Raw genomic sequence first — 62,591 nt, 5'->3', positions numbered from 1 at the left:
TTTTCTGTTATGACCTCAACGGTCTTGTGGTATTTTGATGGAGAGTTTCCTCCGCCTCCCATCTCCCCCAATCTCATCCAGGCTTTTCTCTGAGGTGGGAAAAGCAGCTGCTTTAAATGCTTGGAGCCTCGGTGAGAACAGTTCCACAGGATGTCCTGCTCAGACAGATGCAGCTCTGACGTCAAACAGTATACACGCGCACACACACACACACACACACACGAACACGCCCACACACCCACACGCCCACAGACACGCGCACACGCCCACACACACACCCACGCACGCACACCCCCACACACACTTTTTACACTGCACTCACCCTCTCCTTCACATTCCACCTCTTTTTATGGCCTCTGCTGGCATCTTTTCCCAAATATCTCAGTTTTGAGAGATCGCATGCTTTTGATGTCCTGGAAATTTTCAAAGGAAAAAAACCTTGTATGTAAAAAAATACACTTTTAATATCTAATCAAGCACAGTGTGTTGCAAAAAAGCCTTTTCATGCCTTGACGTTTTTCACATTTAATCACCACAGATGCCAAAGCTTTGTTTTTTTTTAGTTTTTTTTTGTGTTTTTAATGTGAAGAAGGGTAGAATAACAAAATTATATCTCAAGATTTGGTATGTCATTTAAAACCTAAAAGAACATGGCATGACTGCAAACATACCAACACAGAACCATTTGCATAAACTCACAGGCAGATATTTAATCTGGGAATGAGGCAAGATGCTCATAGAGAACAGCTGAAATCTATAGTTTATGTGTGAGAATCTACTGAATGGAAAAGAATTAGTTGTGAGACCAGAATTGAACTTCCTGGCCTGTATGTATCTACCAGAAACAATGACACCTCGAATCACTATAAGACACCAGGTCCATGGTAAAACATAGTAGTGGCAGAGTCATGCTGTGGATACCCTTCAGCAATACACATGTAGGAAAATTTGCTCAACATATTTGCTGTCATAATAATTCCTTGGAACTCTTTAAACTTGTAATTTGGTAAATTAAACGCAAAATGACAACTGTCCATTCATGGCTTCAGATATGCAATAAGTTTCTTGGCACAGAGTGTTGTGAAGTATAATTTCATTTCAAAGAGCTGCAAAGGCTGTTTAAAAATGAGCCTCACTATTAAAGTATTTATTGCATATTTGCATCTGGAGGTAAGGATATGATGGACGTCTCTTATCTAAATTTAGAGAAAAGACCTTTCATGCTTTGCATACTTTCTCCACTTTGAGACAAGCCATCATCTATCCATTAGAGAGTGACATGCATAGAGACATAAGGGTAATGTGAAATTTAAACTCAGGCTGCATGCAAGGTTATAAATTAGCTGTTATTTTTCTCACAATTGAATTTTCAATTTTGTTCAATGTCACTTGTCATGCTCAAAGCTTGATTACTAACCAGTCAAGAATTCAATTAAACAGAAACTGCATGTCAACATGAAGCAGGCTAAGCAATCTCAAAAAGTAACACATCTTGCACCATCATTGCATTTTGCAATATTCAAAGCTTTTATGTGCAAGCAGGACACATAGGTATGGAGGCTTGATTTGCGTTTTTGTGAAAATAACATGCACCAACTCAAGCAGCCTCATCATCAACAGAAACAAAGATGTAACTGAGCGTTTTCGAAAGATGTTATATTACAAATTTAACACAAAAGAGGCATTTTGAGCTCAGTTTGAAAGCACTTTATTCGCTTTTGGTTTGTGTAATTTTTTTCAGAGGCAAATTTCTTTTTGTAAGGAGGAATGATTTCCACAGCCTTTTAAGTGAAATTAATCATCTTTTAATTGAAGAGATGAACACTGCTTGCTTTGCTCTCCTGCCACTTCCCCACTCCTGTCTCCAAAGATTGGTCAAAGTCATCATGATCCCACAAAACTCAGATCAGTAAATCAGAAGTTTCTTTCTGAGAGTATCACTCCTTGAAATAGGACAATTTGAAAAAGTCTAACAAATAGAAAATATATATACTGTATATATATATATAAGTCAGAAGTATTTTATTTGCTGTCCTAGTTAGAAAGCTGATCTAGGAGATCACTGATAGCTGTCACAGTGAACCGTAAAGTCAAAGGGAGAGCTACTGTACATATACCATTGTGGCAGAATCTTTCTGAAAGCACCTTGAATCAGATGCTTTGAGAGGTGAGTCGTTTATCAGTTTCTAGCAGGCAAGCAGAAAAATGATTGCCAATAAACAAACCGGACCATGACTATGAAGCAGATTTCCAAAGTTTTGTTTTGTTTACGCTTTTTGTGCCGAAAGAGAAAATGAGTTCTTCAGATGTGGTATCTTTCCTTCTCTTGATATCATGAAGTCTCAAATTAGGCCTCCTGCCATGCCAGCACTGATGCTCTGTCTGTTTTATGTAGCAGACTCAGAGGACGCACACTGCAGATGCTGAAATGGAAACACGTCTTTTTTCTATTAGATACTGTCTGAAAACACAGCTGAGTATTCTACCTTGCAGACGATAAAAGATGTAGCATAAGTAAAAACATTCAGCAAAGCCTTATATTGCAAGCTTTGAACGTCTCACAGAGAGCTATGTTCAACACTGGACTGAATATGTTATGGAAAATGCTACAAATAGAGAAAACCTAGCACTGCACGTCTCTCTGAACACATCATTCCTACGGCAAAAAAAGTGGCAGCGTCATGTTATGGGGATGCTGACTAATGGAGTAAAAATGATTTTGTCCAGCAGGACACCGACACATCGAGATGTTATGCAGGATAGCTTTTTCAGGTGCTAGCATTTCAGTCAAGGAACAGAAGATAGCTTTAGCAAGACCTAGGAACTCATGTTCACATCTGCACTCCAGTGAATGCAGTGCAAAATGTCTCAGTTTTTAAATGTACAGACTTTGAAGAGACTTTTAACTTCAAGAAAATGTGGTGTTACAAAAAATTAACTCAAATAGTTGCTCAGGATTTCGAGTGGATGATTAGTAAAAGCATAAATTATTTATTTTGTTTGGGGTTTTTTTTGTCAAAGATTATTTAAAAACAATAATATTCATTACTTCCACTTCACAACTCTTTGTAATGTGTTGTTGTTCTGTGAAAGGAAATCCTTGTGAAATACACAGACGTTTGTGACTGCTGTGTGACAAAATGTCAAAGATTTTCAATATTTTTCCAAGGCATACATGTGAATGTGAAAGTGAAATCGCAACACAAAGTGTCATTTTGGCCAAATTAGTTTAACACGAACATTGAAGAAAATGTAAATCATCCTACAAACAGACCTTTATTAGAGGGAGCAGCATAAATTAAAACACACTGTGTTGATCTACTATGAGGTGGACTGGATCTAATTCAGAAAACAAACCGAATTTTAGACTCCTTTCCACCGAAGAGGCAAAAGTGCAATGCTGCCACCAAGTGGCCAAGTGTAAAATTACACAAAGCTTTACCGCACCCGTCCGTCTGTCGGAGCATCTTATCTCCCAACGCGGAGGCTGAATGAAGCACAGCAAAGTAAAAAATAAAAATCCTGCAGATTGAATGTGGCAGTCTGAGCTTCATTAATGGTGAAAATGGGATGAGAGACGCCATTCACGAGGCTGCTCAATGAGGACGGCTTTCCTCTGCCATCATGACCGACACCATCACCATCATCATCATCAGTGCTGGTCACGTGGCGCTTCGGGAGCGGGGGGTGGGTGTGTCTAATCGCGTGTGGTTTCATTCATAACTACAGTCGTTATTTGAAGCCCAGAATAAAGTATGCAGACGGGGCAGACTGGCTGTGGACCGCTTCACTCCGAGTCTACAACAAGGTGAGTCCCTGTGTTTGTTTGTTTTTTACCCCTCCCTCTTACTTTACCCGGACCGGCTCTGGCTCTGGCTTTTTTTTTTTCTTTCGCGGTCTCAACGTGGTTCTGTTTCAAATTATGTAAGACTCGGGCGACACAGCTGACCCGTGTTTATGTGAGCGGTGTCAGACGGCGGAATTTCCCTGCATGAGCCCGGGTCCACGTCGTGATGTATCCCACCTCCCACAGGGCTGAGGGCGGGCGGTGCATTGACATGGGACAGCCCTGCTGATCGGGGGGTTTTCGGCGGCGAAGGGAAGATGCTTCTGCTGCTGATGGTGCTGATGCTGACCGCCGGCTGCAGCGCGTCCCTGTAGTCCAGCAGCAGCACGCAGACAGCGGAGGGAAGCTCCTGTGACACCTCCCGTTATAAGACGCAACACATCTGGAGCCCCTCAACACCCACTCTCACCTGAGGGTTTTATGCAGTAAAGTCTTCCCCCCCACGCACACACACACGCACACGCCCACCCCCACACTCCCCCTCCTCCTGCTTTCCTCCCGCTGATGGTATTTATAAAGACACAAACACCATCAGTGTGATTGAAGCGCTGGGAGCTAGAAAGTGTGTGTCTGAGCTCCAAACGCCCATCTGCCTGGATGATAAACCGGAGATGAAGTGACAATCTAACATGTTCTCAAATCCCAGATTATCATTTTTCAAAAACATAGAGTCAGTGCTGATATAGTTTTATTTTAATTTTTTAGCTTACTTCAAAACAAGTGCTGGCAGATAGGATGCGAAACTGTAAAGTCTAGAAATACAAGCATTGTTGTATTTTTGAGAATGTTGCTATAGTAATAATCAATAATTATATATGTTATTTATATGTTGTTAGCCCTAAGAAAGGGCTAACAAGTTAAAGATGAATTTGACTAAATCTTACTAGTGCAAAACACATTTCAGTTGCAACAAAAGTCCGATGATTAACAGTTTGACGTTTTGGGGTCAAATCATTTAAAGCAAATTTTAAGTGAATTTGCTTTAATAAGGTGTGTCCTATGACTCGCCATGTTAGAGGGGGAGTTCATATCCATAGGGAATAAATCTTGTTTTGTTAAATTATCTTGCTATTTGCTGCTTCACCATGTTTGCTTGGAATTTTCTGTGTCAAACCAACCCGAAGTAGTTAAAAACTACAAATTGGAAATTATTTGACAAATAAAAACCTGAAAAGTGCAGCATGGATTTCAAGAACCACCTTTTGCTGCATTGAAAAGCTTTTTAAGGTTGCACACCAAGCAAAATAGCTCAGGCTCGTCCAGCCTGGATGGGGAGCGTCTGTGAATATCATTTTTTCAAGTCTTCTAGATTGGATTTAGGCCTGAACTTTCACTAGGACCTTCACATACTGCAGGGGACTTCAACTCTAGTCCCAGAGGGCTAGAGTTGAACACATCTTAAACACACTTTAAGATGTGTTTTTGCTTCAACACCTGGGTCAAATAGTAAGGTTACCATGGTTCAGTGGGTTTTTTCTTTTAGTTTTATACCTCAGATAAAAAAAAAACTTGGTTTTACTTCAGCAAACCACCTTCTTGCAAATGTCTGCTGTGTCCATAAAGGGTTTTTTTATTGCTTTCTTCATACAGGGGCTTTCTTCTTGCCACATTGCAACTCTGGCCATAACAAAACCCAAAACATATATGTTGTTTTAATACGTATAACCTGTGTGTGAATTGCTAAATTCAGAATTCACTTTTCACATTTTGTCTCAGGACACAAGCCTCAATGTATTTCTTGGAATTATATTTGACACACTGAAACAAAATAATGTATAACTGGTGGTACTTTATTTATAGAATTACTTTTATTCATCCCAGCAGGGAAATTATCTGAGAAGTGCGGCATGCATTTGTATTGTGCTCCCTTTACTGTTACACCCTTAAATCAAATTCATAAAAACATGTAGTTTAATATATACTTTAATATCTCCTAATTTAATTTAACCAATTAAATTATGAGGTCATCACATTTATGTTAAATTCCCTTTACTTCTCCACTCCATCCGACCTTTTAGTGTGATCACAAATTCAATGCAGTTCTTCTGAAAATCCACTTCAGATTTCAACCATTGCATCTGAAAAACATCTGAATATCAGGCGGCTCTATTTCTGTTAGGTGTGAATGAGAGAAAACTCTCAAAAGACACTCACAAATGTCAGGACAAGAATAACAAACGGGCTGTGATTATGAGTAAATCACCGGGGGAGATTATTTATCAGAACAAGGATTCGCGGCCATGTGCAGCGTGTGAAGCGATGGTGTGTTGTTCAGAGCTGCGGCCTCGTCGTAGTTACCTCGAGCTGAGATATTACATAAAATATGAGTCTCCCTCACGACGAGGGAATGTGCAGCCGGGTTATCAGCATGTGTGAGAAATGCAGTCCTGGACTGACGTTACACAAGGTGCATAGACGCCTTACTGCAAAAAAGTCCTTTTAACCTTAGAGATGGAGCCGGATGATCATAAGGCCAATCACACAAAATGGAGACATTACTCTAGTTCAAGATTCCTCTCATTGACTTCACACGCAGCCCGTAATGGATTTTAGAAAGATTTACGTGATTTGAACGGTTAAGAGTGATCCGTTCTGTCTCTGAACATCCTCTGCACTCACCACCAGTCCTCTTAGAAAATAAATGCTCATTTTTCCACCGTTTGGTCCATCTTCTTTGTTTTATAGTAAATTTACAGGACAGACTTCCACAAAGTACATAATTGTGAAATGTTAGGCAAATTAAACATGGTTTAAAAAATATGTCAGAAACAGAAGTTTGAAAATGTGACACCCATATCTTGAGTCAATACTTAGCACCACCATCTTTTGTTGCAATTACACAAAGTCTGTAACATTCTGTACTCAAAGCCTACGGATTTAGGCTTTGTGTATCCAGAAATTTTTTTACCCATGAGTCCTTGCAAAAAGGCTCAAATTGTGGAAGTTTGCATATTGAGAATCACTAAACATCAATTTTCAAGTCTCGCCACAGATTCTCCATTAAATTTTGGTCTGTTTGTTCCACTGTGGCCTTCACAGAACAGCTTCATTTATCCTGAGACTAAATGACAAACCAACAAGCCCTTTCAATTCATTAAGTTATTTCTGGAGGTAGTTTGTTGTAGTGGGTTATACTTAGAGGAGTTACAATAACTAAAAAGTTGAATACACCGGCACATGACAAGTTTTAAACTGTGTCCGTGCAACATTTTGACAAACATTTTCATTCCACTTCACAGAAGTGCAGTACTTTGTGTTGGGTGTTTTCAGAAAGTCCAACATAAACACAGACGTTTGGGACAAAAATGTGAACTGTGTGGAACATTTTAATAAAATTTGAGCTGACATTAAATTCAAAATCTTCAAACAGAGATAAATTGGGCAGCTGATGACTCTGAATGATAAAGTACAGCCTGGGATGGGAACAATTAGAAAATCATTTCTGCAACTTTGGCAAAGAATTCGTTGGAGTCTGAGAAGGCATCGATTTAACACTCAGATCCAATTACAGAAAAACTCAGTCAAAAACTTCACTTCTATGCAGTTTCATTTGTGTATAATTTATCTTTTTACGCTTTTTTGATGTTTTTTTTTAGTCGTTTTCATTTAATCTTCAGCCTTAACACACCTGCCATGCCTGCCCACACCCCCTCCTCACGCACACGCCCACACACACACACACACACACACACACACACACACACACACACACACACACACACACACACACACACACACACACACACACCCCTCCTTGTTAATATCCACACACGCATACATGTCCGCACACACACACACACACACACACACACACACCCCTCCTTGTTAATATCCACACACGCATACATGTCCGCACACACACACACACACACACACACACCCCTCCTTGTTAATATCCACACACGCACACACATATCACTACTTAAAGGATGCAAGACTGAATATCATAGCTGCTGCAGAAAAGATCCTTCAATAGAAACTTCAGCTAAAAAGCGCTAAAAAGGACAGAGTTGATGAGTTTGAATCTTTTAGTTTTTCTTTGATGTGTTATATACACTTTCTTGGTGCAAGTTTGAATCAACACCAAAGGAAGCGATTCTCTCCCTCAGGAGACAACACTTTGCAAAGCCAGCTCCTGCTCTCTGCAATGCTTGTGGGAAGCACAGTACCAAGGTTACCTACACTCATCATGCGCATGACTGTCAGATTAATTTTGGGCTTCAAATGATTCATTGGAGCCATGTTTTTTTTGTGTGTGTTTTGTTTTGCATCATTCAACTGCAGTGAATTTGGGAAAAAGCTAAACAATTTGGCACCAAATTTATAAAAAGATCTCCTCGTTAGTACAGTGGTGAGTGTCCCCGCCTGTCACGTGGGAGTGAAGTTTGTTTTAGGTCCCTCTTGAAAATGAGATCTAGATCTCAACGGGGTTTACCTGATTAAATAAAGAAAAAAAAATTTGTGAATTTTCTCAAATCACCACAAAATCAGAATAATACACATAGGCACTAATATATGCATAAATTCCAACAACTATTTATTTTTTTATGTCTCTTATCAAGTTTCACTATGACCATTCACTACCTGACCTGCTGACATGACCTCTATTCTTGGCTGAATTTGTACAATTATAAATTCAATGGTTTCCTGGTACAAAGCAGACCTCAGATCTGTCATTTTTACAGAGGTTGAGTCATGGGCTTTGGAAAATGCATTCCAGACGCTTAATTTCAGCCTGGTTCATTTCTTCTAGAACCAGTTGTATTTTTGGATAATTGTTCTGTTGGAACTCATGATTGAACCATTAAATTGTTGATTTAATGCATGGGGTGTCAAACTCAGTTTCATTTTGGGCCGTATCAAAAAGCTGAATGTTCTTAAAGGGCCGGTTGAGCAAAGAATGTATCTATAAAACCCATAAAACTGTTAAAATATTAATAAATAGATGTCCCTCCAGAATTTTACGACTGTTTTTGTTGGGGTTTTTTGTAATCAAAATCACAGATTTTGTGATGCTAATTTAGAAATATTTGTAAGGAATTTGTATGATGTTTGTGCTAGTCCATGACTTTACATGTGACTTTTTATTCCTCGCTGTAACTATAACTTGACATCAAGTAAAGCTGAGGCAGCAGTCAATTAAGCCCAATCTGTTTGATTAATTCTGAATGTGATTTACAGTGAAGTGGAAGAAATTGGAAGCAGTTCTAGTGTTATTGTGCAGTTCTCTATGACATCTGGCAGAAAGTAGGCCCAAAGGCTTGAAAGCAGGCAATAAAACATGGATGCATGTTTTAGGAAGAGATCATTGAAAGAGTAAAAGAATGTCTCTGTCATGCTGATGTGTAGTAACCTTCATCGTTCTGTGTGTCAATTTCATGTTAAAAAATCGATTAAACAAACAACCAGCGAGTCCGGCACTCCAAACAAATGTCCAAAGAGGAAGAAGCAGCTGTTTTGTATGCTGTATTTGCATACACAACACAGTGACTTTTTCAGGAGAGGTCGCCTAAAAGTGACAGAAACTACTTCAGGGGTTTCAGATTAAAAAGGACAAGAGATGTCACCATCATCAACACATGTTTTTAACAAATTGAAGCCTGTAAGGGCGTAACAGTTGAGCGCCAAGCTTGAGTTTTGGATCCACATGTCAACATAGTGCCATGTAATAAGCTGGGCAGTGTTAACTTTGCACAGCCCAGTTTTTAGTATGCATATTAGCAAAATTAGGCTGGCCTCTCACCTCTGACCTCTACAATTCCATCCTTGCTGTACACACACAACCTTAGCTGGTTGGTGGTTTGAGGGAATTTTTTATTTTTATTTTTGTACTGCAGCTTTAAAGGCCAAGTTTGACAGGAAGCCAGTTGTTCTAAATTATCAGAAGAATTTCTGCCAATAATGGTCAAAAGTAAATCCTAAATGACTCCACAAACTCCTTGGTAGACACAAAAAGCTTGCGGTATTTGCAGTTTAAATGACATTTATCCAAACTTATGTAAACTTCTGACCAGCTTTGTAGCTCCACGGCTTAATCAAACTTTATCTCAGTGTATTTAGAAGTCCAGTTGCACAGTCTGTATTCTGTAAAGGATGGTATAACATTTATATAATCTGAACTGGATGTTTTAAAGTTGATCTGTGGCTCTGTCTTTCTCCGCTTCCTCCACAGGGCTCACTCACTCTGACCTGGACCATGAGCAATGATCTGCCTGTCCTGACAAGTCTGACAGAGAACTCCACTGTGAGTATGCTGCTCCAGCAACACATGCTGTCCGCACCTTCAGATGGTGCTGGATCTTGATGTTACGCTTGAAGAAACTCTCACGATGTTTTCTGAATCTCTGCTGGGTTTCAATCAGGGTGGGAACCACGGAGAAAGGCATGTTGGGGAAACAGTGTTCCAGGTGTCGGCTTCAATCTGCGGGTGCTGCGGGGGTGACGGGCAGATGGGGAGCTGATGGAGAACCAGAACTGAATATGGGTCTGGGTGGATGAGAGAGAGAGAGGAGGAGTCTGAGCTGGTTGCTCTGATTGCTGGTCAGTTTGAGTTCTCAGTGGAGACGGAGAATCGACTTCCATGTTGCTCTGCACAGTGAGTCAGAAAGATGGCTTCGCTGCTCCGCCTGATTGATGGAGCTTTGCTTCCCGTTTGGCTGAGTTTGTAGAAACAGCAGGTTTCATTAAGTCACGGCTGCTCCGATACATGCACACACACACACACACACACACACACACACACACACACACACACACACACACACACACACACACACACACACACACACACACACACGCACGCACACCCGCACACACACAAATGTAATCATGGTTGTTTCAAACTCAAATATGCCTCATTCCTAGTTTCTTTACATTTTCCTTGAGCTTCTGCCAGAGACTACTGAGCCCCAAACCCATCATGAATCCAGTACATTCAATGTTTTGTGTTTTTTCAATTTGTTAAACCATCTAACAAAAGTCAGTTAAACATTTAAATAAAAGTATGAGAAAGATTTCTTTTATGACATAGCTATTCTCATCATTTAACACAAATAATCTAAATTAACCATTTCTTTAATGAATACTTTGCATTTTTCTTAAATAAATCCAAGTGTTCACCTTTTCCTGTTTTTCTTGTGAACTAATGTGCGATAATCTTCAAAACTCCCACTTGCCCATAGAGTCACAGCAATGATAAAAAAGTTAAAACAATATAAAGTGTGATAAACTAGGATTATAAAAGAGGTAAAAAAAAAAAGTCCAATGCTCACTGTTTGAGAGCTTCAGTAAAAATGACTAATTGGGGTTTAAGTTAGACCAAGTCTCCATAACAATCATTTGATGCGTTCCACATTGTTATGTCGGAGTGAATGTCCTACTGTCACTAACATAAACATACTGGGATTGCTAAACTCTACTCTGGATTTTAATGGAGTGGTTTGGTCAGATTAGAGTAAGTTTCAGCAAACAGTCCAGGTTGGATTGGATTAAGGATAAATGATAAAGCAAAATTAATGCTCACTGTGAGGCATAGTGGAAGATCTGTGATACTGTGGGCTTGTGTTTTCTTTCAAATGCCCTGAGAATCTTATTAAAGAGCATGACATCAGGGACTCTTTCCTATAACAAGACATTAAAACAAGATGAACTTACCAATTAACTAGAAATCAGTCATCGTTAGATCTATCCAGTTTATCCTTATATCAGTTAAGGAACAACTGATATATATAAACTGAAACCAAAGTTTCACTTTGGTTTTTTTGTGTAAAGAAGTGAAATTGGTTCAAATCTTTAAGCCACTTATCAAACCATTTCCAGCTTCCAGCTTCTTCTCTTGCCTCATGGATGAGGGCTGCTGAATGTAAAACACTTTGTTTCATCTTTGACTTGGTTTAAGTTAACATGTTCTCTCACCTGAGGCTACTTGTTTAGGGGCATATTGAACAAAAAAAATTATGTTTATGTGTGTCCACACTTACTGCCAGCCAGGTCTGCTTTCTGAAGGATAAAAAGGAAAGTGTTTTTTTTTCACCCTGTCTTATATCCAGTGACTTGATGCTGTTAGACGGATCTTCTGGGTGTCTGATTGGTGGTTCTACCAGAAGAACCACAACGCTCAGGACTGAAGGCAGACTTTCTCTTTCCCACCCATATTTTATTGTCTGAAATTACCCTTGGCTGAATTCAGATGGATCTATCGCCAGTCCTGCTTTATGTTGGAGTCATGATGATATGCACCAGAAACAAGATGTATACACTGTATCAGAAGACACATTATTTCGAACTGTCTGAATTAAATCAAACTAAACTTGAACTGTCGTCGTTCAAGTTTTTTATGTGTTGAGCCAGAATAATGAACAGTCATGGCCTGCAGAGCCACGCAGTGAGGAAGAGGCCATTTCAAATGAAGCATAAAAGCTAAAGTGCAATTTATGGATGAACGCCGTAAACAAGAAGCTTAATTTTTGGAGACTTGTCCTCTGGTTTGATGAAAGTCCAACTGAAGTGTTTGGCCGTAATTGTTTCTGTTGGAGGGGAAAGAGAGACACCTGCAAGCATGAAAACGTTCACAAATTACTGACTGGTACATTTCACAAAATAGATGGCATCATGTGTCTTTTCACCAATAGTTTGTACATTTTTGGTTTCAACTGTCTGTGGAGACACAGACATTTTCTCTCTTTGAAAGATGTTTGAAATGCAGCTGCGGTTAACACTATTATTATCCTGAAGTCGTTTTGCACTCCATGAGGAACTCCTGGGCTCTTCTCTCCCCTCTTGAGCCTCTCTGGATAATTCTCTTTATACATCTTCATCCATTAGCCAAGATCAAACATTTCAATTGATTAATATTCCTTTCGTGCGGGCAGAAAGAGTCCAATTATTCTCCTCTTTCCATTGAAACTGACATTCGGAGAAGAGCCAGGAAAGTCTTCAGTGGGGATTGCTCATGTGCGTCGGCATCCTCCTCCTCCTCCTCCTCTTCTTCCTCCTCCGATTTCCATTTTTAGCCTGCAAAGGCCTCATTTCCCTCTCATTGAGAAGAGTTGGGAAATTGAATTAAGGGTCTTGCTGACGTTTCGATTAGCATCCCCAGCCCTGCTCAGCCGAGACTGAGTGTATTAATCAAAACAGAGCAGTTGGTTGTCGGCATGAGTGCGTGCGTGTGGGGGTGAGCGAACAGGCGGTGTGTATCTGGGTGTGTGTTTGCAGCGAGGAGGCAAGGACTTAAGAGTCTTCCAGTGCTGATTCCACTCATTAAATATTATGGTGCTTACAGCTGACAGCGTAACACCACAAAGAGAGTCCTCACTTGCTCTTTAGAAAAAAAAAAGAAAGACAATCAATTACAGTCCAGGCAGAGTGAATTCTGTCACCATGTTCCCTTAACAAAACTCAGCAGTGGAAATTACCCACTCTGCCAGGCCTCTGCCTGGCTTTGCTGGTCAATGAATGAGTCTGAGCCTTTGGAGATGACGGGCAAATGCAAGGAGAGGAAATTAAATTCATGCGCCGCAACTCAAGCAATACCGCCACAGAGAAGATCAAAGTTTAAGTGATTACAATGATGTTTAGAGGGATATTTATAGATAAAAGATCAGATATTCAAATGAGAGTCATGAGCTTCAATGTGTTGTACTGTCTCTGGGTATTTTATCTTCATCCTTCAGCCTGGATGTTGTTGGTTAGGAGTCCTTTGCATTTCATTTGAATGCACAGAAAAAGGAAAGTGTCCAGAAAAGGGAAAAAAGGAAAACCAGGGATCTGCCCCAACCCACGCACAGCTGGTAACAGGATTACACTGTGTAATTTGGTAAAATTTCTGCCCCGATGGAAACAAATGTATCTCACTCACCCTCTCGTGGGAGGCCAGCGACTCCAGGGTTCTGTGCAGCTCACATTTAAACAGGATTTAATTATGTCCTTTTGACTTTATAGCACTGATTCGCCGATAATGTTTTCTTCTTTTTTTTCAGAATATGAAGTACGCTTGTGAGTGAATTCAAAAAGAATATCCACAACCATTTTGGAATTTTGTCACGTTAAAAGGACAAACTTCTACGTATTTTATTGCTTTAGACCTACACAATGTTCTGCATACTGTACTTGCAAAGTTTCAAATTTCAAAAAGGGTGGTATGCATTTTAATTTTAAGGTATTCAACCTTTTTTACTGTGATGCCCCAAATAGAATCCCCAGCAACCAGAAGTCGCCTGATTTTTCTATGAAGAGGATTTGTTAGAGAGCATTAGGGAAGCAGCAACATCATGAAGAACAAGGAAGAACAGCAGCAAGTTCAGGGAGAAAGTTGAGGAGAAGTTTAAAGCACCTTGCGGTTAGAAAATAATATCCACAACAGCAAACGTACCAAGACATGTACGTCCATCCAGACTGACTGGTGGACTGGAAGTTGCTTCCCAATCCAATTCCCACTGCGATACATGGTGGTGGTACCATCATGCTTTGGGATGATTTTCTTCAGCATGGGCATGGAAGCTGGTCAGAGTAGAAGAGAAGATAAATACAGGACAATCTTGAAAAAACAAAAATAATAGGGCAGCAACCCTAAACATAAAGTGAGAGGTACCGGAGTAGATTAAATGTAACGTCCTAGTCAAAGTCCAGTCCAATGTTCAAAGCTCTCTACTGGAGAATCCTCACCAAAATGTCCTCTATGTTTTGTTCTTCAGACTGGAACAGGAAACCACGATGCATATCAATACGCATTGTGTCATTTGCTGTAGCAGCCAATGTTTCTGAAATGAAATGTAAAACAGCCGAAAGCAACTGAGTCTGCAATTGTAACGTATTTTCTCCCCCCTTTCTTCAATAATTGCTCAGCAACAGGATGTGCCCGTGTCGACCGGCCAGGCGGAGAACTACGTGCTGCTGCTGGTGCTGCTGAGCGTCTTCGCCGGCGGGACGCTGGTCCTGCTGTCCCTGCTGCTGCTCTTCTGTCACCGCTGCTGCTTGGGTGGACGACGCTACTCCAGGTGGGTCCTGCCAGAACCAGGTCGGTGTGGACTGCAACTTTAGACATCCATAACGTGACAGAGCACTAGTCCTTCTGTGTTTAAAAACACGGAGAGTAAAAAGTAATTTCCTCCCCGCAGAGCGAGCGATGACCCTGAGAAGACAAACACGACTTATGCTGAGGATTCTCAGCCCACGCAAGGTCAGAGCTGCGCTGTTTTTGTTTTCCAGTTTCACGCATACTTTCTGGTTCGGTGTCGTCACAGACCTCTTTTGTTCCTCTTCATCGGCGCGTCCTTGTTGCTCAGAGATCACAATTCGTCTGGATGAATCAGATGCTCTCTCAGCGTCGAGTTGTCACAATGGAGAGTCGGACCGATTTGTTTCCACCGCCTCCACTGGCCGCAGAGTGTCCTTCAACGAATCTGCGCTGTATGAGCAGGAAAAAAACACTCAGGAAAAAGGACGCAGGTAAGGTCCACTTGAGCAAACTTGGTTATTCTTCCCTCTTTGGTGGACAGAGATCAGATGCTTATGCTTTCACCTCAGGTACACTCTCACCGAAGGAGACTTCCATCACCTGAAAAAGGCCCGGCTGACCCACCTGCACCTGCCTCCCGCTCCGTGTGACCTGAAGATACTCACCATCATGGAGTGTGACTCCACGGAGAGCAGCACCATCAACATCAGTGAGACTTCAGCTCCCAAGATGCTCCTCAGCATCTACCAGGTAGCGGAACAACATCAGATCGGTAAGCTGCCACATTTCAGCCTCTGATGCAGTTTTCTGTCTCCTTTTTCCAGCCTGCTGAGAGAAGAGTCCCTGACTGGCTGGGACAGAGCCTGAGTGGGGGGCTGCCTGGAGATCCACACCACTCCACCGTCCTGGACCACAGAGACAGGCAGTCCTCCTCTGTCCTCAAGTCCCAGCGCTCTCAGACAGTGAGTCTTTAACTTTAATTAACCTTGTTTCCTTTGAACGTGTAAGCATACTTTGCTACTGTTCATCTTTTGTTTGCTTTTGTTGTTTGTATGTAGCTTTGTTTACACCCGAGTGAAGTTGCCCCCCCCACACACACACACCTTCCTCAAATCAGGCAACATTTCTGTGGAACGTTTGTGCAGCAAATTTTTTTTGTTTGTGCCGCTATCATTTTAAAGATATTAGCAAATGTTTCTAGAGGTCATGAAAGGTCAACCAGCCCCTCCCCCCCACCTTCTTCAAATCAGACAAAATTGGTGCAAATCCACTCGACCACATTTGTGCTGGTTTGTGCAGCAAATGTTTTTGTTTGTGCTGCTTTGACTTTAAAAGTTCAATGATCAAACGGTTAACCAGCCTCCCACTTTTACTAAATCAAAATTACCTTTAAACTTTCATTAATAACTTTAATGCCAAATTTGATTGACACCAATTTTGTCTGATTTGGAGAAGGTGGGGCGACCAACTTCACTCAGGTTTTGTTGACACATTTCAGCCTCTGATGCAGTTTTCCATCAGAGGAATACTCTTTATTACACTACATTCAATAAAGTCAAAGTCTAAGCTAACCTTTCTGTTGTATATCAATATTTATAATGCAAGACAGAAAAGAAAAAGTGAACAGCAGAACTCCGAAAGCACACAGAGAACCCTTTCATTCTTAATCTCAAAACAGCTAAAGATTGTTTTAAGATTTTCTCCATCAAAATTTTTATTATAAGATTTTAGATGCTGTGATGTGACTTAATATTGGGTAAACTTGTATGAAACCCCCCAAATATCTATCAGCTAAAAGTGAAAAATGGGCCTTTTGTCATACCTCTGTCGTACGGCTGATGAAGGTCAAAATCAACATCACGTTTACTGTGAAATTTACAAAGAGAGACTGTGAAGCCATCACTCATCACTAAAGCATGCAAGGGAAACGTTCTTTATGATTTGTGGAGATTATAAACAAAAATATTAACAATTCTCACGCCTTATTTGCCACAGTTGACAGGTTCACAAACCTTCTTGTGATTTTATCCCCTGAACTCCAAAAGTAAAAAAATAAAATTAGAGGGTTAATCTGCACATCATATCATATCTCTTTGAAGATGTTGCATTACATCCAATTTCTATCAATTGTGGTTCCAATTCTCATTTGGATCATTTTTCTCTTATGAAATATGATCTAATTAAGCTGCGAGAACACAGGGAACATTCTTTGTTACATAATGAGACATAAACCACAGCTGTACTTTACCAAACTTGATCTTGCTTCATTTATTTTATTTGTACCAGGTCATTAGCTGCTATTTATCTGCTAATGTGTAACTTTTGTTTTCAAACTCAAAGCCAAGCTGGTCTGTACTGAACTTGGTTTATTTCTACAGTGCAAACAAACCCACTGATTTCCAACACAAAGTGAAACTCAGTCGCCTGCTAGAGGCTCAGAGCTGCTGCTGCATCAGTCACCGCTGCAGCTGAGTGACAACATGACAAATGCCGTCTCCTGAGGACTCTGGCTCTCATCGTCACCATCCATCTCAGCCGCATGTCCTTCCTTAATGCGTCTCCACCTCCCCTCCATCCTCCTCTGCCTTCATCTCTTCTGTCAGATGGAGGCCATTGGAGACAGGGGCGAGGCCGAGAGCGAGTGGGGGCCGAGGGGAGAGTCGGCTCAGGCCCCGGGTCCGGCGTCTGTTCTGCACTTCCTCTCCAAACTGCGGCGACATGCCAGCCTGGAGGGGGCCGGGCCGTACTTCAGGAGGTGGAAGTTCGACACCAGCCATCGGGCCGCCAGTCTGGACGCCAAAGGTTCGTGCAGATTCATGGAAAAGCTACAAGTTTTCAGGAAATAAATATGTATTTTGTTTTTAAAAACTACACTTTAAATTGGTTTCAACTGGTTTGAAAGGAAAGATGAAACATATTCAGAACTATAGTACCACAAAATATTGTTTATGCTGGTCTCAATGAAAATAAATACAAATACAAATAGTTAAATTAATAAATAAATGCATTTATTATCATTATGTTAATAATCAAATATATGAGCCGATAAATATGTGAAATTCATTCATTAAAAATGCATTAAATATCATGAGCATATGTAATTATAACAGCATTAAATGATTTCATGGTTCCTGTGTAACACTGAACCATAAAATGATTTATTTGCCGCTGCGGCTCATCAGATCTGTCTGACCTCTGATTGGTTAATCTGCACAGGAAATTACAGCATCATCCAGCTCCACTATGTAATATATCACACACAGATTTCTATTTCTACCCATATTAGGACTTTGCATTGACTTTCGTTCATTGTAGTGAGTGAATTTATGCCTAATAAAAACACTTTACCTCTAAACCTGACCTCTAACCCTAAACAACAGAGTCCACCGTATTAGAACTGCGTTTTGGTCCCTATAAAGCCCATTGGTCTTCAGAAAGTGAGTAAATATGCCAGAAATGGCTCTAAGAAGAATAGATAAACAAATACATACGCACATTAAATCTATAAATTGTGAAACAGCTGCCTTTTGTTAAAAAAAGAATCACATTTATTTGATATGTAGACATTTAAGGTTCAATTTCTTATTTAACTGTGCTACTTTAGAACCTCGTACTTCATTTCTTTACATATTTACCTTGATACCTACAATTGATTTGTTTACTTAACTAATTTATGTATGTCATAATTTTTTATGTATTAATACATTTATTTTTTAATGTTCCTACTCCATTTCCAATTTCATTTCGGTTATGACAAGTGTAAGTAATAACTTTATCGTAAGGTAAGGCAGAGATGGAAATTTTATTTATATGGCACATTTTCAGCAACAAGGCAATTCAAAGCTTTACATGAGTGGAAATATAATCAAAACAACAAAAGAAAAGCAAGAGAAAGTATAAAAAGTTTATAGAAAGGTAAAAGTACAGAGCTGCATATTGGTTCCCCATATTTCGTAAGAATAAGAATTGATTGACTATTAAGGGTTTCTCTGGATTGTGACACATTTGGCACTAGATAGAAATGTGAAGATGTGTCTGATTTGCTTCCAGGCTCCCCAAAGAGAAAGCCTTTTCAGAGACAGAGAGCAGCAAGTGAAACCACTGACCACACCGATGAAGACTCCTCTCCGCTCCGAGATGACGCCTTTGAGTCTTTCCCACATATTCCCATCCAGACCAGCGGCCTCCAGTCCCTCTCCGCTGAGACTCTGCCTCATCCTGAGACAGCTCCTACATCCTCTGTCTTCCTCAGGAGGTAATTCTCTCCTTACATAACAATGATTTCAACAAAATCAGGTTCTGACTACATGTTCCTCTCCTGTGCAGGCTAAAGCTGGAGGCCATGGTGGAGGTAGCCGGCAGCACCAGCAGCAGCAGGAGAGCCGAACTTTGTCTCCCATCTGATCCCACTCTGGGTCAGGTTGAGCCTGCCGTCAACGGAACCCGAGCGGAACAAGAAACGGTGTTTGGAGCAGCGATAAGAACCAAAGTAACAAGAAATGAGTTGGAGTCTGCGGAAGATGACGACCTGTTTGGTGCAGAGCAAGGACCGACCAGGCGGGACCGGTTTGAAGAGCTGTTGAGACAAACCGAGGATGCAAAAACAGATGTTGGCACGGCTGGTGTGAGAAAAAAGAACGATGCAGGGACAGATGAGGGAGACGATGCGCCGTTGGGAGCCGTGGCCAGAAGGACAGACTCAGGCTCGTCTCTGTCTTTCATGATCCGCCAAGAGAGCTCAGACGCACCCCCGTCCCTCTACAGAGACATCTGGAGCCTGAGAGCCTCTCTGGAGCAATATGCCTCTTCAGATCAGAGCAGCACCGATCGTGAGTCGGTCCGCAGTGACGCAGACAGCGTCTCGTCCTTTGGTGGCGCAGGAGCTCGATCGGGCCTGGACACCTGCCTGTCACAAGACCTGGACGATGAGCCTGAAGGAGATGGTGAGGCAGAGGGTGGAACCAGAGGGGTGTCAGGGGGAGACGGGGAGATGGGGAATGGAGCTGGAGGAGAGGTGGAGGGAGGAAACAGGAAGTTGCTTCAAATGGACAGTGGTTATGCCTCCATTGAAGCGCCATCCAGAGCCCCTGAAGATATGAGGCTGTTTGGGACTCCTGGGGCCCCTCGGGGGAAGACTGCTTCTGAGAGGAGACTGTTTTTTACCAGCTCTGGGAGGAAAGGCTCAGTGTGTGAGAGCGTGGAGACCAAGTTGTTTCAGGAGGAGCTGGAGGACCAGATGACCCTCAGCGCAGACACAGAGGATAGACTAAAGCAGAAATCTCAGGGTGACAGTCTTTCTCACACCCTTCAAGAGCCATATCAGCTGCTGAAGTCCCTCCATCCTCAGAAGCCTCCAGAAACACAAACTCAGCTTATTTCTCCGCTGGTGAGCCCGACCCCACAGCCCCCGAGTCCTCATCGATCCCGTCTCCGTCGCCGTGACTACAGCATAGACGAGAAGACAGACGCACTCTTCAACGAGTTCCTTCGTCATGATCCGCGCTTCGACCAGCAGGACTCCCCGCTGCGCTCCAGGCACAGGTCCAGGGTTCACCTCCGGAAGCAGTGGCAGAGACACAAGCAATACAGCGACCCGGGTTCGGCCTCAGGGGGAAGGTACTCGCCGTCTCTAGAGAGACAAAGGTTCATCCCGCTCAGGAGGGGGGACAGCGCAGGGTACCCGCTGGACACCAGGTACCACAGCACCCTGTCGAGAATAGCGAGCGCTGCCGATGAAGAAGCCAGCGAGGTCGCGGCTTCTGAGGAGGCGGTAACGGAGAGCGCAGAAGATTCGGTAGGAGAAGGAGCTGCAGGGAGCACGACCGACAGAACGTCCGTCGGAACAGACCCAACAAGAAGCGTCTCCCCAGAGTTGGCTGGTGAGACTGATGGCTGCCAAGTGTCCACAAGCAAGGAGGCGGGAAGCGCGAGCAGCTCTCTGTCAGCGCAAATGAGCCACATGGACCCCAGAGTGGACAACAGGAACAACAACAGCAGCCAGGCTATCCTGTCAGAGGTTTCTCTGCAGGCCCAGAGCAGCCTAGCAGACAAGCTGGTGGCGTCGGTGGACGAGAGACTCTACAGCGGGCTGCGCCGTGCAGAGAAGGCCCGACAAGCAGGGTCAGAGGTCATCGTGACGCAAACTGCCTCACCGGGGTCCAATCCCACATAATTCCCTGCCATTGTATTTATTATAAAACCACAATAAGTCAAACATCATGTGTCAGGCATCTCTAGCAGCATTAGCTTCCAACTCGTCCAGCCACATCCGAACTGCCACTGTGACGTCCCTCCGTCAGTAACCAGAGAACTCATCCCCGACCTTCAAAGATGTAGATGCATCTTTAGAAAACATTATTTTCTGACCTACCTGTGACTTTTCAGCATGCTACTACAAGTCCAAGCTATGTGTCTGTGAATAATGTACAGTTTCAACCTCTATGAGCACTTTGATGGGATGAAAGCTACCGCTGGTGTTTGTCAGCCATTTCTCTCATGTCCCTTTCCTCCTCAAGGAGGACAACCTCATGTTTGTCTCCGCCGTCATCAGGTTTAATGGTCGTGTGAGAGCGGTCGATTCCATGAATAATGATACGGTGAACCGCAAATGTCCTCACAGCCCCTTGGCTTTTACACTCACAACCACAAAAAATGTGTTTAGGTGGAATTTTACGACAGACACACATGCAGTAGTGCGAAATTGGATTTTCTCTTTTTTTGAAATGAATGAAAACGCTGTAGAACCAGAGAGAACAAATGAGAATAGACATTTTCAAGTCCTGCCACGGAATCTCAATTGGATTTAGGTATGGACTTTGACTGGGCCATGAAGTTCTTGCTCTATGATTAGGGTCCTCTGACAGCTAAGGTGAGTGGTGTGCAACATTTTACATGTAGGCCAAATGGTTCAGTTTTAGATCATTCATTCATTTAATTTAACAATTAGGCAGTATTTTGTGTCCGTCTATTGCATAAAATTTCAATAAAATATAATTTTGTGGTTGTAAAGTTAAAAAAAAAAAGCGGTGTGAATAGATTTGCAAGGTACTGTATAAAGAACGATACCAAACATGTTTACAGCTACCCTCTCTTTCACTTAATCAGCCGGCCTCAAGATATCACTATAAAACCAGATGGAAAGCAGAAGATGCACTTCAATAAACTTAAAAAAAACATGTGAGCGGTTTTGTATTTGCTCCTTATATTTAAGTTGTGTTTATATGTGTTAGTCATCAGTTCTTGTTATGTAGCACGGCTGAGGAGACGGCATTCAGGCGTGGGCTTTAGTGTATCTGGGACTCTTCAGAGGGAAGACTGACGGATGATGCTTGAAGTGAGTGACACAGAAGCCTCCGAGGCTTTTAAACAGATTGCTCACGGAGGATTTCAGGCTGTCATGCTGAATAATCAGAGGTGGCCTTGCCCTGTGCCCAGGAGAAAACGAAACGATTAACACACTGTGTACGTCCAAATAAAAACGTGGGAATAATCCTTTTTATCCTCCCGAAAACAAATCTGCAGAGTCTGATGGTTTGTTTCTTTTGAGTACGATGGTACATAACCCTGCAAAATCTCCCAAGAAATGCCAAAAAAAAAAAAAAAAAAAAACATAATCAGAAATGTTTTGCTGAAAAAATGTGGAACATAAGATGTGTGTCTATGGCGCGAAAGCGACTAGAAGTTAATATTATTGGAAGGTTCGCAGTGATATTTATTAAGTAATAGTGCAAACCAAATGTCATTATTACTCAAGATGGAAAAAAGGCGAGAATTAATCATTAATTCTCTCAATTCACTCTGGCAGATGAGCAAATGTATTTTTTCCATCTCAAAAATAAATTTAAGATGAAAGAATTATTTTATGGCCACTTTTATAGCTATTTTATGGCTTAAATTTGTTTCATTCTTTAAAACTGAATCAGTAAAAAAGGGGAAAAAAAGAACTAAATCCTCAACATACATGACAGAATTGTCTTTTTTTACGAAACATTTGAAGGAACGAATACATCCAGCTAAATGTTACCCGATTTAGCTTTAGCTACAATCAGTGAGTGGATGCAGTTGGTGGGGGGCATAAACATTTATATGCATTAACATATCCACATATTTTCACCTTCTTGTTCTCATCTTTGGTATATTAGGGCACAGGTGGCAGCACTGAAGGTGAAAGGTTCTCCTAGTTACATTTGAGTTTCTCACTAAGATGAAGAAGAAAATGGATTTCAAAGCTGTGGTTTGGGTTAGTGTGACAGACTGGCGACCTGTCCAGGGTGACCCCACCTCTTGCCCGAAACGTTTGCTGGAGGTAGACACCAGCACCCCGCCCGACCCCTCTAATGGACAAGTGTGTACAGAAAATGGATGGATAAAAGGATGGTTTAGGTTCGGGTTTATACAGGTGAGAGAACGATGCTGCGTCCTCCATGTCTGCATTAACGAGTAGCAATGAAATGGAGAAGGCTGGTTAGTTGACTTAAAAAATACTTTCTTCTAAAACATTTTGTTTTGATGGGGTTTTTTTCCCGTTACAAATATCGGACAAGTTTAAACCTTTATGTTTCTGCTTGAAAAGTGAAGTTTCTAAAGGGTTTCTTTTTTTTTTTTTTTTTTTAAATCCTTATTAATTCCCAAACCTACTAAAAGTGGCATCACTTTGTGATCTTTAAATCTTACAAGGTGCTACGTTGATAAAGTTTTACTTACTTCACCAGGAGAATATTACAAATTTTAGAAGACCAGAATAAAATCTGACAGGAAACATTAGCGGGTAATTAGAAATGGCTGCCTACGAGGGATGCCTTCACACTTACAGTCTGACTGCTTCTTTATCTTTTGCATTATTCCTGGATTTCACACCTTAGAGACGGACTTCTTAAATGACTTTGAACATCACAGAAGCATGGCAGATTAAACCGGGGTGAGTAAAATGTTTACATTCAGGTAAGGCTTTACAGTTATAAAACATCTTCTATCAGCTGAACTCAAGCAGGTCCACTAATTGTCCCTTTAGTTTCCAACATTAAGAAAATATTTTGAAACTATTAAACAGTGCAACCTCGACTGAAAGTGTGATTTTAATGATTAGCTGCTGCTTTTATCTGCATCATTACCAAACATAATGCACAGCAACCCCAGCATGTTCCTCCAAAACTAAAAAAAAATAAAACTCACTGATTGAGTTCCTGTGTAACTTCCAGATAGAAACAGTGGCTTTTTCCATCCACACTGCTTCATGTGTTATTATAAACATAAGTCAGTTTCTGCAGCATCGACAAAAATGAAGCCTTTGTGGCACAAACTAAAGCAAAATATACATTTTAGCCCCCCCCCATGATGACTCATTCAAGCTTGTGTGTGTGTGTGTGTGTGTGAGAGAGCTGGGTGTCGAAGCTTCACAATTAAACCAAACACATGAAGTGTGTCCCGTCGTACCAACCACTGGACTGAAGCGTTCACAGTGCCTCTCCATCCTCGCTGCACCCTTCCTGTCTCTGGCTGGAGGCTCAGGGCTGACCTTGCTGACGTGAAAGCGCTGCTCTCCCTCCTCCCCTCACAGTCGTGACTCACCTGCTGATCTGTTCCCAGTCAGGAGCTCATGATGCACAAGAGAGGGGCAGAGCTCCCACAGATGTGACTGGTGCAAAACCTCCTCCCAAAAAACAAACAAAAAAAAGTTTACTGGGCAGTTTTCGCCACCGACTGCCTTCAACTGAGCAGCATCTGCAAAGACTATCAATTGAAACAACTACAGATTTGATTCAGAGCAAAAAAAAAAAAAAAGGCTTGATTTACAAAACTAAAATTGATCATTTAAGACCAATTTGCTTTTAATTAAAACCTGGAGAGCTGATGTTTTCCTTGCCATTGCAAGATTAACGTGTTTTACTAGTTATTGCATCTCTAATATTTGCAGTTATTTGATTGATACGACTTCAGCCAAGATATGCAATAAACCTCAACTAAATGTTTTTAGTTTGCAGTCTAAGCTGTTAGCAGGTGGTTTGATAGAGACGCACTAACCAGAGATTTTCTCTTGATCAGTTTTCTTACAAAAAAGAAATATCCTTAACTGTCTGTAGAAACTTCAAATGTTGTGCTTTTGATGCTTTGCCAGTTTTCCAATAAGTTTAGAGCAGGAGTCAGCAACCTTTTCAGTCCATAAAGCCAAGAAGATATCCTTCAATTGTAAAAGTAAAATATTTGTCTATTAGAATACAAAACAGCATAAAACCTTTATAATAAAGTGTTTAAGAGTCACTTGTGCAACCAGGCTACTTTAGCGCAAACTATATAAACAGAAACTAATGAGGGAAAATGTGCAGCTCACCTAAAAAAACAGCATTTAAAAGTTTGAAAAAAAGCATTAGTAGTTCTGTCAGAGAAATTCATTGACAACTTTGCAGAGCTGCTAAAGCCAACCTCTCTTTGAGCCATTATGATGAAATCATTGTTTGATTAAAGCCAGAGAGCCTCTGTAGAGGAGCTAAAAATGAAAATGTGGCTCCAGAGTCACAGGTTGCAGACCGCTGCTCGAAAAATAGACCCTTTACAAAGCAGTGATAATATAATAATTCCTCCATTTGTGTTGGACTCTAAATGAATACCTGCTGCAGCAAACGCTACTCCTGTTATATTCTTTTCCAAAAAACCTTAAAATCAGCAGGACAGACATGAATGACTAAAAATGTATTGCCTGATTGGTGCATCGCTATTAATGAACCTATTTGCTTGAGTAATCTGCGCCTGATTTCCTAACAGACATGCCTCTCGCAGGTTACCTACTGTAGTTTTAGTTAGTGTAATAGTCAATTGTTTGGTTTTGAAACCATATGTATTTTAAATCTGGGTATTCCTCTGCATCAGTACGTTTCTCTAAGCCTATTTGTATTAGAATGTAACAAATAAATACAATAATAAAAGTTATTGATTGGCATTAAGTGAGGTGCAATGTGCAAAATATATTCCCAGCTAGCAAAAAAAAAAACTTGAGCAAAACAGACTGTTTGGGACACATTCTTTATAAATAATAATAATTAAAAAAAAATAAAATCACTGGAAAAATAAAATTTAAACCTAAATTAAGATTTAAGTCGGGGCTTCGCGAACCAATCGCCTTCCCTTTTCATTCAGCTCTGTACTGCATGCAGTTTATGTTGGTGGTTTTGCTATAATGATTACTCACAAAGTAGATTTAAATACAGAATTATCCATAGCTTTGCTTTTTTTTTTTCTCCCCACTTTAATATTTTACACATCACAATGTGTATTAAAAACGGCCATCAGGGTTCAGTAAAAACAAAGGTAGTTGAAGAAACAGAAGTCGGGGCAGGAAGGGACGGGGATCGGAGCTAGAGGGGCGTCTGAATCGTCCGGTGCAATACTTGGCCATCCGATGAGGATGACAGAACTGGGGGCAGGAGAGAGGGGGCTGAATAACCAGAACCGGATGACACAAGTTAAAAGGAGGCAAAATATTGGGAGAAAATAAACATCTTCACAGCAAGTGCCTCAGTCTCAGAGCAAACAGAACTTTTCATGCCATCCTTCTCCTCCCGGTCAAGCCTCCCTCCCCTCCTCTAGAGAGGCGATGCAGGCTGGCGGTCCGAGGAGGCGCGGGGACGTTAATGTCAGCAGGCTTCACTCCCAGCCATCGGGACTCCAGACAATAAGGGACGAAGACAGAATGACCTGAAAGAGAGAGAAAGAGGGGCTCGGATGAGAACGCGACAGACGTTCTCAGACGACTGGATTTTTACAAGGCGAAAACTAATTTGTAGCGTTAAAACGGAAAGAGTCAACCCACAGGGTGAGAAAGACACAAACATCCCACAACCCACTTTATCTCATTCGGGATGAGTCATTGCCTGAACAAATTAATACACAGCATCTCTTCTGCACTGCGCCCGTGACAAACGGCCTCGCTCTGCGAGAGCTTCGGATGTGTGCAAGACGGAGAGAGCAGCTGTGGGTGGTAGCTGGAAAAAGAAGACAACCTGTTCGAAATTTGGCAAAATGCTTGAAGCGAAAACATGTCCTAGTTGATTTGAACAAGGAGCCCTGACAAGCAGTTGAAAAGATATTTGACAGCCTAGTCCAGAGGTGTTTTTGTGGCATAGAAAAAGGAAAAGAGCGAGAGAGATCGCTCTTGTATTAGTCAGGGAAGTGGTGATGAGTCAGAGAGCTGTAAGCTGAATACCAACTCTGTCTCTCAGTCCGTTTCCCTTCTACACTCCACTCTGAAACACGTTCCTCACTACAGTTTACTGGATCTGTAGCATATTGGAATATTGGAGGTTAGTTTTTTTCTTTTCTACAAACTCAGCGGTGATCACTTACCAGATGGGCTGCTGTCGTGGGAGAGGAACGGAGGGCTGTCATTGCTGTTTGCAGGTGGAGAGCTTGCGGATTTTGCTGGCTGTGGAAACTCCTTTACGTGAGGGGTTGGACGAGGAGGAGGACCTGCGCTCGGCTTTGGTCTTGCTGTTTAGAGACCCGGCGTCTGTCCCGTTCACACAAACTGGCTTGGCGACAGCTGGGCTGTGGTCTGCGTTCCCCTGATCCTGGTGTTCCTCAGCCACTTGCCCTGCAGGCAACGTAAAACCTTAAAACAATGGCAACCAAAATCCTAACAGCTGACGTCCTTTGAAAAATAAAAAGCACCATTGCACGGATAATTTTGTTTCCCCAGATCGGGTGCTGCTAAGAGCACCCGATCGGAAACACAGCTTTAGAACAGTCTAAAGCTGTGTTTCCTTTACAAATGTGTGCAAAACATTGTCAATATTCCCCTAATGTTGCAAAAACTTCACAAATTCGCCATTGTGGTGTTTCCATTAAATACGAAATGCAATTAAAATCACGTATGAATCAGTTTGTTGATGCCATAAGTCATTAAAAAACATGCCACACTGTCATCCTTCTACCACTTCCTGTTGTCTTCTTTCTCTTCCCCCTAGTAGTAACATCCAGTAGTTAAGCACATGATTAGTGTAATATGAAAAAAGTTTCCACTGGAGTTTTGCAAAATACACTAATTTCAACAAAGCTGGGAAAACAACCTCATCCTAGTGCAAAAACCTTTTTTCCCCCCTGAAATTGGTGAGGTTCTGTTCAGCAAATTTATTTTCATAATTCGAATTTGCTAAATTTTAAGGCCAATTGGAAACACAGTTAATGTCTTCACAACCAGTGAATTTCCATCGGTTGTGCAGCTTAGCCTCCATGACCAACTAATCTGGATTTACACTAAAAGAAGATGTCAAGAGAGTTTTCTATTGACAGTAAGAGTCAATTTATTATAATCTCTAACGATTACGTCAACAGGAATCTCAAAGTCCAGTCTTCGAGGGTAGATGTGTTGCATCTTTTAGACACATTCCTAATCCTACACACCTGACTCAGACGGCTGAATTACCTCATCACCAAGCATTCAACCTATACAGAGTGAAGCTGTTGACCTTAATGCTTGATAATCGCATGTGTTGAAGCAGAAACACATAAAAAGCATCTGAACATCGGAATTTATTATCTTTCTACAAAAGAACTAGAAAATCTGAATCCCACAGACTTACAGTGAAACAAGGTCAAATACCCACACGATTAAAAAAAAACACTAACAGGAAATCCATCAAGTGAAAAACCGGTTCCAACCTTAATGTCACCTTTTGTTTTTTCATGCAGATGCATCAGCCAGCATGTGTGGCTGCTGGGCCTCTGAGAAAACCCCCACACACAAAAACTGCAACACTCAGGTAAAAATCACAGCAAAATACGGGTCGGAAATCCCCTATAAAATCTTTTTAAAAATTTTTTTCCCCCCCTCCCTGGTCCCTGGAGGTGTTTTAGTTTCTGCTACAGCAAAAACACAAAGTCCTTCGTTTTATTATTCAAGCTCCAGTTTCATTCAAATACAGCTTCCTATGAGGGACAATGCCCAGCATGTGTGGGAGTAAACCTTGGGAAACCATTCATAGTCCCAAACCGAAACCCTTTCAACTGGGCTATTTATAGCTGGCTTCATTCACATTCTGCAGCTCTGTTGGGTTTTTATGTGGGGCACCACTTCTAGATACCCAACACTGACTGCTGCATTTATATTACAGGCTGTTACCTAGCAACAGATGGAGGATCTCAAGTCTAGAGGGGAGGTATGATGAAAACAGAGTTAGGAAACGAGTTAAAGCATTCTGTTAATGTCTCTTCTCCCAAACATCTGTCAACTGTGGCTACAGTTTGTAAACACGGCTAATTAATAGAAACCTTTCCTGCATGTTAAGGAAATTAAAAAGAGATTACACAAATGCAGCTTGGATATTGCCCACACACTCGCTTGATTTGGTGATGGACCTTATTCACAGCAGGTTGTTTCAATTCATTTTCAGTAACACTTAGTGGCTACATGCGTCCAACATTTTACAACGGATGTAATAAAATATCCAGTCAGGCGATGTTAGAGATCTTTAAAAATAAAGACATATCCTACCCAAATCGCCACCTATGTAAATAAAAACATTGACCTTTAAAATAAAAATCACCAAATCTGCAAAGAAACTCAAAAGATTTCAAAGAATCATTCAAGTTGCTCAATTTGATAACCGAGTATCTGTCCTGTAAAGTGGAAATGATGATGTGAGATGGACTTATCACTCACAGCACTGAATCCTCAGACCAAAACCAGACAGAGAATGAATTTTAAAAAGTAGGAAACATTTAAGTTTCAAGATTAAAGCCAGAGCAACACTTAACTGCTGGATTTGTAAACCAAAATGTTTCAGCTGGAACCCAAGAGAGTATAAAGCCTCAAAGACAAAACTGATTCATAAAAAGGGAAATGAGAGAGATTTGTTATAAGTTTCCTTAACAAAAATGTCAATTAGTTTGGTTCTGGTTGAAAGAGAAATCAAAATATGAGTGTTTTGAAGGAGAAATAAATAATAAGAAAAAACCACTGAATCGTCACTTTATTGCACTCTTATAGGACGAGTTGAAGGAATCTACAGGAATCTTAATTTAGATTTACAAATCTAGTCTGGTGAAATCCCACTTAGGTTTATGTCTCAGAAATCCAACTTTACACACTGTGGGTTTAAATCTAAACTCTGCAACATGCTACTAGATGATGAACTTATTAACTCGCTGCTAAAAACAACTAGAAACCATCCGACATTAATTATGCTGAAGCCTCAACTAAGGTAATCTAAACAGCAAAATTAAGATTAGAGAGCTTGGATTTTATCTGTTTTCGAGGAGACAACTAGAATTCATCAACCCAGTGCCATTAACTGTATTAAAACCTTTCGTTTTGTTTTGCTAGTTTGTCTAATTTAGACTTTCTCCGACAGCTCAGAGGTGCCGATAGCAGAGACTCTGACTCACCTGGCACTGTGAAGTCCTGAGTGTAGATGATCTCATCCTCTCCATCATAGAGCTCGTCGTCATCATCCTCCGTGTAGCCGTGCAGATCCTCTAGGTAGGGAACCACCGTCATACTGCGCCACTGGTCCCTGCTCTCTGCACTGGCAGGGATGGGCACCGGGCGCTCCGACGGAGGATGTTTCTTTCGCACCCAGCTGACAAGAGATTGCCAGGGATGAAGGTGTGATCAAGAACACAGGAACCGCTGGTTTACAGCATTTTATACCTTTGGGTTTGGTTTAATGTGCATCGAAATTTGGAGCCAGAAACTACACCCTCTTAAGCTCGGACGAACAACAACGTGAAAAACCTAGAAAGTCATTATTAAAAACTATCGGAGAAAATGGGCTGGCTCTCAGACTACAAGGTCCCTGGTTTCAATATATAGTGCTAAAGTTAAAAACGAAACAATTACAAAAACGTTAAAAGCATGGTTCACATTTTGGTTTTCAATACATCTAAAACCAAAATATTAACAGCTCTTATGTTAGGCAATTGGTGCAACAGCTACAACTAAGCAAGACATGGCAACAAATCCAGAAGTGTGTTAAGGATAAAAATAAAGCATTTAAAAAGTTCAATAAGGTTCCAGATCTAAAACAAAGTAATATGTTTGCAAATATAAAGAATGGGATTAATTTTTTGCCACACTGCTCTAATGTATGCTTCCTATGTTTTAGTTCTTTTGTTATTAATCTAATGTCTTCACTTTAAAATATTTTTTCAATATGTTGTGACACATAAAGTCTTTCTCTGGGTGTACTTTTTACTGCAGCTGATACTTTTATGCCAACCGTATTCTCTGTTCAAAAGGAAGAAAAACAAAAACACACTTACTTGTGTTGCCTTATATTCTGTATGGAAAACCTCTTTGCAGGATCATACTCAAGCATTCCTGGAAAACACATTAAACGGTGGATTAAATCACTTTACCAAACAATTCTTCACTTCTCTCTTCTCACCGAATTTTGATAAGCTGGTTGGAAACCAGAGATGTGGGGGGAAAGATACTGAAATACTCAGAAGCTCTTTAATTTTTGGTGCATTAATTAACATTCTTTGAAACGACAAATATTTTAATGCACTCTGTTTAATTTTAGTCATAGTAAGGAAACATGAACACAAGTAGCCCTTCAAGTGCGTTTTTGTGCCTTAATTGTTGTAAAGCTGAGTTTCAGGGTGATAATGCAGAAGTGATGCGGCGCCTTTTTTACTAATAATGCAGCCGTCAGCCGCTAAGCAGAAAAGGGCAGAATGCGAAGAGCTGATAGTAGTGCTGAAGGACACCTTTTGTGGCGCTGGGCTTATTTTAGACCATGCAATTATGGACTGACTATCTCTCAGGTGCTGCGTCATCAAAGACAGACGTCACACTCACAAAATGGGGGCCAAGTCTGTTTTCAAACAGCACAGATTGCCTTTTTTTTTTTTCCTTCCTCCATTGTTATGAATCCAACGCTCGATGCGAACGAGGTCGTTCAAATGGAGCGCAGGTGGATTTCAGTTTGAAGAATCTGCACATGAGGCTGGATTTCCTCTTAAAGCATTTAGCTTCTACTAACGGGTTTTACCTTAGCTGCTGCAAACATAATCTTCCCAACATTCTTCTTGACTTATAAGCATGCACGACAAAGAATTTCTTCTGGAGAAAATAAAAACCAGAGACTCCCGAGTTGTTTCTAGTTTTAAGGAGGGCAAAAAAATAATGCAGTGTTCATCTGGGTAAAAGCAAAGCCCGACTATAGAGTGTTTATTATTCTGCTTCAGATCAATGGAAACCACGTCAGCAGCTGAAGGGATTTCTACTGTTAGGAGGAAGCCAAGCATGTACAGCAGACACTCTTACTGTCAAGGTCACAGCGCCACCTACTGGGTGTATACTGGAAAGACCAGTATCGAACATTTTATTCACAAAAGAGGAGAACTTGGATTTTTTTTTTAATCCAAAAACAACAAAATGATGAAAAATCTTTTTCATACAATTGCTTAATTTTGCACAACCAACCCTCCTTATAAGACCGCTCTGAAATTACATGCAGAGGAATGATCTGTAAAAGTATTCACACCCCTTGAACTTTTTAGATTTTTGTCACAAACTGTGACTAGGAGCCTTCAGAAGTTACTTGCTTAGTGAAACAGACAAACTGCAGGTTTTTCTCTGTAAAAAAGTGAAAATTAACCATCATTTTCTATCTACTTCACAATAGCATGGTACTTTGTGTTAGTCCATTACAGGGATGTATCACTTTCAAAAATCAAAAAGCTATTTTTGTCCCTGGTTCAGTAAAATAAAACTCATTTAGAGCTGCTAATGTCACATCATCTTTAGGGAAAAGACGACTTGTAATTTTTCATCTAGAGTAGGAAATTTGTTATTTGTTCAGAACCGGCATTTTATTTCTATTTTTAGGTTTAGAAAGAGGAAAAAACATGGATATATCACAAAATAACTTATTAGTTGCATTCTGTTATGGAAATGCAATAAAAAAGAAAATCTGCTTCTGTCTGCCCTTGCTTATTATACTTTTATTTCTAAAGTTTTGGTCATAGTTATTATTTTTAGCCAAAGATTATGAAGCCGCACTGTGGACGGTCCAGAGAGCCACAGATTGAAACTCCTGATATATAGCATAAAAAGCTACACTGACGTTTGAAAGAAAGTGAAACATGGAAAAATTCAAGGGGTATGAATTTAAATTAGGTATTAATAATATCTAATAATTTTTTTATTAAGGTTACAGAGTAAAAAAAGAAAAAATTAAAAAGGTTCAGAAACCCCTATGAGATGTTGCTGCCTCATCATATATATGACTGTTGCCTGAATTGTGTTTTTTTGATAATCCTGTTTGTTCTGGCTCGGTTCAGAGCCGTGCTCACCTCGCAGCAGGTCAGTCAGGAGAGGCCCACACTCCTCAGGAATAGTGTAGTCTCCTTTACCGATGTTTTCAAATAGCTTATAGATGTTGTCTCCCTCAAACGGATAAAGACCTGTTGTAATGTTATATCTGAGCACAAAGAAGCACAAGTCAGGAGTCAGAGTTTAGTGACTGAGAGTGATGTAAGCATCTTGGTAAGAGTGACTCACAGTGTTACTCCCGCAGACCAAATGTCCACTTTAAACCCTGAAAAGGTGTCCAGTCCGTTGGCGATCTCTGGGGGCTGGAAGGCCGGCGAGCCCTGACTCGTACGACACGTGTCATCTTCTGCAAATGGGTGAAGGGCCTGAAAACGATGGGAGAGGAGATGCAATTGTGCTGAATTTTTGCTTGAGTATTTCTTCATCTGAAAGAGTAATTAAGTCATATTGTAGTTTATTGTGACTGTATTCATAAAGGCAAATTATACAGGTGAGAAATTACAGCTGGAATTTTATCAACAAGAGAAATCTTCAAGCTTTTGTGTATAGTTTCTATTTTTTATAAAGCATTTTTCTAATGTATAAAAACACATGCAAACTTCAGTGTATCCACTTGGGATTTTAAATGACAGAACAACAAAGCAGAGCACAATCATGACAGGAAGAACAATTTTACTCTTAACACCTGCAACTAAAATCCAGGGCAACATATTATTTATAGAGATCACTATGCAAGCCTACGAAGTCTGAAATGTGACCTAAGGATAAATGAAGCCGTTCTGTGATTTGGTTCTAAAACAATATGCAAACATTTCAGTGTTTTACAGAGCACTGATCATAGTTGACGAGAAAAATGCAGCTAAATAAATCCTGGGAGGAAACCTGCAAGAGGCTGCAGGGAAAAGTTTCATCTTCCAACAGGATGACACCAATCCATCAGCCAGAGCCAAAACTAAATGGCTTGAATCAACGCATATTAATGAACACTTAAAGTCTAGACAAATGGGAATCTGTGGAAATGATAGTAGATGCTCTCATCTTGAACTTGACAAAAGGTGATAAAGTTAAAACTATATTAATATACTGTTAATATAAAGCATTAATGCTTTTGCAGGGAACTGTAAACAAAAGAAAAGAACTGACCATATAACTCATAGTAATTCAATAATCTGTGCTTTTACAGAGATGATTAAAACCTCCAGCTAACTGCGAATGACAGATGGTTGAAGTGATGAAAACTAATCGTGATGGACTTCAGCTTACCTCTGCTACTCCAAGGTCGGAGATTTTAAGAGACCCATCTGTGGTCAGCAGCAGATTTCCTGGTTTAATGTCTTTATGAACTATTCCCTGGCTGTGCAAATATTCAAGGCCATTTATGAGTTGGCAAAAGTACCTGCAGAGAAGCAGCAATAAAGAAAATCACAGGGATTTATGCATGTGCTTCAAAGAGAAGCAGAAATACAGCAGCTGTTCAGAGAAAATCCACATTTTATTATTGCTGAAACAATCAGATTCATAATGATGAATTAAATGATGTAATCGTTTACTAATTCAGTAATTGATTAAACGCTAACTGGAGTACAAAGACTCAAAAAAAACTTGCTGAAAGAACACAGAGCAGTAATTAAGTCAAAACATAATCATTATTTCTTTTTAAAAAAATGTAATTAATTATTTATTTGCACCTTTTAATGCATTTCTAATATTCTGTGAAAAGTGGTTTAATTAACAATCTTCCAAAATGCCAAATTTTTTACCAATTAATTGTGAAAATAAGAGATAGATAAATCGATACTAAAATAATCAGTTGCAGCCCTCCAATTTATAGAGAGCATTGTCAAAATATGAAACCAACATAGTAGTTTTATTTTTTTTTTTAATGGCAAAGCGCATAAACAATTACCAATTTCAACAAACAGCGGTGTGATTAGAAAGATCTTCATCAATCATTAGAAGCATTCTGGCGGTGATGAGGCGTCGAGTCTCTGGTTGGTTATTTTAACATTATTGACCCTGCAGACGCCGATCTGAACTTAGGCCTGGAGAAGCAGCAGCAGCAGCAGGGCTCAGACTAAATATAGCCGAGAAGCTCAGAGAAAGAGCGACTTGAGGAGGAAGAAGAAGAGGAAAGGGCAGAGGGGAGGAAAAAATGAGAGGCTTACCCGTGAGCTTGAAATACTGGAAACCTTTTCTCTGGGACGCTGTCCAGCATTTCTTGCATTCCACAAACACAATACTCCATCACCATATACGTGAGGTAGGAGTTGAGGAGAATTTGCCACACAAACTGATAATTTGATTAAAAAAAGAGCCAATAATTAGGGTTTAAAACAAGCAAAAAAAAAAAAAAAAATAGGGATAAGAAAATGAGCCTAAATTCATAACAATAAATGTTAATAAAATCTCATTGAATTCGAGGCGAGAGGATATATTTTCTGCTTCTCTTCATTGTAGAGTACGTCGACTAACTGGATCACATTCTTATGTTGAAGTCTTCTTAGCAGCTGAATTTCCCTATAAATGAAAACAAGAAAAAAAAAGACATTGAAAAAAAAAAACGAACTACAACATTACAGCTTTGCTGTACGATTTAATGGTGGCACATTTCTGCTTGAATGCAGGCGAAATGGCAGATATACATCAGGACTCCAGTTGAAAAGTGCCGCTATAAAGAACATGATCACAGCCTATTTTAATAACTGCTGCCAGGAGATGTGAGAATATTTTCCACTGCGATCCAAACATGGATCTTTCTTGTATTTGAAGCTTGCTATGCCATTAGCTCACACGTTCATATATTGCAGTGATTTCTATCAGTATAGCCTGTCTAATATGGGTACAAATCAATATTTGAGGAGATGCAGCAATGAAAATCTCCTGGGATTTAACACTTAAAACAGGGGTGTCAAACTCCAGTCCTCAAGGGCCGCTGTCCTGCAGTTTTTAGATGTGCCACAGGTACAAAACAGTGGAATGAAATGACTTAATTACCTCCTCCTTGTTTAGATCAGTTCTCCAGAGCCTTGCTAATGACCTAATTATTCTATTCAGGTGTGGTGCAGCAGAGGCACATCTAAAGGTTGCAGGGCAGTGGCCCTCCAGACCTGGAGTTTGACACCTGTGACTTAAAATACTAGATCTTAATGGAAACGGCACAAAATAAAAACTATAGACTCAAAAAGACAAAGGCCCCCCACATCCAAATGTGTTAGATACACGTTTTGTACCAAACAGTAAAGAGACGGGATTCTTCTGACTTGATTATACATCAAAATTTTATTCATAACTAGTGGTATTTATAATATATTAAGAAATATTAATATTTTCCTTATTCCACCATTAGCAGTGACACAAGCAAAGTTTTAAGTGACATTTCAGGTTTGTTGAAAGCTGAGAAGCTGCTAGCTTCATTCTTGCGTATCGATGCAAAATATACCACAAAAATCTAAACCCCAGGTGTTTTGTTAATTAACCCATTTTACCAACCCTTATTTTGAGCTGCTGATGGTTCTAAAGTCCAATTAAAAGCCAATACAACCACGTGAAACAACTCAAATCTAAAGTGGTTTAACAATCACCAAAAAGCCAAACAGATTTTTATTGGCATACTTTTGTATGGTAGGTTAATGATAAAGAGTGCGACATCATCGGTACCGACGCACGTCTGATGAACACTAGTTTGAGAATACCAACTCTGCGGTGAAATAAGTTTTTCTCTAAGCTGAAAATGATGTTAAAGAAGTTAAGATCCTGGCCATGCTCACACTGGTGTTTAGTGAAATGGAGATTTTCAGCTGCCGTCCATTTTTTTGACTCGTCTTTTCTACCATTAAATAAGTCAGATTTGTAAATGTTGGCAGGCAGCTGGAGAGTTTCACAAGGAGAATCTTCTTTTTCCAGGAAAACATGTAACAACATAATGGCTGAAATTGTGATTAATGACTAACCCGTATTCTTTTAACTCCCTCTCCTTTCTTTTCATTCATTACGGTGTCTCTCCTCAAACTGACACACACCCAGTGTGTAAACTTTAGTATCTCTGCCACTAAAAATAAACGCCAAGTGTGAGCATAAAGGGCAGTGACAATCTACCCAACAGGCCAAAAATACATTAGGATGCAGAATTTGCAAGCAAGGCACTTCAGACCTTATATAGTAGAAAGTACTGCATCTTAGCAGACAAGAAATTTAACAGCCCTAATATTTACTACGTAGAAAAACACATGAAATACACCTACTAAAGTGGTTCCATTTCTGAGTAGAAGTTGTTCTTATTTTATAATCTGGTACTTTACTGATCTGTGTGACACAACTTCTCTTTGTTTCATACGTAAACATGTGATATAATTACGAGCAGAGAAAACTATAAGTGTTTCACAGCAGAAAGGGTTGTTGAATTAAAATCACTGCAGGCTGCAGCTTTTACACTATAGAAAAGCCCAGAGTTGACAGCAGCAGCAGCAGCAGCTTTTAAGTCCTGAAGTCAGTAGTGCTTTCGACCTCTCTGGTTTCTGTAGCTTCATAAGCTGTGGCTTTGATTCAATTCAATCTTCATCTTTGACAATGGATATTATGAGTCGTTGTTTCACACAAACACACCAGCAGTTGTTGCTGCATCACTGCACCAGCTGAAATAGTTTCTCCGTTCACAGTCAAAAGAAAAACATGATGACGGTAACTAACCAGTAATTATCTACCCCGATTCAAAGACGTAAAGTGTCTTTCCTCTCCAGCTGAACAAGCTCAGACGACATCCCACATGCGCCGCTTGTGTGTTTGGCACCGCATCCCCACAGATACTCATTTCCATCAGAGTAACATAACAGAATCTGTGCTGACACCGGAGGATCAGTCACTGCTGCAGTCCATCTGCAGCTCAAATTTGTACCGAAAGACCTTGTGCACTACTGGCCCGCAGGCTGAAACGCTGACAGGATTGCAACACTCAGCGATACTGAGGTGGCTGCAGCGCAGCGGCGGCACAAACAGATTATCCGAACCTCAATCTATGCTGCGCTGGGCTCCAGAGGTGTGTTTGTGTTCATTCTGCGTTCCTGTCATTCCAGACAGGCATTCACAGACTGTTGCCATAGAAACAGAAGTGGCATTGCTCAATCAGTAGCAGCGTGAGCACGCCCATCCCAACAGCAACACGCTAGAAAAAGAAACCATTTCATTAACAAGGACACAGTGAAGCTGCTGAATGCAGAGGTCATTTCTATGCTATCCGCAAATCTAAAGGCAAACGCAAAAGTTGTCACCTAAAGCCAATCATAAGTAATAATTAAAATACATGAACCACTTGAAAAGTTCATACTTCATTTGACATGTCTGCCTACAATACATATTTTACATAAATAAAGTTATAAAAGAGGAGATAATAAGTTATGTGACTAATTTTCAAAGAAAGCAGCAGTATGCATTCGTGGAAAAGATGATAAATGAGAAACTGTTACTGTTGCTATAATTAGGGAAAGTGAGGGGTGCTGCAAAAAACCAATTTTTTTCTGCAAGTCATGTTAGTGGCCTACTATTTAGGTTGCTAAGTAAACCTAACTTTTAAATATTTAGGTCAATATTTACTGTATCATGTAAAAGCATGAGCCAAATACCGGCATCAAGGTACAAAAAGTTATTCTTTCCGCAGCACTGCATTTTCAATGACACTGTTCAGATGAAACGCCAAAGAAAGTGTCAGAGAGCCAAGAGTTTTCTATCCAACACATTTCTGTAGCCTGAGAGCTAGATGACTGGTGACTGTTTGGGATATGTAGGAAAAGCTTTGCTCAACAAACAAACTCTGAAATCAATCTCCAAAACTTTTTAGTTAGTGTTACCGTGGTGATGTAGCAAAACTATATATTGGAAAAAAAGACGCCTTCAAAATAACGAAACTCTTCCAATTAAGCCGTTAGTCTCAGTTTATAGAACAGCTCTCCAACCAGCAGGAACGCGACGATCAACCCAGTCTGCATACCGATCAATAACTGCTGTAGCTTTCTTCTCCTTGCTCTCCTGCATGTTTCTTTCCATCCAGTATTTTATGTTTACGGTACATTATAACAACATGAAGTTGACACAAACATCAACAGAAAACATCACCAAGTATGAAGATGCCTCATCCACTATGGGTAGGCGACAAAGCACTGCAATTTGTCAACCCTTTTGCCTCATGTCACGCCTCGAGTGCGTTCTGCCCAGAAGCAACCAGAGAGAATTTTCTGCCTTGAAGCCACATTCTGACAGCAATGCTTGAAGTATGAACTGAAGTGTGCGGCAAGGCGACAGCTGACGTGTTTGAATGATTCTTTGTTTTCATTCCGTGAAAACGTGAGCAATCCATCTCAAATAAAACACCACTAATTAATGCAGATAAAACTAAATATACAGCATGGCACAGTTTGGTGGGATATGCTGCACTGTATTCTAATCCCAGTAGTTTTAGAAAGACAAAGTAGCACTGAAAAAGCAGTGGTAGTGATGGAGAACTACAGCTGCAGCCTGGACAGATCGGTCATTAACCAACAGCAAATTGTAGTTTGACTACAAGTTGTCAGTATAAAAATGGTAAACTTCAACCAAAGTCAAGGGAATCGGATAAAACCAGAAACCGCATCATCCACAAAAACTGTCATTCACAGTGAATACAGCCTGATCTCTGTTTTAAATGTGGCCTAAAAACATTCAGCGCTTCCTAGGCTCAGAGTGAACTCATTCTGACAGTTTTCTAAGAGTAAGTCTAATATTAGTACAGCCCCACAGTGAAAGACTGAAGTAATATTTAATAAGACTGATGTGATTAAAACCCCGGCTGCTCGTTAGAAAATGGGTGAAGCAGAAAGCATTTGGGTAGATATGCAGGATGACCACACATGAGCGACAGTACGACTGGTAAAGAGACTAAATAAACAAAAACTAATATCAGACAGTTGCTACGAAGATCATGGTTAAGATTTTATACAAAACATTTTCTGTCATCTTCTCTTAACCCTTGTTCACACCATTTAAAGAGACGATACAAATAATACAAAACAAGAACTCAGTGTTAAAAAAATATTTGGCATTAACTTCAGTTTCCTTTAACCAACCCATTAGGACTGCATCCAATAGATTAGAGTCTGAAACTACATTAAGTGAATGCTCAAATAAATAAGAAAAACAAACTTTGTGTTTGTAATCTATAATCCTACGCATTCACTTCACAGATATAGTAAAAAGCGATGAATTTCAGTGATTCTTTTATGAGGTGAGATACCAAACCTTCCGTCAGAAAATGTTCAGGCATAAAAAAAGAATCAATAAACGGTGTGCTAATTGGATTCTTAATTGTTGTTTAAAACATGGTGAATAAATGATGAGACAAGCACGACAAGACAATGTGAGAAACATGAGCGCGCCTTAACAGGTCATAAGAAACCTATGAAGCACAGTGCCTTGCGAAAGTAGCATATCCCCTTAGACATTTTGTTACGACTAAAAACATTGCATTTTGTTAGGTTTTTACATAAGCCAATAGAGCTGCAGAGAACCACAGCTCAAGGATAAGAATGTGCTGCGATGACGACTACAAGTTGCACACTTCGTAAAGTTATGAAAGAGTGACAACAGGAAAGTCAATGTTAAAAGTAAGCTTAAAAACTCCAGCTTGTATTTTGATAATTTGGAAATCTAAGATCCTCTCACTCCAAGCTAACAGAGTTTGAGCTACTTTCAATAATGGCAACAAATTCAGTACAAAGCTGGAAGAGCCATATACCAAGACTCCCAGCTGAAAATGTCACCAAAACGTAATAAAAGATATTGACTTGGAGGGGTTTAATATAAATTCATACCCAAATGTTTAAATGTTCATATAAAAAATGTTTTAAAACAATTTTTTCCTAAAAAAAAAATACATGTTAATTTGCATCTTTCACAGACAAGTCCACCCCTTCGAAAGACTGAAATGTGAAAATCTTTAATAGCGATGAAAACTTTTGCAAGACACAGCATAAACTAATATCACTAAATCATCGGTGAGAAATCTTTAAAGCTTCCAGAGAAAAAGCAAAAATGAAAACAAGAGAAGCAGAACTTACTTTTTAACATTGGCTTCTCCATTGGGAATCCGTCTAAGCTTCTTCTTCTTCAGTATCTTGACAGCCCTGCGACAAAGTGTCTCTGAGTCCAGCATTTCTTTTACTTTGCCATAAGAGCCTTCCCCCAGCAGGTCCCCCATCAGGTACTTCCCTATCAGCTTGGCCCTCTTCCTCCGCGGCTGATAGATCACCTCGGTAGAGTCAATGCGGTGAATGAACGTATCCATCTCCATGAGTTCATTTTCATTGAGATACTCGAGACGAGGCAGGTCGCCGTCACTCATGATGACGAGATTTACAACAGCTTAATCCTTGGGTGCACGGCAAAAGGTTTGCAAACGGACTGCTGCTGAAGCGTAATCTGCTGTTAACCCTTTAAAACTAGACTAAGTAGATCCATGAGTGGAGATAAACGAACGAAAACCAGATAAAAAAAAAACAGTGAAAACAGGTGAAAGTGAAATGGAGCCTGAGGGCTGAGGAAACAGCTGGGTGAACAACCTGAAACTTGTAAACATTAGGATCTTTTTTTTTTACTCAATAGGGTTTAAAAAAAAAAGGTGCAGAACAAACTGGCTCCAGTGCTGAGTTAGTGTTTAATACTATTCATTGTGAGCTAGGTCTGTTATGATTAATGCTGAACGGAAATCATGGAAAAGGCTATGATTTCACAATTTAATTCTGATCAGTCAGTCTCAATAATCTGTTTAGGATTCTAATACCCCACGACTTTAGGTAAAGGCCACCAGTCTTTCTTTAAGGCTTTACAGCAACGCATTTCTATCAGAGGTCCATACTAAAGGACTTAAAGTGTGCATATGGCTGGACTGGATTCAGTGTAGATCAGCAACCGAAGCTGTAGTCGACTCCAGAAGGTTGACTGGACCATCCAATATGCTGAACCGTTCTTAGGTGTCCTCCATGTCACCACAGTTTCCCCAGCAGGGCATCTGAAGAATGGCCACAATAAGAGATTCAGTTTAATTCAGTTATAAGTTGCTTTAAAATAAAAACATAAGCAATTTTAGTTAAGCATGTCAATCTTACTCACTTCACTTCAACTGTTCAATGTGATGCCACCATTTGAGCTTTTTACTGAAACATTTGGGTCTAAAACGTGCATTAATTTTTACCTTTTCTTTCAATAGTCTGCCACAACATATTCAACCAAAGCATGTGCTTAAAGCTTAAATTCAGTTGTATTTACATCCTAACTTGAGGAAGAGTTTATAAATTACAGTCCCTAACATGCAGAATCCCTCTAATGTGGATAATACACTCAGTCTCTTTGTTTTTGCAAGTTATTCATACAATAAACCCACAACAAAACCATAACACATTTTCACGTTGAAAGATAACTTGCTTTGGTCTAAAACATTTTCATTGCATCGCCGCTCTGAGATGTCCAAAGCTAGAGATTTGTTTCCGTTTTTAACTTCTCCAACACTTGATTCTTGCTCTTGATGATGCTGGTTGTTCTCACACTACTGAGGCCTTCACAGAACAACTGGATTCGTATCGACATCAAATTACACACAAGTAAATACCAATAAGACAATTAGGCACCAGAGCAAAAGGGACTTTATGCAAATGCACTAAACTTTTTCTACTTAAATTTGGATACATTGTGAAAAAGATGTATTATTTTCTCAGTTATACAATTATTAAGTATTTGTGTTGGTTAACTGTATAAAATTAAGTTTGAAGTTACAATGTACAAAATACAAATGGGATCAAGGGGAATGAGTACTTTTGCAAAGTATGTACACAAAAGCCTCAACAACAATTAAGCTACATTTATTCCACTTCTGTGGCTACATTTAAAAATAACAATGGCAGAAACGCACATGTAAAAAATTTTTAAATTCAAATATAATTTTATGTTTCACAAGGCACGGTGTTGTCCTGATGCCAACGTTTGTAACAACTGTATTACTAAACAGCTGAACTAGCAGAAATGTAAACATCTGAAGGCTGTAGGCTAAGTTTGTGTAGCAACTCTGGTTGAATTAAAAAAAAAAAAATTCTAATAGAAATGTTCGCTTCGTGGGTTCATAAAGCGCCAAAAAAACTCAACAACCTCAGCTTGTTTTGTACCAAAACCAACAGAAACGCGTTTGTGTTCACCGAGGGCTGACAGTAGAAAATCAAGAGGGGGACGAGCGAAACGTCGTCACACAAGTGCAGCTAAGGGCTGCATGTACAGCTGCGGCGGCTGCTATCCAACTTCATTTGCCGGGTGAATCGGCGGCATACTGGGTTATGAAAACAATGTTATTTGACTTTGCTGCATTATGTTCATCCCACAGCTGAACGGACACTGGCTTTAACCACCTGCACACTCCTAGAAATGCATATACACAAAATACTGCAGGTGAAGCAAGCTAATGCAAGCTAACCGACAGCTAGCAAGACGCTCAGATTCCAATGTAAACTGCTAACTAGCCATTTAACAAGCTAACTAGCTGCTGCTGCAGAATTTCGCCTAAATCTACAAGCATGTCTTAGCTATGAGCTTTACTCACCCACTGCGTGGCCGTCCTCGACAAAACTCTTGCTCCTCTCGTCTGACACAATACTAATAAAATTTTCTGACTATTCGTGCTACTCTTGCCTCTCAGGTTGTCGCCATCTTGTTTACCTCCCCCCTGAACTCGCCCCACACGTTACTGCGTCAAATCAAAGTTTTCAGTGAGGAAACGACCTCTGCTACCTTTTGTTCACTTAGTCATTCACTTCAATTATTTATTTACATAAACATTAATGATTACTGCGGAGAGGTTTTATGGAATTGTTGTGTATATTTAAATGACCACATTTTATATTTTTTTTCAAAATTTTCTTTTTTTTTTTTTTTACTTGTTTTCGGTATGAACATCCTGAATTTAGTAGATGGAGCCCAGTGCAGTTTAGTAGACTCCCAAAAACCTATTAGTTCAATTATTTTAAATTGTGTAAGTTTCGATGTTTTCATGCAATTAGTTTTGCTTAGAGGAAAAAAATACATAAAAAATTAAGTTATTTAAAGAAACATATTAAGCAATAAAAACTTTTCTCAATTATGAGTCTTGACATAAACTATAAAAACTATCTCCAGTGTGATTACTAATAATTACTATTAATATTTCAAAATGTTATTTGGGTCACGCTTTGGGCCAGACATCTGTTGGAAATTTTAATACAAGTGGCTGGGTTTGTAATTTTAGTACTATACATATTAGTAAGGAACAAAAGCTACAGTTTATTGGGAATATAGCTGTACTCACATTCAACATTTATGCCCATAAGGTCAATTGCTGTCTTAATAGTTTGAGCCAGCATCTTAAAAAAATAAAAATCAGGTAAGCCTAAATTATTTACACCCCTAGCAGTTTTAGATTTAATGCAATCTTGACTTTACCAGGATGTTACCTCTGGTTGGAAGTTGTACTAATATTTGGGAGCTGAGAACCTTTCAACCTTAAAAACTTGGAACTCATGGCAAAAGATAAATGATCAAAAATACCAGTGAAAACATGCACAAAGCTGATTAGAAACCACAAGGGTTGTAATGACAAATGTTTCACACATTCTTTTAAATGGGTATAAATAATGTTCAACGTGACATTTTTTCTTTTGCTAAATCAAGAATGAAACCAGAATTTTATTGTTTTAGGGAACACCCCTTGAACGCTGTCCTATCATTTATGAGATGTTTCGTATCTAATCAGAGACAAACCTGCTGATTAAATGAAAATAACCATTTTAAAATTTATTCAGCCATTTTGATTTATGAGCGACAAATTAAAATACTAGCTGCATGCCATCAGTTTGAGCAATTTTATGATCTCTCCTGTATCTGATTGATGATGTGGCCAAAAAGTAGCTCTTGCTTAGCTGGGACCTCTTGAGTTATATTTATCCCATGTAAACCTCTCTAGGGAATGGCAAACTGAAGGTCTGATTTCACTGATCTGTCACTCTCCCTACCGCTGGTTTCTCCAGTCAACACCGCTTACTGACGCAGTCATCCAGAACCAGAAATAAAAAGTTACAAAGGCACTTGAACACCAGTGCACAGAACAAATTGTTTTCCCCCAAACATAAAAAATGAGTACGTCAAATTTGTTTCTAGACAAACACGTACAGCAATTGGAAATCAAAAAGTATTTTCCAGAGCTTTATATTTCAGGTAAGGTTTTTTTTTATTTTTATTATTGTTAACAATGGAAGTTATGATACATTGTAATGATTGCGGCACAGTGACAACCTCACTCAATGTGAGAACTTATACAGAAGACCGTGAACTTATACACAATTTTTATTTAGCTGAGGGCGCACAGATCCAGAAGAAAGCCAGAAAATACAGGAGTGAAATACTGATGAAAACCAGATGGACTTCCTCATATATTTTATCATGTTACACAAATTCATCGCGAAGTAACAGACAAATTAGCAAATGTTTATAGAAACCTGATAGTTTAGTGTAATACACAACATTTCCTAACAATCTTTTTCAACATTTGAGATGTTCTCTTTCTTTTTCTTTGACAGACAAGTACGCAAACATTTCTACTGTCAAACACTTTTCATTTCGCAACCAACCATATGAGCAGCGGATGCACAAACTATCCTTTTGTTACAATAAAATGACTCGCATAAACAGAAACAGTCCTCTATATCAGTAATATGGCCTCCGTGGATTATTCTGCAAATAAAAGACAGTAGATCACATTAAGATATCACAGTAGAAATACAATGTACAAACTATAACTACAAAAGTGACTATATACACACAGAACCTTGTAAAAGTACTGCACTTTTTCACATTTTCTAACATTAAACCAGAAACTTCAGTATAGTTTTTAGGATTTTAATGACAGAATGAAATAAACTACTGCATTAGGTATAAAGTAGAAGCTAAAGCACACATGGTATTCTATTTATTTTAAAAAAAAGTGTTTTGTAAATTTATATTTAGTAGAAAGCTCCAGTAGAGTTTTTTACTATTCTGCTGTTGTAGTATGAAATGTTTTATACAAATAATTTTGAAAAAATATGTCATGCATTCTGTATTCAGCCTCTCTGACTCATTACTTCATAGAACCAGTGTTTTGGGATTTGCTTCCACCATCTTTACACAACTATATTAGTTCACAGTCACACATAGCATTTAGATGTCAGAAAGTTAACTACTTATGATCTTAACTGACCAGAAGCATCTTCTTATGTGCTACTTTTTGTCACGCCATTGCATGAAATCTAATCAAATGCGTTAAAAGTTTGTGTTTGTAACATGACAAAATGTGGAGAAGTTCAAAGTGTATCAATAGTAGCACAAAGAAATTAGTAGAATTAAACAAACACTCTTTGCACAATTCAACTTCGTTAAAATGTGAAAAACGTATTACCAGGGGATTGGGCCTGAAGCGGTAGGCAAGCATCATCCTCTTTCTGAAAGCGTCATACTCATCATCGCCTTTCGATAGCTCAGCTGGACGATCGACTCCTAACCCTGCACCGTTCATGGCGGTAGTTCCTCTGGAGCGGGACGGAGAGAAAAACACAAAATCACTTTGTGGTTCATGACTGAGCAAAACACTGGTGTTTTATCTAGAAAGCGAATGTAAAAATGTATGTAAATAATAATAATAACTGAATTAATAATATCTAGTTTAACCTGTGCCTAAACTGATGAGAATTGCTGCATTGCAGTTTTAAAACTGTGAAATAAATATTTTTAAATACAAGTTTGATTTGTGTTGTGTGTTGTCTTTCAAGTTCTGAAACCCAGATAAAAATTATTTTTATATTCATATTCCACTCCTGCAATATAAACACTACATTAAATGAATGTATGGACATAATGTACATAGAAGGAAATTTTCTTCTTTTTTGTTACTATAAGAGCAAAACTTAAAGAGTGAGAACGACTCACTTGTTAACAGGAGCTTTGATTCCTTGCCCTTCACTGCCAAGGCCTTCTCCCTCCTTCCAGCCCATTTTCATGAGCATTCGGAAACCAAGATTCTCCACCGTCAACTTAAACTCTTTATATTCTGAGTAGTCGGGGTCCCGGCCTTCCTGCAAGTCAATAGTACAAAGTTGTTTAAGTATCCGAGACATATATCTGACACAGTTAAAATTTGATCCTGATGTTTTTATTGTCTGCCCAGGAGATTATGCATGTCCACCTTGTCTCACGCATCTTGATTTTTTTAATTGATAACTAGATTTACTTCCACAGCCGCAGGCGTTTAAATCTCACATGGATGCAGACATTACACCGAACCCAAACCCAATCCAAATGAGGAGAAGCAGCTTTCAGCATCTATGCACCACAAATTTGGAACAAACTTCCAGAAAACTGTAAAACAGCTGAAACACTGACTTCCTTTAAATCTCGACTAAAAACCCACCTGTTTAGGATTGTATTTGAAACGCAATCAATTACAAATTTAATGATGGAACTTTACTTAATGTCATATTTTGATTGTTGATTCTATGTTGCATTGTGTTTCTGTTTGATATGATGTAAAGCACTTTGAAATGCCTTGCTGCTGAAATGTGCTATACAAATAAAATTTGATTGATTGATAGAAAACAAAAAACATCAGTTGCTAGGGTTACCAAAAACCTTAAGATACAGCCATTTCAAACGGAGACATTGACTGGTTTTCAATAATCTTTCTAATTGGATTTATTTATTGTTACTAGAAAGTCCCAAAAATGCCCCTTTAGACCTGCATTAGGGCCAAATGTTTTTATATACCGGTAATTAATATTAGCTAATTTTGTTCATATCTATATTTATGCTGTTGACAGAAATGTAGAATGACAAAGATGTGCTGAAGGTTGGTCTTATTCAGGTTCCATTTCATACATATAGTCATATTCTTCCCACTTCAAATTTTTACCAAATGTATAAAAAAAACCAAGTATATGTTTTCAAATAATATAAAATAATATATACTCCTTGCAGTTTCAAACCCAGGAAACAATTGTTCTTTGTTAGAAATTAATTAAGTTAATTCTGCTTTCAAAGAAATGTACTTGTTGCAACATCCTTCCTACCGCTCTTTCAAGCCGATATTATTTGTACAAATGTTCCTGTTGGTCCTGTAGTAGTTGTAGTACATTATGGCGCACTAAAGTTTATTACAGGACAAGCCTCTTGCCCAGTGCTGTACTCTGTACTCTTTGGATAACTGGCCTTCATTGTTCACACAAACTGTTTCTCCAATACAGACAAAAGAAAAAAACATTTTTCTTTCCATTTCCACTTGAAAAAATCTACTATTAAGCCAGAAGGTGGAAGATTTCAAACATATTTTAAGGCCCTGGAGCAAAAATAACTGGATATTGAAATTTTTATTTGTAGGGTTTCTTCTCTTTACTTGATACTTTTAGATATCATTTTTTATCCATTGTGTTGACTATTCTATTTCAAAATATAATTTTGCAGGTTAGTTGAAAATGATGCAAGCTTAAACCTGTGAGACTTCCTCAAAAAGAGCAAGATGATAATGATTGATTATGAACTGATATCACTGTGACCAGACACTTAACATGAAATAATTTCAAAGAGTCATCACTGTCATCTGGTAAATCCCAACAAATGACATACTAAGGTTTATGAATTTGATTACTCTTTATAGATCTTTCTCATAATACTAAAAACAAATGAAAAGAAAGTAGAACAAACCTTGAGAGCCTTGAAGGTCTCCATGAATTTTTCCAGCTCCTCAGGGGGAAGGAAGTCTCCAATGAAATGTTTCCCTTTCCCCATTTCTGTCAGAGACTCCGCCCACTCTGGAATTGAAGAAAAAAAAAGAAATTAGTCATATAAAAATGGTAATGAAATCTTCATAAGTGATCGCCGAGATTACAATGCACAGCAACGTTTTATTGGATTTCTCTGGCTTACCACGCGTCTTCTCCATCTCCATCTTTCTCAGCTGATGCTCCCAGGTGCCGTCATCCTGGTCCAGTTCTTCATCACTGTCATACTCATGTTGGTGATCTCTAATGGCTTTCTCCCACAACTTCTGCATGTCTGCCATTGCACGTTTGTGCTTCATGATCATTTCATACATCTCTTGCATCTGTGTTGTAAAGAGGGGGATGAGGGTTTAGTAAAAACTAAAATGATGAGCTCTAAATGGTTATGGCTGCTAAATGCTTGTCTATTAGTAAAAAATAAAACAATAACATAGGGTAAGATTTATGTAGCGCTGTTTGAACAGACACACCAAGACTTTCAGCTCAATCTTTTCCAATAAGAGAATACAAAGACATTTAGTCAAAGTTAGCAATATTCAGTGTCAGAAGGTTTTAAAATTAAGGAGACATAAAGTCATGAGTATTTAATTTCCACAATATGTCTGCTGCCCTCAAGAAACCAATAGAGTCTTTATTCAACTATTGTCTATAATGCAACATGCTGGCTTTTGAAATGATGGCAGCATTTTGGGAATCTCAGCATTAAAATCAATATTCTATAGAGAAAATAGATAAATACTGTTGTTTTAGTAATCCTAGCTGTAATAATCAATAATGTAAGACGCTACAGTACAATAGAGCAATACGGCCATACTAAAAAACAATAAAAAATGAAATTACAAGAGTAAACTCTTAGGAAAATTAAGTCATAATATTACCAGAATAAAATTGTAACATTGTGACTTAATTCTGGTAATAGTAGAACTTTTTTCTTGTTTTATTTTCATATGATTTTATTTTCATAATTTAATTGTTTTTATTTTCTGAAGTCAGTTTAAACTCCACTATAATTTTACCCTTGTTTCACAATTCATTTTTTTTTATTATACAAAATTATAAATATAAAAAAACATGCTAAAAAATATCACAATGACATATGCAACCGTCTACCTCTTGTTGTTCCTTGATTTGTCTCTTCTGGTCCTCAGACAGCTCAGTCACTCCAACCAAACCAAGAGGTTTTCCCTTCTTATAACCAAGTCCACTCAGCTCTTGAGCTGAAAGATTCCATACAGCAAATATTCACAAAATATAATGTACATATACAGCATTAAAAACAATGCAACTGAATTAAGCAAACAGTTTACCAGATAAGGAGGGTGTGTTGGGATCTGGGACATTAATATCTTGGGGAATAACAATTGGTGGAACTGGCAACTGCACTTTGTCTTCTTCAGACCCCCATCTGCTCTTCCTCTTTCGTTTGACAGGAGGCATTTCTGACTCCTCATGTTGAGCCACTGATGTGCTGGTCAGCTGTGGAGAGCGTACAGGTAATGAAGACACAACTGGACGCTGGACTTCTGTCCTGGAGTCTGCTGTTGACGGTGAAGAGCGCTGAGATGCAGAATGGTACTCTTGTAGTTTCTTTCTGTAGAGAAAGTAGGCTGGACTTTGCTGGTTGAATAAAAAGCTGGAGAATGGAGATGAGAAAAACATTCTTGTTAGATCTGAAAGAAAGAAATAGTACAAAAAAAAGACAAGAAAATGAATTTGAAAACAAGTAATAGAAACACAAACGAACCTGAATGCGGGATTTTCTCTGTTGCGTTCAATGGCGATGGCTTCAACCTCGGGGCCACCCTCTGCCACAAACCGGGCCAGATTTTCAATGATTTCCTGGGTTTCCACGTCCACTGGGGGGGAGACTTTAAGCAGCCTATTAGTACTGGGACTCAATTCACACTCTACTACTGTACCGTACTCAACTGGCCCTCACTCAGCACCAGTCTAGAGCTAATAGGGAATAAGAAGAGGAAAAGGGAGGAGGAGCAAGGACGGACAGGGCTGGTGAATGGGGAAATCTTTGGATGTGAGGCTTTTAGCACAATAAATAAACAAATTAACCCAAATGAGACTACTCTAATATTCTATTTATATGTATAATGTTTTGCAAAGTTAGCTATAGAAGACAAACGTTTTGTACAAATACCGTACAAACGGTATTTGTACTGACAAGAGATTATGTATTTCTAGATTCAAGTACAATTAGAAAATATATTTAATTTCAAATAACTGAGACCACCGTAAGTGACATTTTAACAAGAAAACATTAATTTATTTCAAGATTTTTCAAGCATCTTTACTAAGTGTACCAGTGAATGTGGCTAGCACAGTAAAGGTTCAATTAAATGATTTGAATCTGCTGCAAGACTGTTGATAACTGCTAACAATGGAGAACAGACTTTGACATTTTACAGCCGACTCAGCTTTTAAGAAATGGCATCTCTTCTAAAGCTGCTTGAGAATTATTTAATGTTCTATCTAATAATCTAATAATAGCACAGTCTGTGTGCCCTAAATGTCTGTTTGAAAAAATTTATATAAAACAGATAAAAGTAAATAGAAGGTGAAAAATAAATTGAACTTTTACCATTTTCTGATTTATTCTCAAGTTTCTGCAAATTGTTCTTCAAAACTGCAACTTTGTGTTTGAAGTAGAGATACTCCAAGCTGCTTTTATCAAATAAGAACCTGGAAGGCAAGAAGAATAATGAATTCTTATGAGTATAAAAAAACAAATGGAAATGCAATCTGTGTTAAATGAATCTGACCGAGATATTAAAACCTACGAGAACATAGGATCATCTTTGTAGTCCTCCATTGCCTTCTTCTCCAGCTCAGGTCCTCCTTCTGCCACGAAAGAGGCCATCTTGTTGATAATGAGTCTGGTGTCTGAATCCACTGGGGGAGAAACTTTAAGCAGGCTATGAGTATATTTACTCAAAAGGCACATATGACAATATGCCAGACACAAGGCAACTGTTCCACTGGAGTACGCAAAGCAACCATTGAACTGTCCAAGGCACGGAGTGGTCCACAGTCAGATTTATAAGATACAGGCCTTGAATTACCTTTCATCTCTAAGAACCTGGAGTAATCAGTCTCCTCTTCCTCATCGTCATCATCAGGAGAGGAAAACACGCTAGGCCTTTGGCTGAGAACTGGGTTCTTCTTGGGCTGGGCGTAGCTCTTGAACTGACTGAGCATTTTGCTAACTTTAACCCCGGGCCGCTGGCCGACCAAAGCGCTTTTTTTCTGCAAAGTGTTTCCCGATGGAGATGGACCTGAACTTAAAGGAGCCTTGGAGTCGCTGGTGGAATCTAGAAAGTGTAAAATGAAAATTTAATTTATTCTGGCATCTATCACATATCCAATAATTGTTATTTTTAATGACTCTCGTAAATAAGTTAAAACAACCATGTAAAGCATTTCTCATACTTGGCTACTATCTAATGTAACAACATTAGACCACCAAACAGAAGTGAAAGAATGTGTAATTTCAATAAGGAAACAATGCAAATAAAGAAACTTACCTGAAGTATTGTTTGTTTTTTCTTTTTGCATCTTCATGAACTGCTGTAAGAAGCTTCCATCATTTGCAAATTTATTTGAAGAAGGTCCTTGAGGGATGGGTAAACTACAGGAATAAGAAAACAAATCTCTTAATTTACTCAAAGATCACGAGAATAAAACAATTTCCCCAGAAAACACACTAATATATTTTAAAATATTTAATGTCAATCCCAGCTTTGCAGATGTTTGACTACCTTGGTGGCAGGGACTTGCTTGCTGTCTGAGCATTCAGTTTTGCTTGCTCTGCCATTCTTTCTTCAATCTCCTTTTTCTTCTGAGCGATCAGTTTCTCTTGGCGAAGAATATTCATGTTCATTTTGTTTTTTTGCTGCTGACCTGGTTTGGACATCCACCCTCCTCGTCCTAAGACACATTTGAAAGCACAACATCCTACCATAAAAAGTTGATCAGTTGATTTTCTGATCAGGACTAATTACTACGAAGTTTACAAATGACCTAATCCATTTATTGGTCATTGATAATACAATTCGGGTAACTCAAAGGAACCCGAAAAATTGCTACATAGGGATATTTCAACAAGATAAAAATGTTTGTTTCCCTTTATTACTCATTAATTCAGAGCACAAACTCCTCATCGCACATCACATTGAACACACCATCTCCCTGCTGAAACCACAGAAAGTTATCTTAAAAAGTCTGTGACAAGATTAGAAAATTGCTATTCGCATACGCTATTATTTGGGCTACTTTGCAATGACGAATGTACAAAAATGTCAGTCTCTACATGTGCTAAGTTGGAAGACTTGCAGCCATTACTGGAGCGAAATGCCGCTATTTAAAGCATTGGCATGGTGGCCGGGATGTCAAAAATAAAATGCACACTGCACTTTTCATACATTTATGGATAAAAATGTGAAAATTATCAAAATGTTTTCTGCTTCTTAACAAGTACACACTACTTTGTGTCGATCTGGCACTCAAAATCCCCACATGTAAAAAAGGGGTTAAAAATGGCTAAGTGCTACTGTGAATAAGAACATTAAAGGAAGTCTAATATTTAGCCTTTTTAAGGACTCAAAACCCAGTCATATCCATATTTTGAAAAATATCAGATTGTAAAGCATTCTGTTTACTTAGTTATATTAGTATCTCTTGGGGAACATGAGGTTAAGAGTATTTAATGTTAATATATTCTCTATTAATACGTATCTAGAGTTGTTAAATGCGGAAGCCAATATATACGTTTACATAATTGTGAATATGGTATACAGTAGCTTTGTATACTCTGAAGTGACACGGTGCATACAAATAGACGAGGGTGCTGAAACCAAGGATCTTAAGATAATTATTTGCCGATAGAAATAGCAACTGATATGCATTTCATTTATAAAGAAATCTTCATTGACTTAATTGGTGTAATGTAATAGCTAGTTAGTTCACCTGTCAGCTAGTTAACACTGGCTGACCACTGTCTCAAATACGACATAAGCTAGGTAATTGCAAAACTAGCCGACCAATTTGTTTCGTCGGGCAGCGCAACTAGCATATTTATTTTTATATTGCAGATACACTGAATAATTACCTCCATCGCCAGACTCCATGGTCGTAGCTAGAGGATAAATATACAAAGAAAACGGGGAAAAAAATGCAGAGAACGAGGCCTCCAGCTCTCCACAGTAGCAGCTAACGGACTGACGCTAACGTCAATTAAAACGCCACTTCCGGTCTGTGTTTTTCAAATTAAAAGCACAGCCGAGTCTGCTCAAGCGCTGTTCAACACAAAACTTTATGACAAAATAGTATTTGTTCATACACTTTATTATTATTGTTAATAATAATAATAATATTAATAATAATAATAATAATAATAATAATAATAATAATAATAATAATAATAATAATATGAGATTGAGATTGGTAGGAAAACCCCACAAACTGTGAGAAAGCACACTACAGATCTTAATATGTCATTGTGTATGATGCACAATGAGGGGAAAACCTATTAGCTAAGAGTCATGAGGAAAATGTTCTTCTTGTCAAATTGAAAAGCAATTGTATAGTTGGAAAATTTGAAAGGAATATTTGTATGGAGCGTTTTTTCTTTCTTTGGTCAACACGAAACCGGAAGTTTTTTGGTAATATTTACACACTTTACATTACATTCTCTAGTGCTGCTGTTTCCTTTTCCTGTCGCTAAAGCAAACGCCAGGCTCTAGTGTCCCTTGCTGCTATCCGTCCGTACAGTAGCACTCACCCAGTACTAGAAATGGCCGAAGCCCCTCCACGGCCCAGCCGGTTTTTTTGTCACCGGTGTTCAGCAGAGATCTCGCCCCGTCTACCGGTAAGAATCACTGACACATATTTAGCCTTTGAGAAGGGTGGGCAATCATGTTTGAACTGGTGTGGATACAGGTGTAGCTCTCACAGAGCCTCGTTGAGTATCTGCTGCGGTTAAAGCCCCGTCGGTTCAGCTAACCCTTCAGGGCAGCAGTGGAGTGTCAGTGTCAGTAACAAACTTCAAGGATAAACTCCGGCTACAACCGAGCGTTTTGGAGGTGTATTTTCAGCGGTAGTGTCAAATGAAGATTCAGCTAGAAAGAAGAAACCGTTACTGCCCGACGGATTTAATAATGGTGGAACACCATCAGGCTAACTGAGGTCAACTTGTTTGGATAAAATAAGTTATCCCATATATATATATATATATATATATATAGTATTATTATTCAGTCATTATTGCTGTTGTTCCAGCAGCTTGCCCCAGCTGTTTGTTGTCAGGCTATTCATTGGAAGCTTCTTGAATGTTACAGTAACATTTACTTTCTAATCAGTCTGCCGTTCGGCTCTTTGTTAGGAAATCAAACCGTTTAGATTTGTCTTACAAAAGTATTCACATCCTTAAAAATGTCCCTTGTTTTCATGGTTTTTTAAAAAATTATAATTTTTTTCCACATCACAACTAAATATTTAAGTGTATTTTATTGGAATTTTAAGTGATGGGCCAACACAAAGTAATGGACAATTGTCAAGTGGAAAGAAATGGATTTTCTTTCTTTCCTTCTTTTTTCTCTTTCTTTATTTTACAAATCAAAATATGAATAGTTTATTGTCATATGTGTGCAGCTTCAATTACAGTGGAGGGAATTGGTTTCATAAGTAATTTAATTGCTGACTAGAGCTCACCTTTGTGCAATCTAAGCTCAGTTTAAATGTAACTGTTCAGGAAAGGCCTCAAAGATTGGTTAGAGAATATTATTGACTTTAAACAGTGTAATGACGACATCAGATCGGTCAGTAATAAAGTTATTATGATGTTTAAATTAGGATTAAGTTGTAAAATAATATTACTAGCTTTAGGCATCTTGTGGAGCACTTGTTAAAATAATAACAAAAAAGAGCATGGCTTATCACCCTGAGCACAACATGTTTATAGTGAAACAGTGTTGGCAGCATCATGTTGTGGGAATTCTTGTATTCAGTAGAGTTGGAGGAGCTCGAATGAGCTAAATCCAGATGGCTCAGATCCAGGCATATTTAGGTGTTCGAATGGTCTAGTCAAATCCAGGTCAAAATCTAATTGAGCATCTCTGCAAGACCAGAAAATGATGTACATTGATGCTCTCCATCCAGGCTCTCCATGCTTTATTTTATTTTGCACAGAACATGTGCAAGGCAGGTAGAAACGTACCACAAAAGATATTTAGATTTTTATTTGTAGGTGTTTATTAACAGGCAAAAATCACCATCATGTCAGCTTTTCAATATGATCTTGACGGTTTTATTATGTTGTCCTTTCCTGTCTAGAAACGTTACTAGCTTGTGGAAGAATGCTTGGCAATAAATTCAGTTTTTCTGATTCTTATTCGTAGGACTACACATGCCCACGCTGTGAGTCTGGTTTCATTGAGGAACTACCTGAAGAACCAAGGCAAGGATTTGTATTTATCTTACGAACTGTATCAGTTTGATCTCTAAATGTCTGAGTCTTATTTTCTGTGTTTTCTAGCAGTTCTGAAAATGGGTGTGCGTCCACGTCCTCTGCCAGTGATCAGAATCGCTCCAGCTTTGAGGTCAGTACGACAGTCAACCGAGTACAAGGAGAACATGTTGTTGCACACTGACTTTACTCTTTTAATTGTGTGATAATAGAACATGGATCAACATCATTTATTCACATTTCCATCGGGGTACGGCCCATTCGCCCTTGGGATTTTCGACGAAAACTTTGACCTTCGATCGAGATTATCCACAGAGGACAACCGGGAGGCAGAGAACAGGCGAGAGAGGGAAATGGCTTCACGGCAGCGATACAGTGCGAGGCAGCCGCGGGGTCGACACGTGCCACGCCGGCAGGGTTCGCGGCACGAAGGAGTGCCCACATTGGAGGGGTGAGACATCTTAAATTGAAATTTTTCTTAAAATTTTCAACACAAGTATTCATCTTTGATATTAATTTTTTTTTGCTTTCATTCTAGTAGTAAACCAGATCACAATTCCCAAGCGACTTTTATTCAGAAGCAGACCTGGGTGCACCCAAAATCTGCTTTTAATCAGTTTAGTAAATTTAACATAATGTAGCAAACATTTCTACATTGTAAGTAATGCACTCTTGTTCTTGTTTCTGAGAGCAGACTCTTTATATGTCTTGGATCTACAGCATTTTGCAGATCCCTTTCCCCCTAGAAATTACAGCGTAACTTGTTTCACTAAAATATTGCATCTGTAGTTTATTGTTGAGCTGACAAAGCAAATTACAAAATTTGGGGATTGGAGTGTGGGTTTAGCTTAGAATAACAACATTCTTTTGACTTGATAATTTTGGTTCATTTGGCTCCTGTGGTTATTTCAAAAATTACCCTTTTAGAAAATAAAACAGTCCCATTTGTGTTTGAAAACAGCAGTCTAGATTAAAACTTGGAAAGAAAACTGTATATTCTTGTACGAAACATTTTTTTATTGTACACAGTACCTTGTAGTAACATTTTTTCTTGTCACTACTACAAACGTCAGTATATGTAATAAGGAGTATATATGATAGACCCACACAATAAGAAATAAGAAATTGTTTTAAACAACTAAAGGCAGTGAGTTGCATAAATTTTTAAGTAGGGATATTGTGTAAAAGGGGTTGAGTATAGATGTTTGCCACACTTTCCAGATTTTGATTTGTGAAATATTTTGAATAGCCTTCCTCTTCACAATTTTGCATTACTTTCTGTTGGTCTATCACTTAAAGTACATTGAAATTTATGGTCTTAATGTAACAGTCTCTGCAGAACTTCAGGGATATGAATATTTAGCAAAACGCTGCATAGAATAAGATGACATTTTCTGCTGGCTTTAAGATCGACCATAGCTTTAAGGAACACACAGACTGGTGTACATTTTTCATTCTTCGTATGTTGTGAATTGCCAGTAAATGGTTCAAAATGAAGTAACTCTGGACACTCACTCTGCCATTACATGTTATCAAGAGTGTGATGATAAATAAATTAATGCTTTTTGTCTTTTTTTGATTAGAATCATCCAGCAGCTCGTTAATGGAATCATAGCACCTGCAGCCATGCCAAATACCGGGATGGGACCATGGTAGGGTTCAAGAAGTCACTTGTGAGATTGTTAATAAAAATGTGTTATTGTACAGTGTGAGTGATTGAACAATTTTACAGGACTGTATTGTTGTTTTGCAGGGGTATGCTACATTCCAATCCAATGGACTATGCCTGGGGGGCTAATGGACTGGATGCTATCATTACACAGGTTTAATATTATCTACTCATTCTTCTGACTGCAGATAAAAATATTTTAGATTTCAAATATTCAGTGAACAATTTCACAGTGCAGATTAACCCTAACTACTAAAAGCACCCACAAAAGAAGCAGTTTATTTATTTATAGCATTTGTTAAAAATTTCATCCATGCATTTGTCACGTGTGAAAGCAAAACACGTTTTTATGCAAATTTCTCCCTCGGTCTGTAACTATGAAAATGTTTCTGTTTTTTGCTTTGCAGTTATTAAACCAGTTTGAAAACACCGGTCCTCCACCAGCTGACAAAGAAAGAATAAAGAGTTTACCGACCATTTCCATTACACAAGAACACGTTGGTAAGTTCCTTTTACACCATGGTGTTGTTGTTTGAACTCAAGAGAAGCTTTAGTTTAGTGATGTGTAGCAAAGCTCAATACACTGTTAGCCTGAATGCACAGAATCGGTCTGACAGCTTTTTCTCTTTGCAGCTTTTTTCTGTGACTCTGCATTGCAAATATACACAGACAGATGGTATGTGGCTTTGTGTTTGTCCAGGTGCTGGGTTAGAGTGTCCTGTCTGCAAAGAAGACTACAGTGTTGACGAGAGTGTTAGGCAGCTACCGTGCAATCATTTGTTTCACAATGATTGTATAGTTCCATGGCTGGAGCAGGTATGGATATTTAATAGCGCTGCTTTTAACTTCATTTCAAATCATACTGTTGCTGATATCATTAGTTACAACAGTCGGTGTATCTGTGTCTATTTAGGCTGAAGTTATTTATTAAAGAGCCTGTGCAGTGACAAGTTAATATATGGCTTATATGTATTTAAAGAAAATATTAGTGATGCATCTGGTTTTGATCGAATTCCAAACAAAACTCAAAACCTCCCACTGTGGATGAATTGAAACAATTCTGCAGTGAAAAATGGTCCAAAATGGAAAGTTAAAGAATAGTTCCATGTTATCACAAATGCTTGATTCAGGTTGATGCCGCATAGGCTGGCAAAACAATTCTTTAGATTAAGTGGGTAAATACTTTTTCACATTATGCCAAATTGGTTCAGATCTTTTTAGCTCTTTTAATAAATAAGCCATGATTTAAGCATTTACTTTGGTAATCTTGGTTTGGTATTTATTTGATGGCCTAAAACATTTAATCAAAAGGACCAAAAACAGAAGGAGGCAAATGCCTTTTCACAGCACTATAAATAGATATGTAAAGTATTAAAGGTGATGACTGAGTGACACTTTTGATCATTTTCTCTTCCAGCATGACACATGTCCAGTGTGCAGGAAGAGTCTTAGCGGTCAGAACACGGCCACAGACCCACCGGTGTTATCAGGAATCAACTTCTCTCCGCCTTCCTCCTCATCCTCTTCCTCTCCAAGCTCACCTAGCAATGAAAATGCAGGGAGCAACTCATAGGCTTCCCCCTGCCCCCATGTCCTCCTTCACATCTGATGGCACCCCGCTGAGACCCACCAGCTCCTCTCTGCAGCTGAGACCACAACAGTTTTATGTCTCAATTCTCGGGGACAAGAACTTTGACTTTTAGTCTTCATTCCACCCCTCTGTGCCGAACAGACGCTGGGTCCAACCCCTGCTGCTATTGTTACTTAGTGTATGAGGAGTGAAAGAGGAATGTGAAATAAATTAGAGGTGGGTTTGTGACCTGATCAGAAGCAGTATAGAACCAGAGTGGACTGGGTTTTATTTTATTTTATTTTTTTGGTGGGAAATGTCCTCGTCATACGGCGGGTACACATTTTAGATAAAAAAAAAAAAAAAGAAAGAAAAAAAAAGAAAAAATCATCAACAAAATGCTCTTTTTAAAACAAAACATTGCCAGTGGTGGTGGACTGACTCTTTAGATGCTCAGATTGGAAATCCTCTAAAAAAAATAATATGTCAACCACTTGCATCTAATTGATCAAGCAACCCAAGCCTCTTGGGGAAAAATGAGGCTGTGTGTCTGATTTTAATTTATTTGCTTCTTTATTTTGCACAGGATTTTGTCTGAGGGTGAGAATGTGAAACTGGATCAAGTTACTGTACAGAAAAGGCAAAAAAAGAAGTCCCATAAAGTTAATTATGCAGGATGGTTTCCCCCCATTTTCTTTTATTATGGTCCATTTGAGAAGAGCTCACTCATGTGTTTGCTATATCTTGACGGTAGGGATGGTTGCAGCTTAGCAGTGGACACAACTTTTATTTTTGTAGTGGAAAAAAAAAATTACAAACTTGTGCATTCACTGAAACACAACGTACGCAATGTTAGTTATTAAAAAGAAAAGCAAATGGCATGGGATTATTTTACCTCTATGGAACTGGCCAAATGAATTTCACATAATAAGTGTTATTTTATTTGCTAAATTTTTGTACAGTCACAATAAAGTGCTAAAAACAACCAATTCCAGACTCCCCATTGTTGATGCATAAATAAATAATGTTACTGACATCAGAGAAGATTAAATTACTCAAATTTTGATGGTCAAAAAATGTTGCCTCATTTAGAGAGATGTTTAACAAACTTCAAATTCATTTATATATATGAAAAAAGTATATATATATATATATATATATATATATATATATATATATATATATATATATATATATATATATTTCTTTTTTTCTCTGGCTTACTCATCCAGAATTACATTAGCACGTCATCCCTAAGGCATTCATATCTTTCCCTCCTTGTATTTGCATAACCACAAGCATCAATAAATTTAGTAGGAATTGCATATAATAGACTAACAAAGCCATGCATTAATACAGACCTCTGTAGGAGATATTTCCCGCCTTCAGCCATCACTATCTAATGTAACTCTTTCAATAACTTTGAATTAATCGAGTTCCAACAACATTTAATTTCCCTTTGGGATCAAAGTATTTTTTTTTTTAATTTAAATTGAATCTAAGTGACTAAAGTGGAATGAAAATGACACGTGAGTTCAAAACATCTTAATAAAAAGCACTCCACCAAGGATGGTTGGAGAACATTAGTGAACTGCTTGATGAAGATCGTCTATTTGAAAATACATAATGTATTTATTAGACGCTCAGACTAAGGCTGAGAATTTAGGGTTAATTAACATCCAGGTGGAGGATGAGTCACCGGATCAACCTGTGAGGGCTTTCATGTTTTAAATTACCAGATACAACTAATTGCATTTTATTGCCGAAGCTTTCAAAGTGCCACTAGATGAGGTGTTGGCACGTTCTTCAGTTGCAAAAAGCTGTTTGGTTGGATTTGGTGACTTGTTTCCACGGCCATGACGGAGAGAAGTATTAGGAAGTACTGAGTAGTTAAAGGGAAGTTCAGTGAGTTTTATGACTGTGGTTAAAAAGTTTAATGTAGAAATCTATTCCCTTCTTCTTTGTTTTCGGGACATTTTGGGACCAACAAGGTCATCACTTCATCTTCCTTATTTAGGTGAACATACTTCACTATGATCAATGAATGAACCTTATTAGGATGTGTCTCCACCTGTGTGTCAAAGCAACATGTTTCTAGGCCAGCAGCTCCACCTGCTTGCTTTATTCTGCCATCGGTCTTTGGCTATCTTTCAGTCATTTGTTGTTAACTGTGAGAGTTAGTGTGACTTTAGGTAACTAGGCAATACAACAAATCCCAGTGCAGCAACATGCTACTGACTAATTAGGCAAAGAGAAGCGGGAAGAACAGGTGGGCAGAAACAAATAAACCAAAAAAAGAAGAACAGAGATGAAGCTCAGGACTTCCCAGGGCCGATTTAAAAAAAAAAAAGGTGAACTGAAATATGAAGCAGAGAATGCTGTTTTGCAAATCTGTTTGCTGGCTTTGGCGATATTTTTTCTTTATAAATGTTAAGTGCCGGTGTTGGCTACCACAACAGTTTTTCTAAAGTCTCTAAAATCAAATCTGGGTCCAAAATTAGAGTAGATCAAAACTAGATCAGAGAAAACAGGCTAAACACTTTATCTCCGCTCTACGAGACTACTCGATTATCATGGCCTAGATGTGTAAGAACGGTGTGCTGCGGTTCCTCCGGCTTTGGCTTTCGGCACATGTGCTTTCAAAATGTGGGAGAGGAGATCCCGCTCAGTCTACTGTACTGTTTAAAACCAGCTTGATAACTTCTTATAGTGAGGGAAGGAAAGGTTCACTCAACTACAGCTTTTCTAATTTATAACTCACCTGTCACGAGGTAAATCTGTTTTCAGGCAGATCATTTGCATCTGACAACGAGGAGATTCAACATTCGTGTGTTTGGAAACTGCTCTGCTTTTGGATGGGCTGAACTGAAATGGAAATATATTTATAAAGTATTCATAAATAACTAGAATATTTCGCAGTTTGTCACAATAAACTCACCAGATGTTATGTAATGAGACTTTATG

At 39.0% G+C, this 62,591-nt stretch overlaps 4 protein-coding genes across 7 annotated transcripts; 2 read left to right on the top strand and 2 right to left on the bottom strand.

The window, feature by feature from the left end:
• Nucleotides 1–3,701: 3,701 nt before the first annotated feature.
• On the top strand, nucleotides 3,702–22,315 carry LOC102218345. Of its 2 annotated transcripts, XM_023336000.1 has the most exons (11): nucleotides 3,704–3,808; nucleotides 4,034–4,272; nucleotides 10,020–10,091; nucleotides 14,690–14,841; nucleotides 14,962–15,023; nucleotides 15,130–15,292; nucleotides 15,371–15,551; nucleotides 15,626–15,763; nucleotides 17,405–17,603; nucleotides 18,852–19,056; nucleotides 19,128–22,315. In XM_023336000.1, exons 3-11 carry the CDS (start codon nucleotides 10,044–10,046, stop codon nucleotides 20,971–20,973), a joined length of 2,994 nt encoding a protein of 997 aa, XP_023191768.1. In that variant the 5' UTR covers nucleotides 3,704–3,808; nucleotides 4,034–4,272; nucleotides 10,020–10,043; the 3' UTR covers nucleotides 20,974–22,315. The 2 variants fall into 2 exon arrangements, with proteins under 2 accessions (XP_023191767.1, XP_023191768.1); XM_023335999.1 differs by lacking the exon at nucleotides 4,034–4,272 and having other exon boundaries at nucleotides 3,702–3,808.
• A 3,486-nt stretch (nucleotides 22,316–25,801) lies between these two features.
• On the bottom strand, nucleotides 25,802–43,822 carry stk11 (serine/threonine kinase 11). Its single transcript, XM_014475988.2, has 11 exons — nucleotides 43,679–43,822; nucleotides 41,154–42,103; nucleotides 35,506–35,589; nucleotides 35,238–35,327; nucleotides 34,336–34,468; nucleotides 33,301–33,437; nucleotides 33,093–33,220; nucleotides 31,053–31,110; nucleotides 30,177–30,370; nucleotides 27,138–27,384; nucleotides 25,802–26,489 (listed from the first exon to the last, which is right to left on the bottom strand). The coding sequence occupies exons 2-10, from the start codon at nucleotides 41,435–41,437 to the stop codon at nucleotides 27,176–27,178; spliced, it is 1,317 nt and encodes a 438-aa protein (XP_014331474.1). The 5' UTR covers nucleotides 41,438–42,103; nucleotides 43,679–43,822; the 3' UTR covers nucleotides 25,802–26,489; nucleotides 27,138–27,175.
• Nucleotides 43,823–45,437: 1,615 nt separating this feature from the next.
• sugp1 (SURP and G-patch domain containing 1) lies at nucleotides 45,438–54,162 on the bottom strand. 2 transcript variants are annotated; one of them, XM_023335939.1, is made up of 14 exons: nucleotides 54,034–54,162; nucleotides 52,685–52,853; nucleotides 52,451–52,554; nucleotides 51,989–52,237; nucleotides 51,707–51,830; nucleotides 51,508–51,608; nucleotides 50,659–50,782; nucleotides 50,222–50,547; nucleotides 50,025–50,131; nucleotides 49,060–49,237; nucleotides 48,838–48,944; nucleotides 47,071–47,216; nucleotides 46,544–46,673; nucleotides 45,438–45,840 (listed from the first exon to the last, which is right to left on the bottom strand). In XM_023335939.1, the coding sequence occupies exons 1-14, from the start codon at nucleotides 54,050–54,052 to the stop codon at nucleotides 45,814–45,816; spliced, it is 1,911 nt and encodes a 636-aa protein (XP_023191707.1). In that variant the 5' UTR covers nucleotides 54,053–54,162; the 3' UTR covers nucleotides 45,438–45,813. The 2 variants fall into 2 exon arrangements, with proteins under 2 accessions (XP_023191707.1, XP_014331477.1); XM_014475991.2 differs by lacking the exon at nucleotides 54,034–54,162 and having other exon boundaries at nucleotides 52,685–52,902.
• A 487-nt stretch (nucleotides 54,163–54,649) lies between these two features.
• Nucleotides 54,650–60,616, top strand: LOC102223019 (E3 ubiquitin-protein ligase RNF126-like). Of its 2 annotated transcripts, none has more exons than XM_023334887.1 (9): nucleotides 54,650–54,792; nucleotides 56,321–56,379; nucleotides 56,461–56,521; nucleotides 56,601–56,839; nucleotides 57,972–58,040; nucleotides 58,142–58,211; nucleotides 58,465–58,558; nucleotides 58,758–58,873; nucleotides 59,475–60,616. In XM_023334887.1, exons 1-9 carry the CDS (start codon nucleotides 54,718–54,720, stop codon nucleotides 59,628–59,630), a joined length of 939 nt encoding a protein of 312 aa, XP_023190655.1. In that variant the 5' UTR covers nucleotides 54,650–54,717; the 3' UTR covers nucleotides 59,631–60,616. The 2 variants fall into 2 exon arrangements, with proteins under 2 accessions (XP_023190655.1, XP_005797160.1); XM_005797103.2 differs by having other exon boundaries at nucleotides 56,458–56,521.
• Nucleotides 60,617–62,591: the final 1,975 nt, after the last annotated feature.

Source organism: Xiphophorus maculatus, chromosome 6, assembly GCF_002775205.1.
Source record: "Xiphophorus maculatus strain JP 163 A chromosome 6, X_maculatus-5.0-male, whole genome shotgun sequence".
Taxonomy (NCBI): Eukaryota; Metazoa; Chordata; class Actinopteri; order Cyprinodontiformes; family Poeciliidae; genus Xiphophorus; species Xiphophorus maculatus.
Note: the sequence above shows the minus strand (reverse complement) of the source record. Positions and strands in the feature narration are given on the sequence as shown.

Bases quoted from the DNA above. Each gene is read 5' to 3' on its own strand.
- LOC102218345 (XM_023335999.1), top strand. From the start codon at position 10,044: ATGAGCAATGATCTGCCTGTCCTGACAAGTCTGACAGAGAACTCCACT. The intron at 15,293-15,370 runs GTAAGGTCCACT...CTTTCACCTCAG, and splicing joins ACTCAGGAAAAAGGACGCAG to GTACACTCTCACCGAAGGAG. The intron at 15,764-17,404 runs GTGAGTCTTTAA...CTCTTCTGTCAG, and splicing joins AGTCCCAGCGCTCTCAGACA to ATGGAGGCCATTGGAGACAG.
- LOC102223019 (XM_005797103.2), top strand. From the start codon at position 54,718: ATGGCCGAAGCCCCTCCACGGCCCAGCCGGTTTTTTTGTCACCGGTGT. The intron at 58,212-58,464 runs GTTTAATATTAT...TTTGCTTTGCAG, and splicing joins TGGATGCTATCATTACACAG to TTATTAAACCAGTTTGAAAA. The intron at 58,559-58,757 runs GTAAGTTCCTTT...GTGTTTGTCCAG, and splicing joins CATTACACAAGAACACGTTG to GTGCTGGGTTAGAGTGTCCT.
- stk11 (XM_014475988.2), bottom strand. From the start codon at position 41,437: ATGAGTGACGGCGACCTGCCTCGTCTCGAGTATCTCAATGAAAATGAA. The intron at 35,590-41,153 runs GTAAGTTCTGCT...TTTCATTTATAG, and splicing joins GGAGAAGCCAATGTTAAAAA to GGAAATTCAGCTGCTAAGAA. The intron at 31,111-33,092 runs GTGAGCACGGCT...TGTGTTTTCCAG, and splicing joins CCTGACTGACCTGCTGCGAG to GAATGCTTGAGTATGATCCT.
- sugp1 (XM_014475991.2), bottom strand. From the start codon at position 52,887: ATGGTAGGATGTTGTGCTTTCAAATGTGTCTTAGGACGAGGAGGGTGG. The intron at 46,674-47,070 runs GTGAGTCGTTCT...GTCCCGCTCCAG, and splicing joins ATCAAAGCTCCTGTTAACAA to AGGAACTACCGCCATGAACG. The intron at 45,841-46,543 runs GTAATACGTTTT...TTTTATTTGCAG, and splicing joins GCTTCAGGCCCAATCCCCTG to AATAATCCACGGAGGCCATA.